The sequence below is a fragment of the Lissotriton helveticus genome, chromosome 12 (assembly GCF_964261635.1).
Source record: "Lissotriton helveticus chromosome 12, aLisHel1.1, whole genome shotgun sequence".
Taxonomy (NCBI): Eukaryota; Metazoa; Chordata; class Amphibia; order Caudata; family Salamandridae; genus Lissotriton; species Lissotriton helveticus.
Genome location: NC_136073.1, coordinates 483,595,757 through 483,667,845, shown reverse-complemented (window position 1 = coordinate 483,667,845; position 72,089 = coordinate 483,595,757).

The following is a 72,089-nucleotide window of genomic DNA, read 5'->3' as shown; positions in this document are numbered from 1 at the left end:
CTTCAGAACAATTCTGGACTAAGATGAGATTCAGCCAAGAAGAAGAGCTGGACAAGCTGTAGGAGAGGAACTGCCACTCTGTGTGTTGCTGTGTTGTGCTGACCGTCTGGTTACTGATTCTATCTTGGGCAGTGAATGGACTGGACTTTGCTTTCTTCATCTTGATTGCCAAGGTTCTCCAAGGGCTTGTGTGTGCTTGTTTCTTGTTTGAAGTATCAGAGAGAACACAGACATCTTCCACATCTTATTGCCAGCACTGGAACTCTTCCACTGTGAGTCCTGTGTTGCAAAGTGGTGCCAAAACTAGTCCTGGGTCCCTGGAACTGAGTGGTTATTGAAGAAAAGAAATCCAAAATCCATCATTGACGCCGCTGTCTGGACCAAAGCCAAGGTGACCGCTTGCGAGAAGCACAACTTATCTACTGTGACAACATTCTAGGTCTTCCCGATGCCGCACTACAGAATTGCTGGATTTGTGTTGTTTATAATGCAGTCATGGCCCCGGTTGGCACTATCGACTTCAAGGAACTGTATTACTGGGGTTATCCTTGCAAAATTCATATATTTACTTGTGTATGTTGGAATGTTTATGTTTTCCTCTTGTTTTATTCAGATAAAGATTGGTTATTTTTCTAAACTGGTGTGGTGTCCTTTTGTAGTGTTTTCACTGTGTTACTGTGTGTGTTTGTACAAATTCTTTACACATTGCCTCTGAGACAAGCCTGACTGCCTGTGCATAGCTACCAAGGGAGTGAGCAGGGGTTATATTAGCTGTGTAATTCCCTTACCCTGACTAGAATAAGGATTCCTACTTGGACAGGGTGCAAGCCTCTGCCAACTAGAGACCCCCATTTCTAACCGGTATAGTGCCAGCATCTTTGCCTTTGAAAGAAGGTGATCTGAAATAGAACTTCAGAAAGTAGTTCTTGGTTCGCTCCTCATTACAGATTTTATGCATTTCCTATAAATTGTTTTGGTATGGCATTTGACATTGGAAATGCATTTGTAGGAACATAGGATTCTGCTATCTTGATGGAGTATTTGTCTTGTTAGACCTGAAAGCCATATGGGATACTTCCCCACGTTTTTGCTTGCCTCTCCCGATTTGTCTGAAATCCTTTTTGCTGGTTTTAGGACTCTGCGCAGGTTACCACTGCTAATCAGTGCTAAGTGCATGTGTTCTCCCTTTAAACATATTAGGATTGACTTACTCCTGTTTGGTATATTTAATTTACTTGTAAGTTGTTTGTCAAGTGGTATACTATATACCCAGGGCCTGTAAATTAAATGCTACTGGTGAGCCTGCAGCACTGATTGTATCTCCCACAGTAGTAGCCTTTCAAACCTTTCTCAGGCCCTGCACCTGTGTATGCAGTTACTGCCATTTTGACTTGGCATTTAAAACCACTTGCCAAGCCTTTAATTCCCCTTTTATTACATATCAGTCATCCCTAAGGAAGGCAGGGTGCTATGTAAGTAAAAGGGAAGTATTGTACTTTTACGTTTTACATGTCCTGGTAGTGACAACATCCTATTTCGTTTTTTACTACTGTGAGGCCTACTCCTCTCAGAGGCTTGCATTGGAAATTCCTTAATACACTTTTAAGTTGTAATTTCTGATCAGAGAGGAGTAGTTTTTTCATATTTCATATGTTTCAAATAATCTTGATAAATCCTCTTTACTGGTGAAGTTGAATTTAACATGACTGTTTTAGAAATGGCACTTTTAGTAACTGGACATTTCTCTGCTCTTATCTCTTTGGTGCCTTAGAGCTTGTCTCCAATACATGTCTGGGTTGGGTGACAGCTACACTTTGTGCGTTCCCTCCAGACAGCCACAAATACAGGAAGATGAGGCGTATCTGAATGCTGAGCATTCATCTGCATTCGGATGGGTCTTCCTGGGCAGGGAGAAATTGGAGGGGCGGACACTTCCAATTCAATAGATAGTGTCCTGTCCACACACAAAGCACTGATTTACACCCCAGGGTAGGCCCGGCAGACAAGATTGGGCTGAAAGGGATTGTGTGCATTCAGAAACCAGTCTTTTATTTCACCTCCACTTCAAATGAGCTTTTGGGAATAAGTACTGAGTCCCTGACACACACAAATAAGACACTTCTGGACCTACACCTGTACCTCTGTCAGACGAACTGCTGTGCTACCCTAAGGACTCAACTGGACTGCTGATCTGGAAGGCCTGCTTTTTTGTTTGTTGCCCTGCCGCCTGCTGATCTCTGACTCCTCTGAAGGAGAGCTGAACTCAGCCTTCTTCCAACTGATCTCCAGGGGCTTGTTTGCTTGCCTCCTGTTGCTTGTGACTCAGAGATATCAAAGTCTCTTCCCCGGCTCCCGTGTCTGGCTCACTGGAAGTGGCCCAGATATTTGTAGCACAGATTTTGATGCATCTCCTGTCTGCTTGTAGCAGAACCGACTCGTCGACCCTGTTGCGGTAGTAAAATCGGCACATTGCTTCAGAACCAGCGCTTGCCTCCAGAGATTGATGCATCGGACAGTGTATCGCCACCACTGCAGCTTGGTGAGATTGACACATCCCCTCAATTGCATGGCAGAAACCAGCACATTGCATTTGACCTCTCGGCTACAGCACCTGTCTTAAGAACTGACGCATCGCTCTCACTGCGTGAAGATTGACACATTTCACTGCTTGCGACCAGGAAATGTACTTTGTTCACAGGGCCTGCCGTAGCTCCATCATAGTCGGCCCAAACCGACTTTGCCCTGGTACAGTGCCACCTAAAGTAACCTTTCCAGAGCTACTTTCTTCTAAGCGCTTTACTGCATTTATTTCTTCAAAATGTAATATCTTAAATTCTACATATTGTTTTTTTTTTTGATTTGGTCTTATTTTACTCAGATAAATAGTCTTTATTTTTCTAAACAGCTGTGGGTCTTTTAGTGGTGTTTTTACTGTGTTACTCTATGAGTTATTGCACAAATACTTTACACATTGCCTTCTAAGTCAAGCCTGCCAGTTCTGTGCCAAACTACCGGAGGGTGAGCACAGGATCATTTAGATGGTGTTGTCACTTACCCCGACTAAGTGGTCCCTATGTGGACAGGGTGCATAACTCTACCAGCTAGAGTCACAATTTTTAACATTCATGGCAGAGGTGCGATAGGACTTGTGTTTGTGCAGTGACATACAATTGCTATGTGTACACTACCCCACCTCAACTAAAGACCACTTCAAATTTTTCCTAATTTTTCCCTGCTTTGCAGTTTGATCTATCCTCTACATCATGTCCCTGGCTGGTTCTGCTAGTGGAGCTATGAAGTTTGAGCTGGCCAAGCTAGGAGAATATACAGTGGTTCAGTTGAAAGGCTTCTGCAAGGAAATTGGGCTACCTGCCCCAGGAGCCACCAGGAAGGTGGAGAGCCAGAAGGCCTGAGGTCCTGGGCAGAATCTCGACCCCAAGAAAGAAAATGATGCATTGGAGGAGCCTGAGATAGGCTCTTCTGAGATTATACCTGCAGCAGTTGAGGGGGCAACTCTGGATTTAATCCGCCTGGGAGAGCAGAAAGCAGTGTCTCCTCCCATGGCCTATCCCCCGTGTATATGAGGGAGAGGAGGGAGGAAAGATAATTCAAGCTGTAGGTGGCAAAGCTAAAGATAGAGGCTTATTCCAGTAGTGATGGTGGCAGCACAAGTCCAGTACCTGATGGAGATAGAAGGTACCATATACTCAAGGATCTGATGTGCAATTATGTGGTAGGGGATGACATTGATGAATGATTTTCTGCTTATGTGACTACACTCAAAGTACACAGGGTTCCAGAGGAACACTGCTGGGGTGGTCTGTGGAAACACATGCCTATACTGGAGAGGGACACACTTCTGACATTAGTGGTTGGGACCAAATCAAGCATACTCCCATGAGAGCTAGTTTGATTGCCAAATGTGGGCTGACTCCTGAAAAGTATCAGATGCTCCCCACACAATCCTGGGTAGATGTTATTCATTACTCCAATAAGGTAGTAAATGGCTGGGTGAGGAGCAGCAGAGTTAGTGACTGTAATGGGTCATATGATCTCATTATGAGAGATCACATGCTCAGTATCGGTTTTCAGAGTTGTGCCAGCACCTAGTTAACAGTAAGCTGATTGACCCCAGGAAGCTTTCTGAGTAGGCGAACCTCTGGGCCAGAGTGTCCAAACAGGTATCTGGGGCGACACCTACAAAAGTGGTCAGGGTTCCCAGCAAAGGAAAGAGGGGGAGAAATACATTAAAACAAAGAGTTCTCAAAAGGCCCCAACATAATTCCCAAGGGAGTAGTGCTAATTAGTCCCGGTCTGATTCTAAAAAGAAGAGTTTCTTTGACCATAAAACAAGGAGGTTTGCACAACAATGTACAGAGTGCTACAAGTATGGGCACATAAAGGGCGACTCCAAATGTCCTAAGCAGGCACAGCCCCCCACTGGTGGGCTGACAACAGGGTTAAGTAGTGTAGCACTTGGGGAAGAAATAGTCCCAGCTAGTTTTAGGGGACATACAGAGATGACACTAGTTTCCCTAGGGCATAGCGAATTGAGTGGGGGGATTCCCAGGTTCTCTGAAAGCTGATGTGAGCCCTGCCATGCCTTTAGATTGCCTGCTAGGAAACAACTTAGATCATACTGCCTGGAGGGAGGTAGAGCTCAGGTCTCACTTGGAAATGATGGGACTTGCTTTTGTGGGTCTGTGCGACCACATGAGCCATGGCTAACCTGAAAGGTACTCAAGGGAGTGTGGAGCATGGTACAACGGCCCAGACAGCTGCCAAGGAGAGGAACAATGGGCATGGGAAATTGGTCCCTGAATTTTCATCAGAGGAGGTTGACTGGGTCCCTGAGGAGGAGGCCTCAGAGCTAACCGCGGAAGACATTGCTGCCCTAGGTGAAGTACCTGAGCATGCCAGCAAGCAGGTTGAAGAGGGTGGGTCCACCAGGGAGGAGTTTTGCAAAGTGCAGAAAAGGTGTCCCACTCTTGAGGGTCTAAGGCACCCTTTGACAGGGTCGACATTGAGGTCACTGGATCTTTGGACCTCAAGACAGCCTTAGGCAACAGATTTATCCTGGTGTTGAAGGACCATGCCACCTGCTACCAAGAGGCCATCCCTGTAAGGACAGTTACTGTTCCAGTGGTGGCAAGACCTCTGATGGGAAAGACAGGGTTGCAAATAGGCTGAAGGAAGCCAAAAAAACAGGTGGAAGTCCATCCACAGAGCCAGCAACAACACCTCTGGAAGACATGGTGGAGTCCACCCTCCAGCCAGAGAGCATAAGTGGCATAGGAGAAGTGGACAGCTCAGCCACAGACAACACCTGTCAAGGTAAGATGCATGCACATTTTGTCCTGAACCCTCAACCTCCCAAATCCCTAATCCCTCATAACACATGAGCAAGTTAGATTGCCTCTCCAGTCCACATTTTGTTACCAACCAGCAATGCATTAGGGGAGATGCAGTCCCAAACATTAAATAGCAAAGCAGTGACACAGGTTAACACATCAGCAGGGAACTCACACCAGTCAATAACCAAGCTAAGCAACTTTAGTGTGAATACCAAGTCATGTACAGTTAATGAAAATAAATGGAAATAAGGACACACAGTAAATGGTCCTCTTGTATCCACATGCGAACCTGCGCCACAGGCAGAAGACAGCCAGACAGATGAGGAACCTGGACAACAACATGCAGGGGAGGAAGAGTCACACACAGGCAGAGATACAACACCTGCACCAAGACATAGCAGGTACACTGTGGAAACACTACAGAAGATGGAGGGAGGTTTGGAAGAGACACAGGAACATCCCCAGTCCATTCCCGAAGAGCTAGCACAGTCTCCAATTCAACAGTCTCCTGTGCAGCGTAGTCACACCAGTGGTCTCAGACGCAGACTAAGGCCACAACGTGTTGATGAGTAGGGGGAGGAATCAACAGTCTTTTTGGGTCTTGAGGGCCCCATGGTCAGGGTGCAGTGGCTGCAAATGAAAAGCATGAAATTAATGCAACTGCAGCTGGTGTCCTTGAATAAGAACATGAGGGACATCAAGGAGGGCATTTCTGATCTGAACTCCACAGTTGCAGAGGGTCAGAGGGCCAATACAGAGAGCATGAAGGACATGACTGAAGCTTTACAACAGCTATGCACCACCATGCAGAGGTAATATGGCTCAAGGTGCCGTGAGAAGCAACGCAGACTCAGCCGCATGGATGGGTACATGACGGTGGTCAACCGCCTCTGCAACCCTACTGCTGTCCTGAGCCGACGCACAGTTGCCATGCAGATTGAAATGGCCCACTGCACCCAGGGTGTTGTCAGGGGGTTGGTGCAGGTCACCAGTGCTCTGGAACTGCTCCAGATAGCCAACATACCTACCACAGGGGCTGGGGATGCTGGGGACAGTGAGGAGGTCACAAGCCGCAGCAGCATCACTCCACCTGTCACTGAGCCCAGACGGCGGAGTGCAAGGCAAGGGACAGCAGCACATCCCTCGTGAAGAGAGGGCAGTGTGAACACTGACCGTAGCAGTGCTGTGCGTGGGCGCAAAAAATAAGTTCATGCTGTGGCAGACATTTTCTAATGGGTGAGGTAACCCATGAATGAACAGTTAATGCTTTGTAAATGTGCATGGGGTGTCAATATGCCATGATTCTCAAGTTAAGGCTTACAGAGGGCAGGGTTGTGAGGCTGTGTGCACCGATATTGCCTGATGTCAAGGACAATAAAGCACAGTTATTCAAAAGTCATTATCAGCTTTGTCTCATTACTCACTTAGAAATAGTTGCGTGTAATCTCATTACATCTGTGTCTCCCATCTGCAGCACCTACACCACCTGCTGCTCTGTGATGTGGCTGTGGGACTTCCTCATCCTCTGAGTCTGAATCAGTGATATCCACTGGGGTTCTGTTCTTTGTGGCCAGGTTGTGTAGCATGGCACATGTTGCAATGATTTTGCAGCATATCTCGGGGCGGTACTGCCATGCACCTCCACTTTTGTGGAGGCAGTGGAACCTGCTCTTCAGCAGTCCAAATGTCTGCTCCACCACATTCTGCGTCGACTTATGGGCAGCATTGTATCTCCTCTCATTTGGGGTAGTTGGGTTGAGAAATGGGGTGAGTATGAATGAACGGACTGCAAATGCGCTGTCACCTAAATCAGAAAGGGAAATGCATTAATAACAAGCCACTTCCAATGCATCCAAGGTGTACAACAGAGTGTGTCACATGCATTTACCTAGCAGGTATCCTCCAAATTCTTCCCCAGTCAGACGTGTATAGATTCCACTATGCCTGAAGATGTAAGAGTCATATGTACTTCCTAGAAATTTGACAACGTAGTTAGTGATGATGTGTGAGACATTACAAATGACCTGGATGTTGATGGAATGATAGGATTTTCTGTTTTAATACACATACTCAGTAGATGAGGGGTGTCAGATTGCGACATATGTCCCATCAATGCAGCCAATGACATGTGGGAATTAAGTAATCGGGTAGAAATCCATTTTAGTCTTCTGCATTTCCTGTTGTTTGGTGGGGAAGCAGATGTAGGAAGGTGATGAGGAAGCGTGACAGGCAAATTTGGGAGACCCCTCCGGCTGCAGCTATCACCCCCTGGTAACTACCTGATGCAAGTAGGTGCAGTGAACACAGGACCTGCACATGTGTTGGAAATGCGTGGGTCCTGCGTGTCTCATGCTCCAGTATTGGATGCAGGTCATATATCAGGTCTAGGATGGTAGCAGAGTCAAGCCTGTAGCTATCATGTATTTCTTCTTCTGTCAGTTGGAACATTGTAATGTGTACTTTGCATATGCGTTCCTGTCGCCTCCTAGTTCTCTGAGCTGCTGCTTGTATCCGCATCCTCCTTGCTATAAAATACAGGGATGTCATTATGAAAAATAGTGATGCATTCTGGGCCTGTTTATATGCTGTGCACCTGGTTACCACCTGCTTTGAGTTGATGGTAATTTGCGAGTCGCAAATAGCGATTTAAAAAAAAAAATCTAATTGCGAACTTTTAAACATTTGTTCACGAATCCTAAATTGCGAAATCGCTAATACAGAGTCACAATTTGGGACTTGGTAAGTACATATTCGCAAAATAAGGATTTGCAGAATGGGGGGTCTCGATTTTTGCGATCCCTCAATTTGCGATTGCGTTTTTTGTTCTCTACATTGCACAATGCGATTTTGAGATCTCAAACGCAGAAATTCTGTGAATATCTGCGTTTGCGATCGCAATTTAGCTTGCGACATCTGGCCCCAAGTGCTGCACCTAAGGCCCATTCTTCTCACAGCAAGATAGAGAGGCTAGGACAGCAGAACTCACACAGATGTCAATGTTCCTGAGGAAGCTTTTCAGCAGTAAAGCAGAATCTAATGAGCTGGGATAAAAAAAATATACACAACACAAGCACGCACACACACACAGATATATAGTGCTTTACACCCAAAGCACTCTCATCTTCACATTGCCTGTCATTGAATTCTAGGAAAATGTGTAAATGAAACAACTGTACGATTAAACAACAGAAACAGGGCATAGTCCACTAGTTTACAGCAAAACTATCTATAATCGAAGTTTACCTCCGATAGTTAAGCGGTTTCAGAAATAACAGAATGAGGAAGGTAGCCTCCTGAAACCAATTAGCCAGAAGCAATGCCTCAAGGCAGACAGGCCCCTCCTCATATTCTAAATCTTAGAGTCGATAAATAAACCAAGCCCCGTCCAACTCCCATTAAGTTATCTATGTCACAAGCAAAGGATTTCTTTTCGCCCAAAAATGATATCGTCTTCATTTTTTCCTCCTGCGCTTCTCCGGTGTTTAATGGGGCGTGGGCCACAAACCATTCATAACCACAACATTCGTGTACTTCCGTCGTTGGATAGATCATCCGGAAATATCACCCCGAAGAGCCATTCGGCTGTGTGTGATGGTGCACGCCATCATCAAACACGAGACACAATTTATCAAGCCTTTCTGGTGTCACGTGTGCCAAACAAGGGACAAAAAATGGCCGAAAACGGCTTGTTCTGTCCCACATTGACTGAAATATTTCTCACGTATCAATGTTGACATGTTTTCGTTATTCTGTGAAAAACACCAAAATGCATTTTTGATATTTCTGTATGAGTGAATAGATAAAAATGCTCACATTCATTCCCAGAAGTAAAATAAGATTTGCATTTTTTTAAAATCCTTCGGTAATTTACCCCTCCATTACTTCTCATCCAGATTTGTAAAGAATAACAAATGCAATTAATTTTAGAGAATAAAATGGGAAAAATCTTTGCGGGGGGGGGGGGGGGTGCTGAGGGTTTTTACAGTGGGTCATCCGCAAAGAAGGCCTCAGTTTATATGTTTCTGCCACCTCAATCGTTATTTTTTATATTTATTTAGATGTTTTGTAAAGCATTGCGTGCCGCCTTTTCTTTACTTTTATAGTACTGTACAAAATATTGGTGCTTTGTGCATATTACAGCTTATCAAGGCAGTACTATTTTGAGGATTTGCGGGGCCCCGGCGAGACATATTTTAGTGTCCCCTTTTGAAAATACTATTGCATTTCTACATTTCAGCTAATTCAAGCCCTCGTCAATGGTGAGTTTAAGAGAGTTGCGGTAAAAATGGGGGGGGGGGGGGGGGACACAGAAATAAAGTTGCGGATTTTCTGATTTGTGAGGTAGAGAACGGCAAGCCACTAACCTGCATATGTAGAGTAAGTAGAGTTGGTGAATTAGAAATAAAGCAGCAGCGAAAGACACCAAGAGCCAATAGTAAGTTACTGGGCAGTAGTCAGAGACATAGAGAGGGGTAAAAAGAATGAGCTATGTAGAGGGAGAGAGATAACAGTGCAGTAGGTAATTGAGGTAGAGAAAAGAGGAAGGGAGTGATGAGTTGGAAGAAGAGGGAGGCTTAGAGAGAGAGATAAAGAAAAAAGAGGAGCAAAAGAGAGAAACAGAGGAAAAAAGAGAGGGAGAAGCTAGCAAGAAAAGGAGAGAAAAGAAGGGGGGAGAGAGAGGAAGAAAGTTTCCGGTGACTATCCCAATTAATATACCAGGGGACCTATTAAAGGGAGGTGCCCTGGGCAATTGCCCACTTTGCCTATGTTTTAAAACGTCCCTGTATCAGAGCCACTCTTTCATTCAAAGAATCACTTCCTTTCAGGTCTCCATCCTGGATTGACTTTGGTAGCTCCTTTTGCTATCTCTGAAAAGGAGAACATTTCTTTGGTTACTGCCCCTTTCAGCAGTAATGTTGAAATTATTGACAGCTGTATCTGGAGGAAAGTGTTTAGGGCAGGGCCGGGCTGGGAACAGAAACCGGCCCTGGCAAGCTGCTCGGGCGGCCCCCACAGAGGGAGGGGGAGTGTAGCCGAGCTGTTTGCGAGGGATGATTTCGGCCGATTTTGTTACAGGGGGACAATATTGCCGACTCCCGGTAACAAAAATGGCCGCCCAGGGGTCCAAAACCAGACCCCACCGTGGCAGCCCACTGGGGAAATGCCTGGTGCAAGCTACGGCCAGTCCGGCCCCGGTTTAGGGTACGAAACTCCGGGATATATATACAAGGAATTTTGATGCAGCGCTGCAGCAAATTTTGCATTATTTAAAAAACACAGGGATGCGAGGTATTCACAAGAATACGGAACACACTGTGTTTTCCCTAGCGCTGGTTCTAGAAATAGCTGCCTGGCGCCAACACAGACACTCTTGAACCATGGTGCAAGGGTGTCTGTGATGCAGAAAATTATTGTTTATGAGCAGGAAGGAACACCTTTCTCCACATCAACAATCTTTAAAGGTGATTTACTCTTTCTATGTGTGTTGCAGAATGCAGCACACATAGAGAGAGCAAAAACTTGCAAGTATTTCTCTTCGTTGTGCCAATCTAAAGCCTACCTTTGCATGGCACTAGTTTTTGGCACTGCCTCAGATTTACACATCCTTGTACATTTGGGGCAGCATCAACAAACAATGGGTGTTGTGGTGGAACGCCCACAGCAACACCCATTGCATGCCCTTTTCACGCAGATAGCTGCATGAAGGGGTATAATATTTACAACGCGGCGTTGAGCCATGCAAAGTGGCTTAACGCAGCTTTGCAAATATGGTGCAGGGCATTGCACCCCTTAACCGTCAAAAAAGTGACGTTCTGGTGGTGTAACCCCCTTGTAAATATGCCCCACAGTGTTTCTTCCTCCATTTCTGTCAACTGCATTCAAGATGACAAATGTGTTTTTCCCAGTGGTCAATCATGGGGAGTACTATTTATTTGGGAGTTTTTTGGGCAAGCCATAGAGAAGCTATGGCCATTCAACACATTTACCAGAGGGAACATGCTCAATGCAGTGCCATGGATCTATGCATAAGATTCTGGCACTATCCAGTGTGGAAAAAGCGCAGACGTGCCTCAAAGAGAATGGTCAAGAACTTCCAGAGATTAAAGCAAGTGAAGCTGTTCCCTCTTTGCAATAGCATCTAGAGAAGGAAAAGTTGTAAGGCGTTTTCACATCATGGCAGGGTCATTGATGACAGGGATAAGTACAACAGAGATGTAAGATTAGGCGTGTAACTTCCAGTAATGAAATGTCCAAAAATACATGAAATTACAAATGTTTGTATTAAAGACTGTCTGCTATTTTGTGTAATTTATTAGTGCAAAATGTGTCTTTGTGTGCATTTTGGAAGCGGGAAAACATTTTGCACTTAAAAAAGTGTAAAAAAAAACATGTAGTGTGAACAACAGCTGCTCAAATTTGGTTTATTTCAAATGTCCCGTGCTCCCGCAAGAGGATTTGTACCTCAACAAAACCTCAATTATATGGTGTGGCACAATGCTGCGATTTTAGAGATTTCACGTAATAATTGTAACGTGGAATGGTGGAAATTACTGAAGATTACGCAGGTACAAGCATCATTTTGCCCAGGTTTACTGAGATTGTGAAATTGAAAGGTCTTGAGGAGGAGAGCTGACTTGGGTCGAAGTAGACTAACACTAAGAGAACTCCATCATCAAAGTGGTTAACGGGACATGAGGTGCTTCAGGGTGAAGGTCATTACATGGAGATATTTGCTAAAATTAAAGGAATAGTTGGATTGTGACAGCAGAATTGAGGGAAAGGAATTATGGTATGCTATGAGAAAATCTGGGCATTCCAAGTTAATCTATTTGTAGTCCTATTTTGGGGGTTCGAAGTTATGCAATTTCAAGAAAGTCAATTCGTTCTTCTCTTCCTTCACCCCATCCACCTATGTGGACATGGAGAAGCACACTGGTTAGGAGAAAAAGATTGCATTTTGGAAAAAAATTAATGACCGCAAGAGATTTACAATAGGATACTTGTCAAACACCTGAAGTGTTCAGATCAGTTTATTAAGTGCATAGCTGTAAATGTGTCTATCGCAATATATTAATAAAAAGTCTTGAACAAGAAAGGCTGAAATGAATGTGGCAAGTTTTGGTGCTATTCTCAACCAGTTCTTCTCAGATATGGATGACATCAAATTATATTCCTTCCATAGCTACCCACATTGAGTCACAGAACCTCTGCCACCTACAAGATGTTACTGGTTTATTCTGTTCATGTTTAGTCGGATCTAGAAGGCCAAGTTAGTACTGATGTGTATAATATAAAATCAACAAATCTGAGGGTAGCATTAGGTATTGGGAGTTTTTATCAATGATGAATTAGATTTTTACTAGTGATAAAACCTAAATGTTTGTGTCAACACATTTATTGTTGAATGTTTTTTCGAGGAGTGATGCTGAATTCAAGCCAAGAGTCAGTCTTCCTCTCTGTAGTCTAACATGATTCACGAGTGATGATTGCTAAACCTTTATTTTAATTTGTATGACTTCGCCCCATGCAAACGTCTTGCATTCATTTTTCTTTCCCATCTGTTAGGTGCAAGCGTAAATACTATTCTTACTACTTTTTATTCTGTTTATGTTATCTAATACATTTTCTCTGCACCCACTCCTGCTCCTTATCTCTTGCCCAGCTTCTCTGTGCCTAAATGCATAATGTGTCAATTCCTGCATTCCTAATTATAGTGTCACTCAGACGTGACTAATTAATAAACCTATCCAACCGGAAAAAGTCTCTTTAAAGCCTGCCCTTGAAATAGCCTTAGGGATGTAGACAATTCCAGGAAAAAGTGAGAGCCTTCTGATTCAGTCATCATTCAATCTGTACTGTCAAATACTGGACACAGCGTAGCTCTCTCATGTTTTCCTTGGAATCGCTTGAAGAGAAGTAGTTAGACCTGGCGTTTTCAGCAGTTGTCCTCCAGACTTTTTGCTTCTTGCCTCCTATTTTTGACACTGTGTTCGTTGGGATTAGCACTCTGTGCCCTTTGCCACTGCTATTCAGTGCTAAGGTGCATATACTCTCCATTTAAATTGTGTTTATGGATTGGTGTTTCCATTATTGGCTTTTTGGTTTAGTACTAAGCCCCTTGTACAGTGCACTGTGTGTGCCCAGGGCCTATAAATCAAAGACTGCTAGTGGGCCTGCAGCACTGGTTGTGCCACCCACACCAGCAGACCTTCAAAGGGTTCTCGGACCCCCCACTGCAGTGCCTGTGTGCAGTTAAACACTGCCATGTCGATCTGGCAAGTGCACCCACTTGCCAGGCCCTAACCTTCCCTTTTCTCACATTTATGACACCCCTATTGTAGGCCCAAGGCACCCCTGTGGGCAGGGTGCAGAGTGGGGGAAAGGTAAGACGTGTACTGGTGTTTGGGACATGTCCTGATAGTGAATTACTGAGCATTTCATTTTTCACTATTGCAAGGCCTTCTGTCCTATGGGATAGCATGGGAGCTACTTTGTAACATCTTACAAGCATAACTTCCCATGGGGACAAGATAGTGTTGGATTTGGCCCTTTTTGCAGGGTCATCCCAGAACTTTTTGCCTTCCTCCTGTATTTCTTCGGACCTGTTATTGGTGGTTTTATGACTCTGGACACTTTTTAAAAAATATTTTATTTATTCAGGTCAGCAACATGAAAAGAGGCAGTCAATTACATTACAAAGGATTAATTTGTACATACAATTGCAAATCACAGAGGTCTTATATCCATGTCCATATTGAGGTTTACAATTTAATATTCGTACAGTGTACACCCATCTCGAGGTTCCCTCTAGTCACTTGTACATAAGTCCTACCATCTATTCCTTGCCCCAAGAACAATCCTACAGCAAGCGAAGAGTATCCATGAAATGTTGTATTACCTCAAACAGTGTCATGCATGGAACTAAGGCAATGAACTAAAGGTTCACAAAAATCCCTAGGTCTAGAGGCCTATGGTAATTCCTCTGCATAAGTGTCCAATGTCTCTTTGTAGTAGGTCATGTCTGTTGGTCTTTGTGTCGTGGTGGGCGCCTACTACCCCATCGTAGTGCAATGCGGCGTTTAGCTAATAATAATGCCACCGCCAGAGACTTTCGTCTTCTAGCCTGCTTAATCTTTTATAGGCCTAGTAAACAGACTAGCGGGGTATTAGGTATCTGCTCGGGGAGCATCACAGTAAGATTGCTGGTAACTTCCTGCCAGTATGGTTGGAGCTGGGAGCCTTCCCATGCCATGTGGAGAAAGTCCGCTTTGGGACTGCCGCATCTATGGCACCTGTCATCTGGTCTAAGTCCGTATTTATGTAGTTTTGCGGGAGCATAATATGTTTGATGTAGAAATTAAAAATGAATGATGCGCAGGTTACAGTTTGATGTCAGCAGCTGCATTTGTGTGCAACTATAATTCCAGTCTGTCTTATCTATAGAGGTGCCAACTGCCTCTTCCCATCTCTGGAGCCATCTATTCTGTGCTTGACCCTGTTCCCCCTGTGATGCATTACATAAGTGTGTTACCAGTCGTTGACATGTAGGAGCAGTTAACATTATCTGCAAAGCATTAAGCTGTGGTGGTTCATCTGGAAACGTTGAGCATAGCTCCCTGACTGCCATACGCAGCCGCAGGTATGCAAAAATCTTCAGTGGTGTCCGGTGTGCACCGAGGGAGGGGTTGTCCTGTGGAATAAAGCGGTTATGCCGAAAAATATCACTCGTAGTGCGTTGGCCCATTTCCCACAGTATATTTAGCATATTCCTCTCTTGTGCAACTGTTATTCGTGGATGGTGAGCTATAGGCAGTGCTGGGGCACAAATAGGGAGATTCTGCGTGTGTTGCGCTAATGTATAACATGCTCGTGATGTGCAAGACAGTGAGTGTATTGCATCCCTCTGGGTGTGGCCCTTCTGGTCCGATTTATAGGTGATTAATGGGGACGGCAGTGCACTCTCATGTTCCACCTCAATATGTGGTATATGTGAATGTGAATGGAGCCAGTAATGAGCATGTTGTGCCTGCTCACATTAAAAATATATTTGAAGATCCGTTGCGCCGAAGCCTCCTTGGTAATATGGCCTGGTCAACACTTCGCCTGTTTACCAGCCCTTGCTAGTCTCTGCATTGGTGATCACAATTTAGAAAAACAGCGCTTGTGAGTGCCAAATCGGGATATTCATAAATAAGTATAAATATATCGGCAAGACCGCCATCTTTTGTATTGCAATCCTATCAGCCAAGGACAAGGGCAGTTTGATCCAATGGTCAACTTGTTTGTCTAATTTTGCTACTGCTCTGCCATAGTTCTCTCGGATCACCGTTTCTGGGTCCCAGGGTATCCATACTCCGAGGTATTTTACCGGTTCAGTTCGCCAATGTAATGGGAATTCCAAGTTGGGTTGTGTGGTAGCTGATGTGAGTGGTATGACCACCGAATTGCCCGAGACGAGGGCACATTCTTCAGGAGAGTGCATGCGGAGTGCTTAATCTTCCCACTGTTGGTGTGGGCCGGCACGGTATGAACGCTGTATGCAGTCTGCCGGTGGCCGGCGGCCGTGGTTGCGGTCGCTGGAGACTTCGCTCCGGACAGAGCTCCTGGGGCTCCCGCTGAAAAAGGGCATAGATCAAAAGGCTCAACTCCACCAGGAGCTTTGCTTTTCACAGCGGCACTGCTTGTTCAGGAACAAGAGCAACCGCCCTCCATCGTAACATGTTCGGTACCCAGTGAGGTCCCCTCGCAGGATGAGTCAGTGTATGCCCCCCCTCATGTGCACATACCAGGGGACATTATTTCACTGGCATCTCGGGGTAAACCTTGACAGAGGCATCCGCTCCTCATTTGAAAGCAGGAGGTCCCAATCGGAATCAGTGATACCACATTCCCTGGTGTAGGAATGCAGGAGGCCCAGAAGCCTCCCCGGAATGGATCAGAATTACGATACTATAGATAACAGGAGCTCAGATGCCGCTTTTAGTGTTGTCTACTGTTATGCTGGTAAACCTTAAGTGTTTCTGCCTCACTCTACTTTCCACATATTTGTGCCCTGATATTAGTGTTGTCCTGCCTTATAGTAACAGGATGCTGCTTATTTTGTCAGGAAGGGGCACCTATGGTCAGTGATAGCGCTTATGCATAATGCCTTTATTCTACTTTCCACCGTGTGCACCCTATGAGCACTGCTTTTTTGCAGTACATGTGTTAGGACAATGTCCCGGTTGTTCAAGTGATATATGTGAACCTAGGTGACGTCATGACAAGTGTCTAGTGGCACAGTAATTTATGTGATTGTGGACTAATGTGTTTATGAATAACACAAAAGGATATTTTTATATAACCTTGTGTGGAGTCTCTTTTTTGTGGTGTGCCTAGTGTGTCACTGGTGTCTGTGTGTGTCGCGCAAACGCTTTACACTTTGCCTCTGGGAGAAGCCTGACTGCTCTGCCAAGCTACCAAGGGGATAAGCAGGGAGTATCCTGGCTGTGTAACTCCCATACCCTGACTAGAGTGGTGGGTTCTGCCTGGCTTAGGTGTACACCCTAGCCAACCAGAAACCTAATTTCTGCAAGATAGGAAAATGGAGTTTAGGTTCTCTGAACTCAGAATTTAATAACACATCTTTTATTAAAGATGGTTTTTCAAATTGTGAGTTTGAAAATGGCACTTTTAGAAAGTAGGCAGTTTCTTGTTTACCCTTCTATGTGCCTCTGCTGAGTTGTAGATTGATTGTCTGGTTTTGGAATGACAGGGGCTGGGGATGTGCATTCACTGCAGAAAACGACTCGGGGGGTAGAGGTGTGTCCTGCCTTTTCTGGATGACTCAGAGCTGTGTTGAATAGACCTGGGCTGCATTTAGAGTAGTGGGAGGAGATTTCCATGCATCGGAAGGGCCCCGTCTCCTGTGAACAATGCTGTCTTCACCTCCAGCCAGGAAGCTGGACCAGAGAGGACAGAACTACTTTGGACTGAGCTAAGAGACTCTCTGCCACCAGAGAACAAAGGAAAATGCAGTATGAATAATAGGGCGCAGACCCCAGAACTTTAAATCACTTCTGGTCTCAAGAGGAACCTCTGCAAAGGATAAAAGCTGGGAAAGCTGAAGGAGAAGTACTGCCCCTGTGCTGTGTGCTATGTGGGGTTGGCCTGCAGTGGCTGTTTCTGCCAAGGAGAGGGCAAAGATTGAACTGTGCTGTGTATCCTGCTTGAAGAAGATCCCCAAGGGCTTGGTGTTGAGCTTTCCTCATGTTTTGAAGTCTCAGGGACTCAAAGACTTCTCTCCCTCTGTTCTCCTTCATCTGGAACTGCTGTTTCATCTGCCACAAAGGGAAAAAGCAACCCTGATGCCGGTGAGCGATGCCGCGATCTGCAACAAAGCAGTGGGCACCGCTCCTGAAGTGCACGACTCACGGCCCCAACTTCCACTGTAGCCCTGCCAACTACAGAAGTCACACCGTATTGACTCTAACGCCATCACCGATGCCGCTGCCTGCATAGGAGTCGAGGGTACCGCTCATGATGCTCACAATGCCCCTTCCTGGCTCGCACCACAGCCCGACTGCTTCATCATCACAGAGCCGATTCCTGATGTGGAGGACCTCTGGAATCCATCAATCCTGCATCGTTGTAAGGAACTAACGCCCCGAGGCCACCGAGACGTCACCTCCCGGCAACAGTAAGGAACAAACGCCTCACCTCCCCTGAATCGCAGTAAGGAACTGACGCCTCACTTCCCTTGTGGTCGTAAGGAACCGCTGCTGCCCACCGCAAACGAAGCATCACCTCCCTGATGCTGTGCACCATACTTGTGACTCTGGGCCCGACGCCAAGCACCTCGCGGTCGGCGCCGTACTTTGGGATTTTGATCTGTCATGACATCAAAATAGCCAGAGGTGGAGCTATTTGTTGCTACAAGCATTATTTCGACGAATAACCTATTTTTGGTGATATCTTCATATATGTATGGTGGATCTTTGTCATTTTGGTCTTGTGTTTAGATACAGATTTCCTATTTTTCTAAACTGGTGTGGTGCACATTTGTGGTGTTTTCACTGTTACTGTATGTGTGCCTGAATGCTTTACACACTGCCTCTGAGATAAGTCTGCCTGATTGTTCCAAGCTAACAAGGGGGTGAGCAGGGTTTGTCTAAGGGAGTGACTACCTTACCCTGATTAGAATTAGGGGTCTCTACTTGGACATAGGAGCAAACCATTGCTAACTAGAGACCCCCATTTCGAACAAGAAAACTACTACTCCTAGTAGCCACAATATTACCCTGCACTTAACATACATGTGAAAGTTTCAAAAAGCCACAAAGGATACAAAATAGCACCTTGGCAATATGGCTAGGTCTTGATTGACTATGAAGACCTTTACAAGACAAGGTAATCGAAACAACACAATTACCCTGCGTCAAGGTAGAGAAAGTGACTAGCATAATCTTCCAGGCTGAAAAATCGAATGGGGAAAGTACCTGCAGAAAAAATTAACACCTCAGGGAGAAAACTTATCTGAAGTGGGTGAAAAGCATTCTTTCTAGATCCAAGTTCCTTTACATATGAGTATAATAGAAAATGTCTTTCAAGAAAAAGGTATGAACACCATCTTGGTGTGGGCAGGGAAGTCATGGCACACTAAACTGCAGAGACGACCACCATCTTGATTAGGACTGAATACAAAAAGTAACCACAACCCCAGTCACAGGAAAGTGACATTGTCCTGGTATGGTAGGCTCACGAAGAAAGATAGAATGCCTGTCATTATGCCATTGATCCGTCTGGCATCACTGATCCTTTGTACCACCATACTCCACACCGAAACATTCTGAATCACACACAGAGGAGCCTACAACTAGTGGTAACACTTCAAGGCTACCATGGCCACAAGCATTCTAAGACTGGCGATATAGCAGTGGTTAAAGCAAATGGGGATCCTTCCTGCATGCCAAGTGTCCTGCTTCCATGGAAACAAGGCTGATCTCCACTGAATTCTGCCTGCAGATGTAACGCTTGCTGTCAGATTGTGGCATTTTGTTGGTTCAAGTGTTGGTCTAGGATTATGTCTGTGTTTAGACATAAAGGAACTTCATTGATTTTTTCTTTTGGATGACATGGACACCCTCATGCATAACATTATCCTATACGAGCTGGCATAGTAACTGTAATTGTAAATTGTACTTATATAGTGCCTATTACCCTGATGAGGTATTGAACCACTTAGCGGCGAGTAGCACTCTACTCTAGAACCCAAGATTAGAGGTTAATAGTTAGTAGAGTAGTAATTTGTTTTCTTTGTGGATTATTTGTGTTAGGTTTGTGCTCTTCATTCATTGTGTGTTCAGGTGATTTTAGAGTAGGGATAGAATGATGGGATTTGATTTGATAGGAGAATTAGGGAACGTTTTTTCTCAGTAGGGGTTGAGTGTGCTTGTAAGTTTGGTGACATGGATTAAAAAGGAGGGGAAAGTTTTAAAAGGATGTTTGGGTGTTTATTATTCATTTACATTTTTTAAATTGTGGCCTGTCTTAATTAGTTTTACGATCTTCCCTGACACTCACCTGTGCTAGGAGGTGTGCTCCCCCTGCCCCAGTCCACCGTTTGGGTGGAGGGCAGGGCGCCATCTTGGATGAGTCCCGGATCCCGGCGGGACCGCAGGCAGCGGTCTAGCTGGGGGAGGGGCTTGGGCATAAATTGTCAGGCAGTACGGGGCGCGATGCGGTAAACGAAGGTGGTGGCAGCTCCTCGCTATCTGCTCGTGTGCTGGGGGCAGACTGCGAGTCACTCTTCTGATGTGATTACTCTTCTGCTTCCACTCCCTGCTTGCTAGCTGTTTTAAAAGCTCTTCTACATTTTACATTTTTTAAATTGTGACCTGTCTTAATTAGTTTTACGATCTTCCCTGACACTCACCTGTGCTAGGAGGTGTGCTCCCCTTGCCCCGGTCCACCGCGGCTCTTTGTGCCGTTTGTGTGGAGGGCAGGGCGCCATCTTGGGTGAGTCCCGGATCCCGGCGGGACCGTAGGCAGCGGTCTAGCTGGGGGAGGAGCTTGGGCATAAATTGCACATGTCTGTCCAGATGCGCAGGGGACGCTCGCAGCATGCGTGCTGCCGATGCACCGAAGGCGCGTCAAAGGCAAGCCCGTCTGCGCCCCGGACGTGACCAGCGCCAGCCACTCTGGTCGGGCAGTGCCTGATGTTGCCTATAGGATGAATGTTTACACCCGTGATGAACTGCTAACGCTAAATGGCAGTAGCTGTGGCGGTGGTATACAGTGGGATGTCTGCCACAGTCCCTTTAGAACCTGCCCGTTCTGTAAATTCTGCTTTCACACCAATCTGACCTACCCCTCTATCTCGGACTCTGGTGAACCTAGGATTTTGGCAGCGCTCATTAATGTGCGCTCGATGGTTAATCATGCTTCGGACATCTATGAGCTATTGTCTAACACCAAACTGGACGTTCTCTTCATCACGGAGACTTGGTTCAATGAGTCTTGTGCTCCGGTAGTGGAGTTTGCAATCCCGAAGGGTTATAAAATTGTCTGAGGTGATCGCAGTACTGGGAGAGGAGGGGGGACCGCAGTGGTGTTTAGGGACACATGGTCTTTTACCAGTGCAGCCATAGGTGACTGGGCGGAGGGGGAAGCCTTGGACTTCGCCTTCACCCTTTCCCCTCACTTCACATTGGGCGGTACTCTGGTTTATCGTCCACCGGGTCCTCCCGGAGCGTTCCTTAAGGCTTTTGACGATATCATTATACCACGCGCCCTCCGCTACCCTGAGTTTCTCCTTCTGGGGGACTTTAATATTCATTTGGATACCCCGGCCGCTCGGGATGCGGGGTCTCTTTTGGACTCTTTGGGCCAAGCGCAGCTGTCACAATATGTGAAATCGCCTTCCCACTCAGGCGGCCACCTCATTGAGTTGGTCTGTACTAATTTTCCCATTAAGGTAGAGGAGCCCGAGCCTGTGACATGGTCTGACCACCACCTGATCTGGTTCTCTTGGTCCTCAGACAGGCCTGCTAAAAGCCCGGTCCTGCCGCCCGACCTACACCCTGGGAAGATTAATCTTCCTGCTCTCTCGATGGCCCTACTTCAGTCCCGTCCGACCCCCGCCTCTGATTTGAAAGGGGTGGTGGATAGCTTTGAGCGCTGGATTAGTCAGGGGGTCAGCGCCAGCTCTAAAGCTACTCAAGGTCGCAACCGGCGCTCTCTCCCCTCGCAGCCCTGGTTCTCTAATCAGCTCAGGGATCTGAAACTGGGGTGCAAAAAGCTGGAGCATAGTTGGCGTCAGAAGTATTGCCTGTTGGCCAAGAGGACCCTGCGCTTGGCACAGAGGGAGTACTATATGGCCATTAAGAAAGCTAAAAGCGACTATTTTGCCGGGAGGATTGCGTTGGCTTAGAACAATTGTAAGGAGATCTTTGCTATCGTCAAGAGCTTTTTATCTCCCTGCGCAAAACAAAGGGTGCTTCCTGTCTCTCAACAATGGTGTGAGGAGCTGTCCACCTTCGTTGTGGACAAGATATTAAGGATTCAGGACAGTGTTGGCTCGCATTTTAGAATTGTGGAGTCCTCTTCCCCAGGTTCCCCCTCCATTTCGTGTGCGGTCACCCATCAGCTCACCTCATCTGCGCCTGCGGTCGAGTCAGACATTCTGGCCATTCTTAGCTCCCTTAAGTCTGGCTCACCCTCCAATCTGTGCCCGGTGCGGGTATTAGCTGGGGTAGCCAAGTAGGTTTGCACAGCAGTAGTAGACATTGTGAATCTCTCCCTTCGGACCTCCTTGGCTCCAGCTCAATGGAAACAGGCTAAATTGCTACCCCTTCTTAAGAAACCCTCTCTGGACCCTTCGGTCCCCGCCAATTACCGGCCTATTTGCTACTACCAGCCTTGGCCAAGGTTTGTGAAAAAGTGGCTTTTCGGCAGCTCGAGACTTTTGTGGAATCTTCAGGTGCTTTGCATCCAGCACAGTCGGGGTTTAGATCTGCCTATAGACTGCCCTGGTGGAGATCTCAGAGGCGATTAGGAAGTGTCTTGACTGGGGCGGCAGGGCAGCCCTGATTTTACTTGACCTCTCTGCCCCCTTCGATACGGTGGCCCACCAGCTGCTTCTGGCCCTGCTATCTGCCATTGGTATTTCGGGCCTGGTCTGGGAGTGGGTCAAATCTTTCTTGGATTCCCGCTCGCAGCAGGTCTGTATGGCTCCCTGCTCTTCCTCTGTTAGGAACCTTGGTATGGGGTCCCTCAGGGCTCTACTTTCAGCCCCTTGCTATTATATATATTCTTAACCCCTCTGGTTTATCTAGCAGAGGAGCTTGGTGCAAAAGTGGTAGCGTATGCTGACGATACTCAGCTGCTATTTTCCTGGAGGGGCTCGGATCTGGACACTAACATCGCCCAGTTGTGCCTAGCATCCGTATTCTGCTGGTTGGCAAAGTCCTTCCTGAAGTGCAATGAGGACAAATCTGAGGTTCTCTTGTACGGTCAGTTTCCCTTGGATTTCAGACAATCTTTATGGCCGCTAAAATTACCCTGCCCTCGTTCTGAGGATGGACCTGTAAAAAATTTGGGGGTGTAGTTTAGTAAGGACCTTCGGTTTATCGGCCACGTTAAAAAACTGACTGGGGTCTGCTTTGACACCCTCAAAGCACTCAGAATGATCTTCCCCCTGCTCCCGAGAGTGGCCAAAGAGTCAGTTGCTCGTGCTCTGATCCTCTCGCGGCTAGACTATGCCAATGCTCTGTTCATAGGCATGCCTGACTACCTGCTGCAAAAACTACAAACTATACAGAATGCCGCAGCTAGAATGTGAGAAGTTGGCCTGATATATGATGTTTCCAATTCTGGAACCACCTTGTATCAGTCCAAACAATCCCTTATGGTGTCTGGTTGTAAGTCAACCTTGTAGACAAGCTATCTTAATGGTAGCATAGACTAAGCAGCCTTAAAGGCTTAACTCAAGAGGTCGTGTTAAGCGAGCTGTTTTACCAATCACAGTCCTGTAATATCAAATGAAAGGACACCACACAAGTATAAAAAAATATATGTATTTATTCTTAAAATAATCCCCAGTACTCTTTATGAACAAAGGGGCACTAGCGTTAAATCAAAAGCACAGTATAACATACAAAGTTGCACAATTATGGATGAGGGCGAGGGGCCACTCAGACCATATACTAAGAAAGTGGTATAAGAGATACCAATCGAACAGTGGTTAGGCCTAGGGCCTAGGGAATCGCTGGGAGCAGTCGGGACAAGCAATGCTGAAGTCGGGAAAAGCCCGCGGGATTCGGGTGCAGTGCTTAAAGCACACGCATGCACAAATGCAAGTCAATGGTGCGTAAAAGTTAAACAAACAGAGTTTTAGGATACTTCCGATGAACCTAGAAGGACAAAACTTTAGTCACAGACCCTAGAGGTGTGTACCAGTGTGGGAACACCGGCGTTGCAATGTTACCTCACCCACAGGAAGCGGGTGCATAGGGTCGAAGTGGCGTGGGGTTTCATCACGCAGGTTCTGGGTGCTTGAAGCTGAAGATGCTGCAGGCGATGTGAAGGAGAAGTGTCCGGTGGGATCCAAGGGAGGATCCGGATAGAAAAGTACCTGAAAGCAGAGGGGACAGAGTCTGGGTCACTCAGCAGTGACCAGGGTGGAAACAGGACAGAACCAGGCAATGTCGGGCGCAATCAGGTGGTTGTTGAGGAGCTTCTCTCCGCTGCCACGTGGGCTCTGGGGCATCTGCGACGTCCAGGAGCGGGTCACAAGCTGTCCCACCTAGGCTCTCACTGTCGGCGCTGTCGGCTTCAAGATTGGAGCAAACAACACTTGGCAAAAGCTATCCACGTGGAACTGAAAGATTGCTTCTCACTCGGACCAGGAGGGTCAGAGAGGGGGCTCCTTTTCAGGGGAGCTGGTGTAAATCTGGAGCAACCAGAATCACAAGTCGTATTTTGGTTTTTGCCGGCACAGGGGCCACAATCCAGCTGGCAAGTGACTGGGCCAACACGTTGAGCCAAAAGAAGCAGAAGGGCCCCACGCAGCACTCGTCGTGTGTGGAGGGCTGAACTTTGGTGCAAGAGTGGCTCAGGATTGGGGCTTCTCAAACCCCGGTGTACAGCTTCGAGGGTCACTCGTGGGCTGCACGGTCAGCGTCTCGTGGTCTTTTCAAGATGGCGTGCCCCACGCTTCCGGTCGCCTCCACGGGTCTCAGCTCTGCAGGGACTGTGGATCGGGCTGTAAGAAGGCAGGCAAGCTTAATCTTGTTGATCTCTGTTGCTCGAGTTCCGGCGGGGACTGCAACAAAGCAGATGCCGAGGTGCTGGATGGTGCCTGTTTGCACAGGGTGGTCCCTCCTTGACCACAAGGGAGATTCTTCAGTCTTCTACGTTGAGTAGGATGTCGAAGGTTCCAGAGTTTCGTTTCTTATGTTTCATCAGGATAATCTGAAGTGCATTGGCACTGCTCCCATTCTTATACCAATCTAGGGGGCTGGATTACCTGCTAGGTCCCCTCCTATGGGTGGGACCCAGGAAGGGGGTGGGTACACCCCTTTCCTTTGATCCAGGCCGTGCTGGGACGGGGGCTGGTGTGCCCCAGAACCGGTTTGGCCGGATTATGCAAGGGGCAGCCTTGTGCTACCCATGCAGTGTCTGGTTTCTTTCAAGCCTCCCTGCTACAATCCACTATCTCCTGTCTGGGGAGGTGGGACACCTCCCTGCGACAGGAAACCCTTTGTCCAGGCCCCCTTGGCTGAGTTTCGGTCAGCTGCAGGGGGTCAGACTCGTGTCTGTGGCAGAAGCATCCATTTTGTGGATCTGAGGCTCTTTTAAAAATCAACCGCATTTCAGTAAAGTAACATGTCTTCTCCCTCTAGAGGGGTGGAATGATATCCCCGTCGCCAGAACTGGCGAGGGGATAGTATTCCAAATCGTATGACACCTTACACGACATGTTTTGATAAAGCCAAACCAAAGTTGCTATATAACCGCGAGGATTATAATGCACTTAATAGTATATGGTATGGCATTATCCTGGAACAGCTTAGGGAGTTGTTCCCGACAGCTGCAGACAGACTCAGCTCATGCTAGAGCTCCATCTCACATTAAACCACGCACTCTGCCTCCAGAATTGATAAGGCCTTCCATAGGAGTGGCTCACAGGTTTATATGTGTCCAGATATAGGTTTAGATATAGGTATACTATATCTAAGCAAGAGGTGATTACACCATCTTGCCCCAGCTGAGTGATTAGTCAGTTGTGTCAATTTAAGAACCAGCCAGGGGTGTCAAAAGATATGCTGCAGCCCCTGGTAGGCCTTGGTGGCACCTATGCCCTGAGCACCTATAGTGCATGGTACAGGGGCTAACAAGGAGTCCATTTCCAATTGTGGTATGTACCTAGGGTACATGGAATCCATTGTACAGAGAGAGCAGATAGCCTGGGGCCCTGATTAGCAGGGAACCAGGCCAACTAAGTCGAAAACCAGCTAAACACAAGGCAAAAAATGTGGGGTAACCATAGTCAGGTAGCCACCTTCCTACAGTTGGCAAAGTCCTTCCTGAAGTGCAACGAGGACAAATCTGAGGTTGTCTTGTACGGTCAGTTTCCCTTGGATTTCAGACAATCTTTATGGCCGCTAAAATTACCCTGCCCTCGTTCTGAGGATGGACCTGTAAAAAATTTGGGGGTGTAGTTTAGTAAGGACCTTCGGTTTATCGGCCACGTTAAAAAACTGACTGGGGTCTGCTTTGACACCCTCAAAGCACTCAGAATGATCTTCCCCCTGCTCCGGAGAGTGGCCAAAGAGTCAGTTGCTCGTGCTCTGATCCTCTCGCGGCTAGACTATGCCAATGCTCTGTTCATAGGCATGCCTGACTACCTGCTGCAAAAACTACAAACTATACAGAATGCCGCAGCTAGACTCTTGTTTAATGCCGCAAGTAGATCCAGTGCTCTGCAATATTTACAGGATCTGCACTGGCTGCCGGTGGCGCAGCGAGTACAGTTTAACGCCATTACCCTGGCTCACCGGGCCCTACATGGACACGGTCCCATCTATCTTAGGAAGCGTTTTGCCTTCTATGTGCCGAATCAACCTCTGCGGTCTGCTTCCTTCCACCGGATGATTATCCCGTGCTTCCGCAGAGTTCGGATGGGAGGCCAGTCGCTTTCTGTCAAAGCTGCAGCAGCCTGGAATTCGCTCCCTGCGGACTTTCAGCTTATCCAAGAGTTTAAACTTTTTAAAAAACACCTGAAAACACATCTGTTTAGTCTGACCATCTAACTGACTCACACTTCTTCCCCAGCCCACTTCCGCGGCAGGACACTCTTGAGTATTAGTGCGCAGTACAAATTCTCTATAACATAACATAACATTATAGTAAAAAAGATTTGGGATGAGTCAGAGAGAGGGATGAGACAAAGGATGAAATTAGGATTTTTTTTAATAACAAACAAACTGAAATGAATTGATACATATATGTACATGACACTTCATACGTTTTCAGTGACTGGAGAAAACCCCACTATATAATGACCCATATGTGCATAAAAGCAGCAATATTCACATGGTCTGATGTGCTAAACTGCATGGAGCCACACCCCATACGAATAAGAAAATGCAGTTAAGTTAGGGCTAGTTTTAGCAGTATTACAAAGGGGTTCACAAAAGTATCTGCAGTCACATCTGTCATACCAGAGAGCCTTAGGGATGCACGCAACCATTGTGCGCCAGGTCACTGTACATAATAAGATCCCTGCTCTGCAGCTTGGAAGGCATACAAGACCAGCCATACAGATATGATACACCCAGTCAATTTCTATTACAAGAAAGTTAATATAGGCATATGCACGGAGTGTAATTTGCTTGTTATTACCAATGCTGAACAGGATTATCTCAAATCCAGCATCCTGAAACATTCCTCCTTGACTACTCTTCCTACTGGATCTAGTAATTTGATTAATTTGGCAAGTACACCAGTAGCTCTCCATGTTTAATCATCACAGATGTGAACAATTAACTTATCTCAACACTTATCTGTAATCTGTATCTGCCTGGTTCCAATCAATAACTTCAGAAACTAGCTGGTCCCATGCATTACCAAGCAAGACAGGGACACATGCAGCCTGCTGTTCCTCCAGAGTATATGAGCATCTGGCATAGCTTAGACCACCGGTCTCCAACCTCAGGGTAATATGAGATACTTCAGTTCAAAGGAAATCACCCCGAGCTACTAATATTATTAGCGTTGACTACATTAGACAAGAATAAATTAGTGGGCAACATATACGAGATTATCAGGGATGACCACCTCAGTGCAGGGTTGCCAGCAGTGATATAAAAAGGGCTTTGTAAATGTGAAATTCTTCTACATGGGTAATACATAGCGAAAGCTCCAATGCCACTGGCACCGAGGCAATATTCACAATTAGTCTCCAATGTTGTATATTCATCAGTCAAATATCAGATATAAATATATTTTGGAAAATGGGAGTTCTTAAAATACACACATTTTAGCCTAAAATGCACTTTTCTATTTTGATATAGATACATATTAATTCAACTAAACAGAAGCTGCTAATTCAGTAGGCTGGGCTGCATACAGGTGAGCTACTCACAGGTAGCTGGAAAGTTACCAGTAGCTCACGAGCTACTGGCTGGAGAAGCTTGGCTCAGACCTTACCATTCACTTTCAAAAATAAACCTTATGCCAATCTTATTCCTCTGGGAACCAATTTTCTAGTTGGTCCCAGAGTCACCCAGAATCAATGTTCACCTGCACCATTGCATCCTCGGTCTAATGATACTTGTCAGAACCTTGAATTTAACTTATAGTAACACTTTGTCGACTAGCCATTAATATTTTCCTATATGCTGCTGATAGACTAGAGGTAGGTGAAAGCTAAACTACACAAAGTGAACCAGACACTTTGAGCTATTTTTATGACCCGGTGTGTGTGGCTCTTTCACCATGCAACATGGTGCAAGAGTGATGCAAACCTTAAGTCATATTTTTGAAGCCACACATAGCCACTTTGAGTGGCTCCAGAAATATCGAGTAACGCAACGCAAATCGCTGTGTTGCACTACTCTTCACTGGGTAGGTCTCCATGGGCATTGCATGTGTGTTCCCATGCGACTCCCATAGATTTTGATGCTTTCCAGATTTACAAGACCTTATTGTAAACCTGGAACAGCATCAAAAAGATACGTCTTAATGCATAACAAGCAGAAATTTCTTTATTTCTCCTTGTTTTTTCCGCTTTCTATGTGTGCTGCATTCTGCAGCCCTAATAGAATGAGGAAATAGCCTCTCAGGGTTGTTTTAATGCAGGAAGGGGTGCCTTTCTGCACAGTAACAATCCTGCCTAACCCACAGGCACCCTTGCACCATGCCTTCATTTGTACTAGGCTACCAAAATGGTTCCAGTGCATGGGAAATTGACAAGAACGTGCCGTATTGGACAAATATGGCTCAATCCTGCCCTTTTCCTGTGGCGCAGGGCAGCATAGCCAGGTGACTTTCTGCACTGCCCTGCGCCATCAACCTCATAAATATTGCCCTTAGAATCCTGTTTATGTTATGTCTGCTGATATTATTGTGACTCCTGGGGCTAGAGGTGGCAAGAGTAATACAATGGGTACCAAAGTGCAGCTTCAACCATGACTACCTGTTATTGATCTCCACAGTCTTTTCGTCACGGAATTCTTGCATACACGAACCTAAGATTATGTTAATAAAAGGCAAATCTCAGTATACTTTAACCTTGTTGAGTGTTATTACTTCTGCTTCCTGCAGCCAATCACTGAAACAATAGTTTTATTTTAGTTCATGCAATAACAGGCATACCTGATCTTCTACTAAATACAGCTTTGTTACCTTACAATGTACCTGTCAGACTTCTTAGACGAATTAACTACAATATGTAGTACCAGTTTAGCAGAAGTGAAATGGTTATATTTATGTGATAAGAAAGTACACCCGATTGTGTATGTACCACAAACAATTTGCTGACTATTTATGAGTATTGGCCTTTTGTTCCTGTCCAGCGATGCCTCATATCTCACCACAGCACATGATATTCAGCAAGGCGTGGATTTATTCACACATGCCCCTAAATTGTATTTGGACACCGAATAATTGGACCAGTGGACAGAATAACAAATGTTGTGGTCAAGTTTGCTTCAGGGGGTTATCTTCTTGTATTAACATGATAGAAATATGAATACTTAAATCTTATCTCAGATTTGGTTTATAACCACATTCATCATTTCACTCTGTAATATATTTTTCATGTCAGCAAGATTGTGAAGAAAAGATTATATTTTCACAGCACGGTCGGGGAGTGTGTTTTACATTAGTTGCAGGAAACGTATTAAACATTTTAAAGTGTCTTTCCACTTGCCAACCATAGTAGCGGTGCACAGGACCAAATATTTAATACCAACGAGCAGATGGGTCTATTTCCTAAAAATACTTCATGGGCACCTTTCATGCGACCACAGTGTCTGCGTCAGTGACATAACTGTACTGTAAAGGAAAATCACACAGAGAAGTCGAAACACCGACAAAAATGAGTAATTGTTGATGCATATGGTTCCAGATTAAATATTCTAATAGGAGGAATGAATAGTGTTCGTTTAAACACAGCATAGCAAGAAACGTAACTTGTTAATATTGTGTTGCAGTTATTTCACTATTTGTAGGCCTCGGGGAAATTTTTATGACTTGACCTTAATTTTGTGTAATTTCCAATAATTGTAATTGGTGTATTTTAAATAATGTTTGTATTTCGTACATTTGCACATTACGGCCCGTATTGCAAGTTGCACAGTAGTAGCAGGGTGAAAACTTCACACACATACCACGTGGTAACAACTCGTCAGTGACATGCAATAATGAGTTAATTGCCTTTGAATGGGGAATAACTGTGCTATTCCAGTTTACTAGCAAAAAACACAGTTGATGGACAGAATGTAGAACAATGTCATACATTCACCCCAGTACAAGGATCTGGGCCTAAATCCATCGTTTTTTTGCACTCCACACCACCCTGGGTTAGACACTGGCTATATGCAAATCAGCTCTGACCCTGTGCCTCATGGGAACAGTCCAGTCCGAACTACAAAGCCATGCCTTTCCCAGACCGGAATCAAGCATCCAAGGAACGGTTTCTGGCTATCAGCCTTCATCAGCCTGGATAGCTTGACTCTATTGGTGTGGAGAGCCTGGGACTCACGTCTGAGCATACCCAGCCCACTCGGGGTGAAAATTGCAAAAAACACAGTTGATGGACAGAATGTAGAACAATGTCATACATTCACCCCAGTACAAGGATCTGGGCCTAAATCCATCGTTTTTTTGCACTCCACACCACCCTGGGTTAGACACTGGCTATATGCAAATCAGCTCTGACCCTGTGCCTCATGGGAACAGTCCAGTCCGAACTACCAAGCCATGCCTTTCCCAGACCGGAATCAAGCATCCAAGGACCGGTTTCTGGCTATCAGCCTTCATCAGCCTGGATAGCTTGACTCCAGTGGTGTGGAGAGCCTGGGACTCACGTCTGAGCATACCAAGCCCACTCGGGGTGAAAATTGCAAAAAACACAGGGGTATATTATCAACAACTAGCGATAATTTTTGTCTCTAACTTGTTTAGAGACAAAAATTATCGCCGCACATCGGCGATTTTTATCGCAGATAAACCTTGCTATTAGCAAGGTTTATCGCAAATGCGATAAAAAACGCCCGCAATGCATGAATATCGCTGAAAAGTCAGCGATATTCATGCATTATCGAGCAAATGCTCTTAGCCATGTTATCCACCTCCCATTGGATAACATGGCTAAGAACTGCTCAGGGCAGGTGTTAGCTTTTGGAGATATTCGCCCTTAGCGCAAATATCTCCAAAAGTTGGTAATAGGAGATAGCGATGTTAGCGACTGTTTCCAGTCGCTAACATCTTGGCACGCCCACTTTGCATATCATTAGTGATAAATATCACTGACATGCAAAGTGGGGCCCAAGATGGTCGCTATCTCCTATTAGCTGTCGCTAACTGGTGTTAGCGACAGCTTGGTAATAGGGAGAAAATTTTATCTCCGCTTTCTTGGCTTTTAAAGCCAAAAAAGCGGAGATTAAACCCCTTGATAATATACCCCACAGTTTTTTGCAATTCCAGTTTACTAGGCAGAATTCCACATGCATTTCTTATTCTGGGGGCATTAATGCTCACATTTACCAACTGTTCTGAGCTGGTGGCAAATGTGAGCTGTGTGACAGATGTTGGGTGGGAATGGAAGGAAGCAGGTTGGGAAGGTAGGGAAGGGGGAAACGGGTAGCCTGGTAGCGGGGACCATAACATGTCCCCCCATTGCCAAAAAAATGCTCTGTCACGGACGGAGACAAAAGCCTGGTTGCTCTTGTATTTTTTTTCTGCTCAGGATTTCGAGCTGGTTAAATCTGGTCTAGTGTTCCCACACCCGAGAAAAGGGGGTACCGGAGCAGTGAGCTAGTCATAATAAGGGGGGGGGGCAGTAACGCACCCCTGGATATCCTGTGACTGATCTGTAATGATGACTGTATGGGCCATGTGAGCAATACTTATCTTGTGACCTTATATAAACTGCTTGGGAAATATATTGAATAGGATTCTTATGTGATTCCTGAGCATGGATTAATACAGAGCGCACAATTTTCACTCGGTCACCACATAACCATAACTTTTCTGATACATTAATTATTAAGGAAATTGCACATATTCATGTCGGAAAAAACTGGGCAATAGTCCACCACTGTATTTACATAATTGCAAAGGCAAACCCAGCAAAAAAAGGACAAACATTTTTATGGCGTTGCATTTTAATATCTTCACTGTTCTACTAACTTCAGGTAGTTTCTGGTTAAACTATAGCAGCAATTAAATAAAAGTCATGGGCCGATTAACAGGGCTTTTTGCATATATAGTTATGTCTTACCCCTGTCTTCAATGTGAGTTGCACTTGATTATTCAGGGCTAACTCACAAAGCATTTCCTGTGAGTGGTTTCAAAATCAGGCATTTCTTACTCCAGGAAATAATGCGTAAGCAAGACAATTGATGAGCAAGTTACATTTTAACAAGAAGTAAGACACATCTATTAATAGAAAATGCTTATTGAATCAAGCCTGGATATTCTGGTTCAACTCACACTTTAGTATAGATTAAGAGACACTTACTTGAAAAAAAAGCTTTGTGATACCGGCTCCAGCGTTTATTTGGATTTATGTAACTTGGAAGAATTTTTCACGAGAATCACTTTACATAATAATTAGACCTTGGGCTTAATAATGCTTATTTTGCATGTACGTTTACAGATGTCCAATATAAAGAGCTGGGGTGGGGTAGTCACACAGATCCTCAATACAGTGGTTGCTTGATGGTGCAAGTAAATTCGGAAAAGAAGGGTTCTGCTTGAAGTGCACTGAGGACTCTGTTTCAAAACAAACCATACTAAGGGTTTAAAGGATTGACTCTGAGCTGTAATTGAGCAGAGGGTGGCCTACACTTGTAAAGTGGTCCTTTCCCTTTCCAATGGTACCTCTTCACACTGGATTACTGCTTGGGAATCACCACAGGAGAGGGATCCCCAAGCAAGGTCCCACCCACTGGGCACCAGGGATGGGCGGAGTGGCACCTTAGGCACCTGCCACCATATTTGGATTGATCAATCTTTCCGCTCCCCGGGAGGGGGGGTGGATGAGGGCCAGATCTGCCCCCGGGGGGGACAGAAAGCCAGCCAGACACCAGGCAAAGGATTAATTTGTTTAAATATAGGGGTGCGAGCTGCCCACTATAGGCATGGCCATGCCCCATCCCCATTTAAAGAAGGCATCAGTCTTTCTCCCCCCCGGGGGTTAGAGGGGAGAATCACTGAGGTCAATGGGAGTTCTCTCACAAGTACTCCCATTGACCTTGGTTTGATCTGTTCCTGTCATGGGCACTAGGTCCAGCCGCACAGGTGGCAAACATTTTTATTGACACGTGTGGGGTTACAGTGGGTGGTAGGAGTTTTGTGGATTCCTGCAGATTCCAGAAGTGTCCATAAAAAAATGTAAGGAAAATTAGTGATTTCAGGCAAAGTTTGAGGTTTGCAGAGGACTGTGGGTAAGAAAAATTCATGGGATCCATGTAAGTGACACCATCTTGGTTGTCTGTTTTTCAAAAATGTGGTTTGCAGGTTTGTGTAGATGTCACTTCTGCACGGCTCCAAATACACAAGCTAACCCTATTGCTTATCTATAAATGTTGCATTTTAGGGCCTTTTGTGTCATGGTCTCTAGGCCTACCCACACAAGTGGGGTACCATTCTGATTGGGGGACATGTAGGAAGTCAGTGTGATAGGACATGTGTGGCTCCCCACGGATTCCAGAACTTTCTGTCACATAAATGTGAGAAAAATGTGTGTTTTATTACCAAAGTTTAATGTTTGCAAAGGCTTCTGGGTAAAATTACCTAGTGAGAGCCATGCAAGTCATGCACCCCTGGACTTCCCTACTTTTTTCAGTTTTAAAAATGTGCAGGTTTGCTAGGTTTCCCTAGATGTGGCTAAGATAGGGCCCAAAATCCACAGCTACCTACTTTCCGAAAAAAGGGTCCATTTTGAGTGGAAAAATGTGATGGGTCCATGTTGCGTTTTGGGCAGTTTCCAGTCATTGGCCCTAGGCCTACACACACAACCGAGGTACCATTTGTATCAGTAGACTTAGGGGAATTATTGGCTGAAGGAAGTTTGTGGTTCCAACCAGATTCCAGAACTTTTACTTCACAGAAATGAGAGAAAAATATATTTTTTGTCAAAGTCTGAGGTGTGCAAGAGATTCTGGGTAAAACGAACTAAGTGACAGCCACGCAGGTTACCCCACTTTGGATTCTTTCAGGTGTCTAGTTTACAGTAATGTGCAGAGTTTGCTAGATTTTTCTAGGTACCCCCACTGCCACCCACTTTACAAAAAAGGGTAAGTTTTGAGTGGAAAAATGTGTTGTAATCCATTTTGCGTTTTGGGCCATTTTCTGTACTGCCACTATGCTTATCCACACAAGTGATATACCATTTTTATCCGGATACTTAGCGGAAGGCTGAGTGGAAGGAAGTTTGTGGCTCCCCACATATTCCAGAACGTTCCATCACAGAAATATGAGGAAAATGTGTGTTCTTTAGTCAAAGTTTGAATTAGCAATGGATTCTGGGTTAAAAACCAAGTGAGAACAATGCAAGTCACCCCACCTTAAATTCCTCTAAGTGTCTAGTTTTTAAAAATGTGCAAGTTTGCTAGGTTTCTTAGGCGACGGCTGAGCTAGGCCCCAAAATCCACATCTACCCACAGTGGAAAAATGTGATGTGGCCATGTTGTGTTTTGGCTTGTTTACTGTCTCAGGCACTAGGTCTACCCACACAAGTGAGCTACCATTTTCATTGGAAGACATGTGGAAGTGCAAAATAGTAGAAAATGTGTTATTACCAATTCATTTGTGCATTCCAAATGTAAACCAGTGGGAAAGAAAAAATACCTTTTGAAAATTACCCACAAATATTGTGCTAGAATGGGTACTCACATATTTAGAGATGTACAAATAACCACTGCTTCTAAACGTCATATCTTGAGTTCATTTCAGAAATAAATAGGTTTCCTTGATACTCATTTTCCATTCTACAGATTTCACCATATGAATTGGTCTATGCTAGGTACACAATGAAAACACATTGTATTTTGCAGCTCGCTCTGGGTACCTTGAATTCTTAGAGAACCTACAAATCCAATACAACTCCACAACCAGAAGGGTCTACCGATCACAATGGTATATTGCTTTTGTATATCGGCCATCGCGACAAAAAGTTACAGATGAAAACGTTGTGACAAGGGGCCATTTTTTCCTACTAATTTTCAATATCTCTTTATTACAACAGATAACTTCTTTGAAAACACCTTGAGGGATCTATACATATGTCGACTTATTGAATTTGGAGTTTTGTCTACTTTTTAGAAAGCTATAGCTTTCCTGGATCACCCACAGGTTTCACACTGGTTACCACCACAAACTGGAAGTAGGCTGACAGCACAAAAAATAAGAAAAATGGGCTACCTCTTTAAAAATATATATACATATATGCTAAAAGATTAAAGGGTTTGTGAAAGAATTCCCAAGGACCCAGAGGAGCCCCTTCTTACCTACTCATCCTTCATCATCTACCTCAGCACCGTCCTGTCACTCCAGACGGACATGTGAGAAGAAAAAATAGAGACTGAAAACTTAACATTAAAGATGGACAATCCTTATCCTCTGCAGGCGAGAGGAGTAGTTAACAAGTCAGGGAACCAATCCTGAGGTGCCCGAGGAGGAGAAAAGGAGCCCACTAATCACAGAGAGGAGGAACTGGAAGTCCAGGATTGCCAGAGCAGCGCGGTGAACCCGGAAGACGCGGAGAGCGAGGAACCCGTATTTGAGTGACAGAGAAGCCTGAAGAGCAACATACACGGCTAATGAAGGACAGAGGACACCGAACCCGAAGAGACTCCAGAGGAGTGGAATGAGCAGTGTTGGACCCCTACGGAGGTCGCACACAAGCCAGCACAACTCAGGAGACTTGCAGCAGATGTGATGAGTGGGCCAGGGAAAAGTTAGAAGGGGACCAGTCGGGCTGATAATGGGGAAAGCTGGGAGGTCGAGGAGAGAGCTCATATCCTACTCTTTGCTTTCTTTTTTCCATTTGTTTTAGCGCAGAGATGCCTAATCTTGAAACCTTGGAATGTATTAGGCTGAGTTACTTTCCGGTCTAAATGGTGGTTAGTTTTTTTTCTTTACTACCAGTACCTCGGGAAAAAAAGACATACCTGAATGTAAGGGCAGTGTCAATAATCGTTTTTTCCCCACTACGGCTAATTTGAGGGACCTGCAGACTGTATATAAAAGCTCCGCTTATTCCACCTATCACAATATTTTTCGATTCTCGAGGGAGTCGAGTCCCAGGATAAAATAGGGAACAAATAGACTGGAAATTTCCATGGAATGCTCTTTTTTTCTCTTCCTCTTACCTCTCCCTTATGTTAGTTATACTCACTAAACTACAAACAATCAGAGCCCCTTGGTTGTTGTGAAGGTGCCTATCCTTACGAAGACTGAAGTACTTACCACCACCCTTTTTTCTTGTTATGAGCCTCCAGGTGACACCCTCCTGGGCAGAGCAAATGACCAAGAAGAAAGAGAAGGAAAAAAGTGAAGGAAATTATTATCCATGAGATTGGAAGTCAAAAAAGCACCAGTGTTGTCCGTTTTAAGCAATCCTATAAATAAAATACGCCATCATTAAGAAACACATTCAGTCTCCTTGCTTCTCTTTATGCCTATCCCTCCCACAGGGCTTATTGACAAGCCCCTTACGCTACCGGTACTCCACTTTTTCCCATATTAAAAGTGACACACCATCGGTGCAAGGGGCATGTAAATAAGTCCCAACGTTTTTTAATTCAGCTCTGCATGTTCCTGAAAGCTGGAAAGATGGTGAGTTTAGCACAGCAAAATGTTCATCTAAGTAATTTTCAGGAGAAAAGCAGACGCCTTTATCTGAAGCACTTTTGTCCTATTTTTCATCCGAAAACTCAAAATTCTGCTAGATTTAACCTATTTTCTCGGTCTCCTCTGTAGGGAGCCACCCGGCCTCTAACACACAATGTATCAACAACTACATGCATCCCCACACCCTCGGGCGGGCTCGCCTCGAGGTATAAAATAAACAAGCGGAAGACCGCTCGGGGTCTTTCCGGCATACCTGACCAGAGTGTGTCCGTGTGTCTTTGTGCCAGCGCTGCTGCTAGTGACCACGTGCGAGGCCCTGACCTCGCCCCTGTTACATTGGCGACGAGGCCCGTACCGTTCTCGCGTGTGCCCTGCCACCTGCTGTGGACATCAGCCATCATCCGCCGGCACCGCTCCAAGCGTGCCGCCCGCTCCGCCCAGACTCGGTCGCGGAGCCCACCCGCTGGGGCCGCTCGTCTGTTCCTGGCCTGCCTCCTGTGTTCCCCAGCCTGCGTGTTGGCTCGAGGCCCGCCCACACGCCTCCTCTACGGGAGCGTGTTCAGCCGGCGGGGCTCACCTCACGCAAAGATCGGGTGAGTGCTCCCGCTGTGGCCCCACCCGCGCGGCGTGCCTGCGGCCTAGTCGAGGCCCCCCCGCGCTGCGCACGCCCTGGGCCTGCCTCTCAGCTCCCGGCCTCAGGCGCGTGGCCCTAGCGCGACGCATCGTGCGCTGCCCCGGTGGGGGAGGGGTGAAGAGGAGCGACGGTGCACATCGGCTCCGAGCCTATCGTGGCCCTCCAGCCTGCCCCGCTCGGCGTCAGTCGTGGTTCCACATCTCTCTCTCTGCCTGACTGCTCCGCTGCCAGTGTCGCCGCGCTGTGGCCTTCCCCGGAGTCACAGTCCAGAAAGCATCAAGCAATGGACAATCCAAGAACCATTAAGGCTCAGTCACGGTCCAGACAAGGCAACAAACATTGGCTAACCCAAGTGACCTCTTTCTTCTACCGTACTGCCTTGCACATGAACCCTGTTTGACCCCTGCATATCCGCACCCGGCCACCAGTGGGGCACACCACCCAACATCCCTGTCTCTGGAGGAGGAGTAACACGTGCACACAACCGAATAAATGTCGGACCCTGCGCCAGGAGGCGCGGCGGCGGCAGCGTCCGCCACAGGCCCAGCTCCACCAGGTCCCGCTGGCCAGCCCCAGAACCGCGCCACCGGCCCACAGCTGCTTAGCCATGCCCACACAGGGGTTGCCCCACTCCCCCCTTTCAGCGAGTCGGCTGACCCGGCAACCGCGGCACCGCGGTGGAAAGCGTGGCTGGGCCGTCTAAACCTGTACTTTAAAGGTACCCGTGAGACAGACGGCACGGTCAAGAGGTCTCTCCTGATCCTCTATGGGGGCCCTGAAATATATGACCTCTTTGAGACCCTCCCGGAAACAGGAGGCGAAGACAACTATGGCGCGGCGGTCGACGCACTCAACGCTCACTTTGACCCCCAGCTGAACAATGACTACGAGAAATTTAAGTTCAAGTGAGCTTGGCAAACGGAAGCTGAATCCGTAGACATGTATTATGCCAGACTACGCCGGTTAGCCAGTAGCTGCCCATTCGCTAACCCAAGGGAAGAAATAAGGGACCAAATCATCGTGGGGTGCCGGTCAAAGTTGCTCAGAAAACTCATCCTCAGACAGCCCAGGATTACCCTGGACGAAATACTCGTCCTCGCTCGTTCCCATGAACTGTCGGATTCAAGGGCCGATGAGATGGAAATGGCACTACGCTCACCCATGGCCCCGCCGGCCACTCCCAAGATGACGCCAATCAAAGAAGAAAGGGTGGACACGTTGCAGAGAAGACCGCAAGGCAATCGCCCGCGCCAGTGGCAACCCCGAGACTCCCAGTGCGCATACTGCGGTGGAGACCATCCGATGACAGCGACGTGTAGCGCAAAAGGAAAGACGTGCTCAAAGTGTGGCAGACTGAACCACTTTGCAGCAGTATGCCAAGGAGGGAGATACAGACCAAATGCCCCCAGGTCGCGGGGAAGATATGGACCCAGGTCATTACCACAAAGAGTGAGGCAGCTATCGCTGGAGCCGGAACATCCGCTACCCGACAGTCAAGCTCAAGAAAGAAGGCCGCGCTATGAAGACGACGATGATGACGAAGTATACGTAATATCATACGTCAGCCGAATTTCCACGAAGAGGAGACCACCACCCATGTGCATGGTCTCGGTTGAAGGCACAGAAATGAGAGCGCTCATTGACACTGGGGCGTCGGTGAATGTGATGGACTCCGAACAATATGAACAAATGTCAACCAGGCCCACGCTTGCTCCCTCGAGCGCGCGCATCTAAACCTACGGTGGCACTGACCCACTGCCTCTGCGAGGGGTCATTAGCACCACTATCGTCAATGGCGAATATTCGACAGAAGCCCGGTTCCATATCACCGAGGGGGAGAAGGGCACACTCCTCAGCTGCCACACGGCCGAGGACCTGGGACTCGTATTCTTCGCAAACCAAGTCCACCAATCGCACGCAGACAGCATGTTACAAGAATTTCCAGCACTGTTCAGTGGCCTAGGGAAGCTCAAAGGAAAGAAGGTTCGACTACACATTGATACCTCTGTGCGCCCTGTCGCCCTAAGACACCGGAGGGTACCCTTTAATCTCCGACCACAAGTAGAGGCTGAGCTCAAAAGACTTGAAGATCTAGGTGTCATTGAGAAGGTGTCCGGACAAACTCCTTGGGTGTCCCCACTGGTCGTAGCGCCCAAACCCAAGCAGCCTGGTGCCATCAGGCTGTGCGTCGACATGAGGCTCCCCAATGCCGCGGTGAAGAGAGAGCGCCATATCACCCCGACGATGGATGACATCGTCGCCGACCTGAAAGGAGCAAAGTGGTTCTCCAAGCTGGATCTCAACGCAGGGTACCACCTGCTGGAGCTTGAACCCGAAAGTCGATTTATAACAACTTTTTCGACCCACGTCGGACTCCGACGATACAAGAGGCTGAGCTTCGGCGTGTCATCTGCCGCCGAAGTGTTCCAGAACGCGATAAGAGAGGTCCTATCGGGGTTGAACGGGGTAATCGACCTGAGTGATGACATCCTCATATACTCCAACACGCTGGAGGAGCATCACGCTGCAGAGACTGGAGGAGCATGGACTGACCCTACATAGAGCGAAGTGCTCTTTCTATCAAGAAGCTGTCGACTTCTTCGACTACACATTCACGCGAGAAGGTCTAAAAGTAGACCCAAAGAAGGCAGAGGCAATCCGGACCGCGAGCACTCCACGAAATCCATATGAAGTGCGGAGTTTCCTCGGAATGGCCACATACTGCGGCCGGTTCATTGCCAATTTAGAGGCCCTGGCAGAACCATTGAGAGCGCTCACGCGTCACGATCAGGAGTGGGAATGGACATGCTCAGCGAATCAAGCATTCCAAGACATCAAAGCGAGCCTCCTAGACAAGGCGGTAATGGCATACTTTCAACCACGCCGGAAGACAGAACTAATCGTGAACGCAAGCCCGGTGGGCCTGGGAGCTGTGTTACTACAAGAATACGGCTGAGACGAATGAAAACCCGTTGCCTATGCAAGCAAAGCCCTCACCGACACGGAGACTCGATATGCCCAGATCGAGCGAGAAGCCCTGGCCATAAAGTGGGCATGCCAGCACTTTCATTTATACCTTTGTGGACAGGAGTTCACCATCGTGACCGACCACAAACCACTACTGCCACTTTTCACCGGCTCATCCAGGCTAGCACCCCCGCGGATCGAGCGGTGGGCCGTCCAACTGCAGGGCTACAACTTCAACTTGGTGTTCCGGCCGGGGGCACACAACCCGGCAGACTATCTGTCTCGACACCCAGATGTGACGAGGAAGGCGCTCCCGCTCGCGGATGGGCAAGGAGCAGAGGAATTTGTTCCCAAGGTATCTCTAGCAGCATGCCCGGACACGCTGACTATGCAGGAGATAGGAGAGGCCACCGCCTCTGATGAGACGCTGACTCGAGTCAAAAGAGCCCTCGAAGACAATAGCTGGACTCGATTCCTCAACGGGGTCCAAGGCTTGAGACCGGAGGTGAGCCACGCCCGACAACAGATATGGCAGATCCGCAATGAGTTAAGCGTGGGAGATGAAGGGGTCGTGCTTCGAGGACACCTCATTGTTGTACCCGAGAGTCTCCAACGACACATGCTAACTATTGCACATGTGGGCCACCAAGGGATGGCCAAGACGAAGGCCAGGCTAAGAAATAAAGTATGGTTCCCCGCCATGGACAGCATGGTAGATGAGATGGTACGCTCTTGTCACGCTTGCACCATAACAGGACTAGAACCGGCACCAGCCCTGATCATCACGGAAGAAGCACCTCGAACCCCGTGGACCCACCTGAGCGTCGACTTCGGGAGCTTCCCGGATGGCAGACACACGCTGGTGGTGATTGACTCCTTCTCAAAATTCCCTGTGGTAGAAGTCATCCCGTCAATAGCATTCCCCCAAGTCAGGAAAGCACTGGATCACATCTTCGCCACGATGGGGCTCCCTGAAGAAATAAAGTCTGACAATGGGCCACCATTTCAAGGAAGAGACTTTCAGGCGTATTTAGACAACCTCCGGATACGGCACAGGAAAATAACACCGTTATGGCCCCAGGCTAACGGGGAAGTAGAACGACTAATGCGGACCCTTAACAGAGCCCTACACATCGCGGTCGACGGTGGGAATGACCCGGAGGCTGCCCTGGACCAATTTCTAAGTGCGTACCGACAGACCCCACACAGCACCACAAAATGTGCCCCAGCACATGCCCTGTTCAAAAAGGCACCGCGAGGCAATATACCGACGGCACCCAACTGGACACCGGAGATAAGACACAGCGAAGAAATCCAGTCGCGAAGGCTCTTAACCAACCAGAAGGCGAGCGCTGCTCGGCACGCAAAACAACCTGGAATACGAGAAGGAGATGCCGTGGTAGTCTTAGACCGACATCCGGGGTGGAAATTCCGGACTCCTTTCGAACCAGAGAGGTTGTCAGTTGAAAAGGTTCAGGGAACCATGGTGACAGCGCGCTGAGGCCGTCCGACAGTCACCCGCAACATATCCTGCTTCAAAAGAGTAGAAGGGCCGGCAGGCGTTCCAGCTAACACCGCAGAAGCATTGGGTGCCGAGCCAGACAGCCAAGATGGAGACAGACCATGGGCCGAAGCCCCCGCCCCGAGACCGAACCAGGAAGGGCCAGACGAAGGGGTTGGCCAACCGGACACATCTCCAGGTACTCTGTCAGGCCCCTTGTCTCCAGTGCGGAGCGACGAGGCGATCCCGGCTGGGGTCGCCGACTCCCCCGCATGCAGAAGCCGCCGATATCATCTGAGGCCCAATCCAGGTCCAAGCCAGAGACTAAGGGATTTTGCATGGACCTCACCGTAGTGGAAGGGCATCCACAAACGAACTGAATTGAAGGAGGGATGTAGAGAGCCACCCGGCCTCTTACACACAATGTATCAACAACTACATGCATCCCCACACCCTCGGGGCGGGCTCGCCTCGAGGTATAAAATAAACAAGCGGAAGACCGCTCGGGGTCTTTCCGGCATACCTGACCAGAGTGTGTCCGTGTGTCTTTGTGCCAGCGCTGCTGCTCGTGACCACGTGCAAGGCCCTGACCTCGCCACTGTAACATCCTCGAGAGAAATCCTCAAACCCTGAGTAGCGTTGGAATCTGAAGGATGTTGGAAAAAAGGATGCCTGCCCTTAAAAAATTAAACAAAAAAGTTTAATTTTCTTTTTTTTTTTTAAATGCTTGGAATACAGGCTGCATTTGAAATAAAGAAAACTGCTTTATTTAAGAGCAGTCCCAGACATGGTGGTCTGCTGGACCCAGCAGGCCACCATCCCTGGGAGGGCTGGCATTCCCAAAGGGCTCGCAAATTGCGAGAGGCTCATTAATATTAATCAGCCACGCAATATGCAATCCCATTGGGAATCCCAAACAGTGTTAAACACACTGTTGTACATTTCATATGAGCCTCCAGGTGACACCCTGTTAGGCAGAGCAAATGACCAAGAAGAAAGAGAAGGAAAAAAGTGAAGGAAATTATTATCCATGAGATTGGAAGTCAAAAAAGCACCAGTGTTGTCCGTTTTAAGCAATCCTATAAATAAAATACGCCATCATTAAGAAACACATTCAGTCTCCTTGCTTCTCTTTATGCCTATCCCTCCCACAGGGCTTATTGACAAGCCCCTTACGCTACCGGTACTCCACTTTTTCCCATATTAAAAGTGACACACCATCGGTGCAAGGGGCATGTAAATAAGTCCGAAAAGTTTTTTAATTCAGCTGTGCATGTGCCTGAAAGCAGGAAAAATGGTGAGTTTAGCACAGCAAAATGTTCATCTAAGTAATTTTCAGGAGAAAAACAGACGCCTTTATCTGAAGCACTTTTGTCCTATTTTTCATCCGAAAACTCAAAATTCTGCTAGATTTTACCTATTTTCTCAGTCTCCTCTGTAGAGAGCCACCCGGCCTCTAACACACAATGTATCAACAACTACATGCATCCCCACACCCTCGGGCGGGCTCGCCTCGAGGTATAAAATAAACAAGCGGAAGACCGCTCGGGGTCTTTCCGGCATACCTGACCAGAGTGTGTCCGTGTGTCTTTGTGCCAGCGCTGCTGCTCGTGACCACGTGCAAGGCCCTGACCTCGCCCCTGTAACATCCTCGAGAGAAATCCTCAAACCCTGAGTAGCGTTGGAATCTGAAGGATGTTGGAAAAAAGGATGCAAATTTGGTGTAGATTCCTTATGTGGAAAAAATGTTATGGAACCATAAGCCCAACTACTCCAAATAGCCATAAAAGGGACCAGCACTGGGGGAAAAAGCCCCAGCAGTTAAGGGGTTAAGGAATTAAATGATCGTCTATTGTTGTGTAGGTGTGACTAGGGGTGTGCAAAATACACATAATACGCTTTTGCACAATTACATTGAATTCCGCAAAAATTACATGAAATAAAAACGCGAATTTAATATATTGCAGAATGAAATATACTCTCATGTCCATTTTGGATGCAATGAAAATTTTGCCTGGTCCTAGGTGTGACACGTTTTTTATATTGTAGATTGCATGTGAGAAGTAAAGGATGAGAAGGAGAAGAATATTTGTGTGCATCTGCAAAAAACGTAAAATTGTATCTGAGGGTAGAAATTATGTCAACAAGAGATGGTTTAAAGAGTGAGTATCCGAGGGCCTGGTACTAGACTTTTGATGATGCCCACTGGTAAGGGTGTGTTTCGAGGGTTTAAGGATCACCAGTGCATCCACAATGAGCCAACTGAGAAATCAAGGGAGAGACGGTAGAGCACTGTGCCACTGAAGTAAACAGAAGCAATTCTGTTTTGCATGGTGGGATTGTGGACCATCTCAAATGCAGGTATGCAGGTTGGAGGCATGGGCGTAACACAGGCCCACGCAGCCCCCGAGGTGTGCGGGGGGCCTCTAGCTCCAAGGGCCCCCCTCGGCACTGCACTATGGCTGGAGGCTGGAAAGCTCCTGATTGAGCCCGGAGGGGGCCCCTCTAAGTACCGTGCAGGGAGGCCCCCTCACTTTTCGTTATGCCAGTGGTTGGAGGGGAGGAGTGTAGGACATAGAATAAGAGTTGTTATGTTTGGTAGTGAGAAATGTAGCCACTTGTGAAAAAGTTGCCTCAGTAAAGAGTCAGACTTGTTTTTAGAAGGCTATATAGAATAGTGAAAATACGGTAATGGGACAGAGAGTTGCACAGCAATACAATGGAAGTGGTGAAATTAGATGGTACTTGAGCAGTTGGATTACCTTGGCAGTTGTGGGTAGGTGTTTAATGGCAAACAATTGGAATGTTATTTCCGACCTGGCAGTACAAGACTCTCAAGATCAGGCCAAAGCCTTTAATTCATTAATACAAAGAATACCCAGAATTTTCTTACTTTCCTCCCTGGTGATCTTTATTTAAAAAAGGATTTCAAAAAAGCCCCTTTATTCCAACCTATAGAAATTTCTTTTCCTGACTGATTGGAGATCTCTGTGCGTTGAAAGTTGCCACCTCCATGGAGGTTCGTCTGAAGGCACCAAAAGGTTGCTGATCAGCCACCATTTGTCATGCAGCCACTCAGCCAACATTTTTGTTTTACAAAAAGAAACTTAAAGTGGGAGTTTGTTTTTTTATTAAAAAAACATGAATGAACCTGACAGCCTAGGAGTTTGTCATGGGGGCATTTTTTCTTGTTTGTGTTTGAGACCACCAGTCTTTCTCTGGTGATGCGGCACAGAAAATAGCACACATCAAACTGTCTGCTTTAAATAGAACAACTGATGTACAGTGAGAGCCCAGGCATTGGGAACATGGTGGTCTGTTTGACTCTCAATAGAGCGGACATACCACCCGCTTAGCAGACAGCGTCCCTTACCATGTTTGTAGCAGAGTTCACTGTCCACTAAACTCTAACTGTGTCCATGAATGTTTTGGCAGATAATTTATAAACACCCAGTTTGTAGACAACTGAAAATGGATTTATTTCACTGTGCTCACATATCACTGAGTTCATTTTCATTTGAATATAGACAGCCAGTAACAATAATAGTATTTTGTTCACAAATGCCTTCCAAATTATCATTGGACCCGCTTTCTTTTGACACTATGAGTATGAACTAATTATGCAGCATGTATTACCTCATAAAAAAGTATTTAGTGTTCCTTGACCGAAGGCTGTATTAATGCCAGCAGATTGTGGGTTGGGGGAGTAAAACAGGCATATAGGGAGCGAACCATGTACATGGTGTGGACCGTGAGTCATGGTGTGATTGTGAGTTTTTCTCTCCATACTGTCTTCTAAACGTAGCCCCAAGTCCTTAAGAAATAGATTTGGCAATACTGTGTTATGATGTGTCTGAGTTGATATAACTCTACTGCACCATGGGGTATACATTCTCTGCTTGCTATTGCTCCTTTTGGTGAGTCAAGTAACTTGGTTATCGAAGTGGAATGAAACTGAATCTTAGGCCTCACAATCTCCTAATGCCTTTAGTCTCTTATCTTTGAGCATTAGGAGTGCTTAGAAACAGGCTCAATCAAGGTAGGGAGTGCTATAAAAGATCCTTGAAAAAGACCGTCAAGGAGAAGTGCAATTCACTGAGGTCGCCACACAAAAACACTCGACCTCCATCACTAAACAAGGTACAGTGGGAAAGGTTTAGCCATGGCACTAGGGGACTTGAAATTTAATTGCAGACATATGATGGTAATTAACTTTATTTAAAATCTAGGCAGGCTACACAACACAGTGCCTTTTTTGTGAGAATAGCCCCTGAGTCTAACCATCAGAACCAGTAGCATCCAAGTTGTTGTGTAATGCGCAAGATAGGAAACCATGGAGCCAGAAGGCATGGTTTGTATTAATCTGGCCTCCCCTTGTGAAAGAATTGTGTGCTTTTTGGCAATTCGATTTTGAGGAACATGTGTCTCTACTCCTTATCTTTATTAGATAGGAAGAAGTTAAATCAAACTAAACACTTGATAGTAAATATGTGATAAGAAAACAGGAAAGTAGCTCAATAAAGATATCATTTTGCCCATGGGAAGAGAACACCCAGTCTCATAGAACATTCTCTAAAATGTAGTGTAATGTGAAAGTGAAACAAAGAGTCCTGCACTGTGGTGTTGGTGCCCCTGCTTCATCAGATTGGTTGATGATAGTCAAATCATGTTGCTCCAATGTCTTTGTCCTGTTAATTGCAATTAAGTGATAGAGGAGGATGAGCCACTGAAGGCTTGAGCCAAATGCCTGGCTCAGCTTGAGGTTCTCTTGGAACCTCAAATTACCACAAGCCAAACCTTCATTTGGCTTCTGTTCTCCACCCACGCTTTAACCTTATGCATGAAGAAATCAATTGAAATCATTAACTTTTGTTGTAAAATGAGAGAGTGAAAGAGATACCCATCTAGTGGTTGAATTGCACAAAGTGAAACCAAGATACCTGGGATCAACCCTAGCTTCCCTGTTTGCCCACATTCTGTGAACCTAAGCAGTTATTTCACATTGCTTACTTTTCTTCATTGTCACATATGAAAGCACCTTGAAGTACAAGAGTTCAGGATCTGTGCTGTACAAAACTCTCTTAAGTTTGATTTAATTTGTTCTAACGTTGTTCCATGTATAGAAAGCTAGGCCACTCAGAGTGTGCATATGACAAATGACTGGTCTCTTGGTTCATAAACGGAATTGTCGTCAGGGTTGGTGGAGGCTTGAAAGTTTCAAAATGTATGTTTAAAAACTGGCACTTCAAAAGAAATACCTTTCAATGCCCTCATATAAGTTGATGTGATTAGGTACAAAACATCCGCCTGCTAATGAAATACATTTCTTTTACTTTGCTTCAGACACTGTGTAAATAAATGCGTATCCATCTGTTTAACAACTTTCTGAATGTTAATAGAGTGTTAAGCAAACAGCATCTCAGTGCTGCTTTGTATCAGGAACAATTTTCTCGCTAATTATTTTTCTCTGTGTGAGGAAACTGGTACTTTATGTGCATACTTTTCTCAGTCCCAATTTTGCCCAGCTTAGTCATGGAGTTAGGTATTATGTAAATCATGACGAATTACAGCCTTCTAGAAAAGATTTGGGATTGTCCTCAATTTTTCATAATAAATAGTGCAGAATAGATCGGTTTTAAAGTTTAGTAAAGAAGTTTCCTTAGTTCCATTAATTTTTTTATGGCTGGAATTTCCTTTTCAATAGTCTGTATAAATGACTGATATCCCCAGTGTTTTAAGTGGGGTGATAAAAAGGAGTGATTTGGATGAGGTGTGGCTTCTGTCTCTAAGTGTGTTAGACCTGGCATCTTTGGAATGTTTTTCCCCTGTCTTTTTTTGCCTCTGACCTCCTGTTTTTATCTGTGTGATGCATTTTGTTTTTGCTTGTTTTAGAATTCTGGACACTTTACCATTGCTGATCAGTGCTAAAAAACTCCCTGTGTAAATGGTATTGGTGATTGGTTTATCCATGATTGGAATATTTGATTTCCTGGCAAGACCTGAGTAAAGTGCACTGTGTATGCCCAGGGCCTGTAACTCGAATGCTACTAGTGGTGGGCCTATAGCACTTTTAGAAAGTGGGTATTTTCTTGCTTTACCATTTTGTGCCTCTGTCTGCCTGTTGAATCCATGTCTGGTTTAGACTGACAGTTGGGCTGTTTGTGAATTCACTCTAGACAGTCACACAAAAGAAGCTGAGGTGTGCTCTGCATATCCTGATGGCCCATCACCAGGCTGATGGGTCTTCCTGAGCTAGAGTGGTGGGAGGAGTTATCACTGACACCTGAATAGGGCTGTGCCTTTCCTCACACAAAGCCGTCTCCGTCCCCCTGTAGTGTGTCTGAAGCCAGGTCAAGGAAAAGTAGGGTCTTTTGCACTACAAAGCCTTTCCTTTGAAATTTACCTACTATAAAGGCGTAAAGGGGTATAAGTATTGGACCTTTGATACCCCAAAATCAGAACAATTCTGGATTAAGAGAAGATTCCGCCAAGAAGATGATCTGGTGAAGCTGTCAGGAGGGACTACCATTTTGCTGTGTGCTTCTGTTTTGGGCAGTGAAAGGACTGGACATTGCTTTCTGTATCCTGCTTGCCAATGTTCTCCAAGGGTGTGTTTGTGTTTGCCTCCTGTTAAGAAGTCTCTGGGCCATCAAAGACTTCATCTGCAGCCCCTGAAACCCTCTACTGGGGGTTCTGACCAGCCAAGAGGTGCCAATTTCAGTTCTGGGACCTCCGAGGTGGTTTTTCTGCAAAGAACTGTAGAAAATCCATGCATCGATCTTCCGGGCCTTTTTTTCCGGCCGCAGCAATGCCATGTGGTGGAAAAACCAATGCACCGCCACCTAGCAGCGGAAGAATCGACACAGCGTCTGCCGTGAAGCTAATAGATTGCTGCAACCCGAGTCCTGAGCACTGTGTCTCCGACGTCTGAAGCACCCTGACCTTGACGCAGGCCCTACTGTGCGGCTGAAGAAATTGACGCATCACCAGCTTTACGGCTGGAAAATGAATGCGGCGCCTGTATCCCCGCATCGCACCTGTGTGTCAAGTACTTTATCAACATAGCCTGGCAGTAAGGAACTGAGGCCACGTGTCGATGCATCACCTCCCCTCGCAGTAAGGAATCAACCCACCGTTTTGATTTTCTGAAGTCTCATCTCCCCTGTGCCTGTTTTTGTTTTTGATTTTGATGCTTCCCAGGTACTTTGGGACGCATCCTAGTTTACTATAGACTGAATTATTTTGAACCTTTTAAAATTGATATCTTTCCTTGTGTAAGTTGGAGTTTTTTCATTTTGGTCTTGTTTTATTCAGAGAGATATTGGGTATTTTTCTAAACTGTTGTGGTGTCGTTTTGTAGTACTTTCGCTGTGTTACTGTGTGTGTTTGTACAAACACTTTACATGTTGCCTCTGGAATAAGCCTGACTGTTCGTGCCAAATTGCCAAGGGGGTGAGCAGGGGTTATCTTATCTTTGTGACTCACTTCCCCTAACTAGAATAAGGGTCCCTACTTGGACAAGGTGCAAACCACTGCCAACAAGAGATGCCCATTTCTAACATAGGTGGTCAGCGTTGAGGTTTGGGTTTGTACTTGACATACAGAGATTGGTGTACACTACTCCCAGTGTGCAGACCATTACGCAACCACATACTGTTTTTCTTTTTACCTTCTTGAGTTTGGATACTTTTTGAGCTTTCTACTACAAGCATATCTCAGTCTAAAGAATTATCGGTTGCCCCGCAGAATTAATTTTTGAGGAGGATAAGTTGGAGTCCTACAATGTGCAGCAAATTAAGCAAATCTGCAGGGGCCTCATGTACCAAAGGCCTAACCAGAAAGGAAGAGTTACAAAAAGGCGCTGAAGGCCAGAGGAGCTGCTAGGTATGCCAGTGGGCACTCTAAGGATCATGTTGAGGAGATTGAGGAGCAAACCTTGCATGAGCATGTCCTTATGGTTCTTGATCTGCCTTGGGGGAAGGTGCCTTCCATGGCAGGTAGTAGTGTCTCATCTAAAGATCTGTTCACAGAGGAGGCATGAGATGGAGCTAGGAAGACTCAAAATGGAAGAGGAAAAGATGGTCTTGGATCGGGATGTCAATTCAAAGGAGCTGGATTTGAAGTCCAAATCCAGCACGAATGTTGGCAGTGTTTCTTCAGTGCACTCAGAGGGAATGGTACATATACCCAAGGATGTAGTAAAGGATTATGTTGTGGGGAATGACATTGACCAGTGGTTTGGGGGCTATGATGTAGCTTGAAAGGCACACAGGGTCCCTGAGAGAGATTGGGGAGCAGGTCCGTGGAATCGCTACACTGTTGAGAGGAGGGACACCTTGTTGGCCTAAGTGATAAAGGATCAGATGAAGTACCCTGAAATAAAGGAAGCCCTGGTAAGAAGGTATGCTCTCACCCCAGAGAGTTACAGGGTAAAGTTTAGGGAGAGTAATAAACTTGGTTCACAAACCTGGGTTGAGTATGTTGATTTCTACTGCAGAGCACTGGATGGTTTGGTAAAGGACAGTGAGGTAACAGATTATATGGGGCTCTACAATTTGATTGCATGGGAGCACTTGTCTAATCGTCATTTTCCAGAGCTGTGCCAGCACTTGATTGACAGCAAGCTTACTAGTCCCAGGCAGCATGATAGGAAGGCGGACCATAGGCTCAGCACCAGGGTTCAAAAGAAGTTGTAAATGAGAGACTTCACGAAGGATAAGCAGGGCCCCCATCAGGACAGTGGGGGGGTCAAGGGTAAACAGCAGGAGTTCTCTAAAGGGCCCCATTCTAGTTTCCAGGGTAAGGATTCCCATCCCGCTGGAGATAAGAAACCAAGGCTCCCTTCAAGTAAGCCTAGAGAGAGGGGTCCTATGAAATGTTATGCTTGTGATCAGGAGGGTAATATGAGAGAGGACCCCAAGTGTCCAAAGCGGGCACAGCCACCCTACTGGTGGGGAGAGTCATGGGTGATGGGTAGTGTAGTGCTTGGGGAGGAGTTGGCCCCAGGAGGGTGTGGGAACCTAGCTGAGATGACCCTTGTCTCTCTAGGGGGCAGTGAGATGGTCCAGTGAAACCTAATACCTAATAACACTAAGAAGTACACGCAGTGGGTGACCATCAATGGACAGATGGTAGAAGTTCTGAGACACACAGGAGCCAGTCGGAGTAAGTGGTCCCTAATGTAATTCACCAAGCAGTTGCCATGGACAACAGTGAGTGCTTCTGTAAAGTGGCTCAGGTTCCCTCTGAATGGGGTTGGGGTCTCAGGTACTTTCAAGTAGCTGTGAGCCCATCCATACCTGTGGATTGTCTGCTGGGGAATACCCTGGAGTACACCGCCTGGAGGGATGTGGAATGCAGGTCTCACTTGGAGATGCTGGGATTGCCAGAGTGGGCGTGCCTGACCACACGGTCCAAGGCAGCTCAGGGTAATCAGAAGGACCTGGAGCCTAAAACAATGGCCCAGGTGCCTGCCAAGAAAAGGAAAGGTAGGGAGCAAGGGAAACCCGCTCCTGAAATGTTCGCAGTCTAGGTGGAGGCTTGACCTGAGAGGGATGCCCCAGAACCTACAGGGAAAGAGGTGGCTGAACTGGGAGACTTGCCTGAGCTGGCCCATTAGCAGCACAAAAGGGATCCCTCCGGGGAAGAAAGAGTTCTGCGTGGAGGAAACCATATGCCCGACTCTCATGGGTCTTAGGCTGCAGGCTGAGGATCAGGCAGCTGCCAAAGATTCCAAACCACATTAGATTTACTGGGAGAATTGACTTCTTTATAGCAAGCCTAAGGTTGCTGAAGCTTGGGCAGCCCGTGTGCTAGTGGTATCCCTGCGCTACAGAACATTCCTACTGGGGATGACTAATGATGTCCCTTTGGCAGGACATTTGGAGCATCGCAAGACTTTGACAGGCTTGTCACCCACTTTTACTGGCCCTAAATGCGAGGACAGTCAGATGCATTCTGCAGGTCTTGTCAAAAATGCCAGGCTAGTGGCAAGAGTGGGGAAAAATGTAAGGCTCCCCTCCAAGCATTTCCTTTCGTGAGCACCCCTTTCAAGCGGGTGACATCAACATTGTGAGGCCTCTGGATCCCAAGACTGCCATGTGCAACAGGTTCATCTTGGCGTTGGTGGACCATGCCACCCAGCACCCGAGGGCTATCCCTCTAAGGACAGTGTCTACCCCCGTCGTGGCCCGGGCGCTGATGGGGATCTTTACATGTGTGGGTTTCCCCAAGGAGGTAGTACCTGACTGGGGTACTAGATTCATGTCGCTGTACATGAAGGCCATATGGAGGGAGTGTGGGGTAAACTACAGATTCACCACTCCTCCTTACCATCTATAAAGTAATGGGTTATTGAGAGATTCAACCATACCCTGAAAGGCATGATTGGTCTGTCAGAACCCCTGAGGCATAAGTGGGAGGTTCTCTTGCCATGCCTTCTCATTTCTTAGAGTAAGGTACCACAGAAAGGGATTGAGTTTAGCCATTTGAGCTGCTGTATGGGCACCCTGTTAGAAAACCTTTACGTTTGGTCAAGGAGGGCAGGGAGGAAGCTCCATTGAAGCCACCCCAGATGTATTTAGCTACATGTTGGCCTTCCCAGATCAGACAGCCTGCTTCAGGAAACTCGCTCAGGCAAATCTAGAAGCAAGGCAGGAGGACATGAAAGGTTAGTACAACCAGAATACCACTCTGGTTGAGTTTCAGCCTAGACAGAAGGTATGGGTAATGGAGGCAGTAGAGCCCCATGCTCTACAAGACAATTGATCTAGCCCATAAGAGGTGAAGAACCACAAGAGTGATGTCACTTTCAGGTGGACTTGCAGACCCCTAGGAAGCCCTTTAGGGTCCTGCAAGTGAACCGCCTCAAATCCCACTTTGAGAGTGAGTTAACTATGCTCTTGGCTACTGATGATGGGGTGGAAGAGGAGTGTGAACCCCTGCCCGACCTATAGTCTGCCAAGGAGAAGGATGGATCAGTGGAAGGCATGGTCCTCTCCACTACACTGACGTTGGAGCGGCAGGGGGACTGTCGCCAGTTGCTGAGGTAGTTTGTGTTGGACCCGGGGTCCCCGGTCCACCTAGGGTAGCTTGGCACAAGGGGTAAAGGCTTCACTCCAAGGCTATTGTGTTGTGCTTGCGTCACATTCAATACAGTAGCACAACGTACTTCCACTCAAAAATGACACCACACCTTCTTTAGAAATGTAACAAATCTTTATCTTCCTGTTTCCCTTAAATTTGACGTTATCAACACATTTCATCAACCAAGTTTCTTGGCAAGACAATTTTTCCAGCATAAATCTTAAATGAGAATAAGACAAATTTGTTTCACTTGGTTCCAATCATTATCAAGCAGTATTCATTAGTCAGATTAACATGTGGTATGTGGAACACTATAACCAAGCGAGAGATTAATAATATGGGTTAAACATTAGGCAATTGGTTGCACCTTCCGTTACATAAATAAATAAACCCATAAATAGTCTCAAGGACGTAAATTACATTTGTTCACCAACAAGTCTTTTTGGCCAACTAATCACTTAGCATCTGTGCAGGTTCCAGGAATTGGCACAACTTTTCACCCTCTTACTTAACATAATAACGTACAGTATCAGAGGTTAGAATTACTTCGGTAAGACATTTCCTTGTACCATTCGGGGAAGTTGGTTCAGTCAAGCCCACTCCGGGGGAGAACCAGCAGAATTTGCAGTTCCTAATGAAGGCTGGAGAGCGCAGACTAAATGGCCAATGTTAGCACTACAATCAGGCAGGAAAAAAAGTGGTTAACAGTGAACGTTATCCAGATACCTGAAGTAATAGAGCAAGTTTAATCACAGGTTCAAGCCCTTGCAGCGTCACCACTGGAATGGCAAGATCGTATTCAGTAATATCCACTGGCTGGCTCTCCCATTCAATTCCCTCCCAGAGTTATTGGCAGTTTCCTAAGCTTCTGATCGACAAGTCTAGCGGGGCTCTCCAGCCGTGTGGGGAAAAACACTCTCTTGTTAGCCCGCTAACTGAGGTCACTTCCTATCTCTCCTCACCTCGGTCCCAGCGGTTGTGTTTCCCTTCACCTCTCCCCGGAGGCTCGTTGCCGATGACAGAAGGCCGAAGTCCGCCCAAGGGGAGCAGGGGGGCCCACCGCCACAACCTCGCCTCCCTTGGAATCCCCACAGACTCTCAAAGCCGGGGACAGACTATCGGCGTTGCTCAGTGGAAGCCGGAGGTGGGGCACAGACGCGGGAGAGTGATGCGCTGGGCTTAGGCCTCGGTCGCTAGGCGAACCCGCCCAGCGTCTCTGCCGATTCCCAGTCAGTTTCCTCACAGCGCGACTACGTTTCCCCTCCCAGCCCGATCCGCAGCGCTGACCAGATTACATTACCAGCACTCGCTTCAGGCCAGGGGGGGGGGGTGCTGGCACCCAACTCCTACGGCCTTGCACACAAGAGGAGTCCCCGTACCACAACAATGATTTAACTTGTGTCTGTCATCACCGAAGAGGGAACCACGGCTTACAGCGATCTCCGTCAATGCGCCCCATCGATTAGGAGGGCCCTGGCTCACGGAGATGATGTGGGAGCAGATCTGACAGGCTAGTTCTCCAGACTGCAGCAGCGGGGCTCTCAGAGAGGGGGAGTTATCTCACTCGGGCTTTACCACCAGCTGTCGGTCATATCACTCACCACCTTTCAGGGATTTCCTGTCTTCCTTGGTATGTGACCTGGTGGAATCCCCGGGGTCAATTTGGCATCTCCACTCCTGTGGCGTAGCGGAGGAACAGCAGGTCCCGGAGCTCGTTACTAGCAGGGTCAGATCAGCAGGTTGTGGCAACGTCAACTGTAAAGGGCAGCAACCCCAAGAGGCAGTCAAATCTTGCAGTGCGCTAGCCTACACACTCAGCAGCCTGTACTCCAGCCAGCTCCTAGATGACCACTCACTTCTTCTTATTCTAAAATGGCCGCCCTGAACTCCCTTATATATATATAGCCCGAGCCCAAGGGACCAGAGTGGACCAGAAGGTTCCAGAACCTCTCATGTCACTTTTTGGCCCAAGGCTCTGAGGTAATTTCTGACAGGCCACCATTTTAGGACAGAGCACCAGTCCTCCATTTTAGAGAAGCACCTGCGCCTCACCATTAATTGGTAATGATGGTGCGCTCAGAGTTTTAAAGCCAACACCCTAATAAAAATTGTAGTGGACAAAACAGTTGAGAAGGCAAAAAGAAAAGAAAAATACACACATTAGGAGGGACCACCCAAAGGGCTGACAGGTCTAACATGCGTCCCCCCAGCTGAAAGTGGGGAGAGCTACCCACCCCCTTGGGAGTTCTCGTCACTAAGGCGGAAATCCCTTGAGAGACCGTCTGCATTGGCGTGGACCACTCCAGGCCGATGTTCCACCCTGAAGTCCATTCCCTTTAGGGAGATGGACCACCTTAGCAACTTGAGGTTCTCAACTTTCATTTGCATCAAACAGCGAAGAGGCCGGTGGTCAGTCTGAACGAGGAAGTGCGAGCCAAACAGGTATGGCCGCAACTTCTTCAGGGCCCATACCACCGCAAAAGCTTACCGCTCAATCGCACTCCACCTCTGTTCCCGGGGATCAGTCTCCTTGATAGAAAAACCACAGGTTGGTCCAGACCCTCCTCATTGAGTTGCGATAACACCGCCCCAATGCCATGCTCCGATGCATCCGTTTGGACAATAAACTCCTTGGAAAAGTCAGGGGCCCTTAGTACAGGAGCCCTACACATTGCTTGCTTTAAGGTGTCAAAAGCTCGTTAACACTCCTCCGTCCAGACTACCCGTCGGGGTTGTTTCTTGCATGTAAGCTCAGTCAAGGGAGCCACAATTGTGCCATATCCCTTGACAAAGTAACGGTAGTATCCTGTGAGGCCCAGAAAAGCTCGGACCTCAGTTTGGGTCTTGGGGGTTCCCAGGCCATGATAGTCTCAATCTTAGCCTGGAGAGGCTGCACCTTACCCCGGCCCACCAAGTGGCCTAGGTACACTACTGACTCCTGCCCAATCTGGCATTTGCTGGCCTTGATTGTCAATCCAGCCTGCTTCAAGGCTTGAAGGACAGCCTGAAGGTCACACAAATGGTCCTCCCAACTGCTGCTAAAGACAGCGATGTCATCAAGATAGGCAGCAGAGAAGGCCTCCATACCGGAGAGGACCTGGTTCACCAGCCGCTGGAAAGTGGCAGGGGCGTTCTTCAGCCCAAAGGGCATCACACAGAACTGGTAGTGGCCCTCAGGAGTGGAGAAGGCTGACCTTTCCTTTGCTCCATCTGTAAGGGAGATCTGCCAGTACCCTGATGTGAGGTCAAAGGTACTTAGGTATTGGGCGGCTCCCAACCGGTCAATGAGCTCATCCGCCCTTGGGATCGGGTGAGCATCAGTCTTTGTCACAGAATTCAGTCCCCTGTAATCCACGCAGAACCTGAGTTCTGGGGTGGTGCCCGGCGGGGAAGCTTTTGGTACCAGAACCACCGGACTGGACCAGGGGCTGCTTGAAGGTTCAATCACTCCCAGCTCCAGCATCTTAGTGACTTCTCTGTGGATGCTGGCCTTCACCTTATCTGATAGCTGGTAGGACTTGGACTTCACAGGTGGGCTGTCTCCTGTGTCCACGTCATGGGTACACAGGTGGGTCCTTCCCGGGGTAAGGGAGAACAGTGAGGAGTACTGCTCCAGGACTTGACTGCAGTCCCTCCGCTGTTCGGGAGTTAGGGATGGTGAGAGGATCACCCTTTCCACCGACCCATCCTTCTCTTGGGACGTGAATAGATCAGGGAGAGGCTCACTTTCCTCTTCCTCTGCTCCATCAGTCACCATCATCAAGATGACCTCGGGCCTCTCAAGGTGAGGTTTGAGGCGGTTGACATGGTGCACCCATTGGGGCTGCCTGGGGGTCTTAAGATCCACTAAGTAAGTGACCTTGCCCTTCTTCTCAACCACTTCAAAGGGGCCTGTCCAGCGATCCTGGAGGGCACTAAGCTCTCCAGGCTCCATGACCCACACCTTCTGGCCAAGCTCCAACTCCACAGGGTGAGCATTGTGGTCATACCACTCTTTCATGACTGCCTGGCTGGCTTCAAGGTTGTCGGAAGCCTGCTTCCACTACTTAGCCATTTGGCTACGGAAAGCCAGCATGTAACTCACCACATCCTGGGGAAGCTTCCTGGGAGTCTGTTCCCATCCATCTTTCACCAGGCTGAGAGGTCCTCTAACAGGGTGCCCATACAGAAGCTCAAAGGGGCTGAAGCCCACTCCTTTCTGTGGCACTTCCCTGTATGAGAACAACAAACATGGCAGGAGGACGTCCCATTTCCTCCGCAGGCTCTCTGGCAGACTTCTGATCATGCCCTTCAAGGTTTTATTAAACCTTTCCACCAGTGTATTGGTATGGGGGTGGTAAGGGGTGGAGAACCTGTAGGTAACTCCACATTCCTTCCACATGGCCCGCATGTATGCTGACATGAAGTTGGCCCCCCTGTCAGACACAACTTCCTTGGGGAAACCCACTCGGGTAAAAATCCCCATCAGGGCCCGAGCCACCGCAGGTGCAGTAACGGTCCTCAAAGGAATAGCCTCTGGGTATCGGGTGGCATGATCCACCAGAACCAGGATAAACCTGTGACCGGCTGAAGTAGGTGGATCCAATGGCCCAACAATGTCGATGCCCACCCTTTCAAAGGGGGTGCTAACAACAGGTAGTGGTTCCAGGGGAGCCTTCAGCTTTACCCCGGTTTTCCCACTGGCTTGACAAGACACACATGTCCTACAAAAAGTGTCGGACGCAACCCTCATCTGAGGCCAATAAAAATGGGGGACAAGCCGGGCAAAGTTCTTGTCCTGACCCAGGTGTCCTGTCAAGGGAATCTCGTGAGCCAATTCCAAGAGAAAGGCTCGGTAACGTTGGGGAACTACCAAGGCCCGTGATGAACCGTGCACCGGAGCCTTGGGCTCGCTGTAGAGAAATACATCCTCCCAGTAGATATGAAAGTTCCCTGTAATGTTACCTGCTGCCTGGGCTTCGGCCTGTCGCCTCAGACCCTCAAGGGTAGGGCACTCCTTCTGCCCCCGACAAAACTCTTCCCGGGTAGGTCCTCCCTCCACATGCCATTCGGCAGGGATAGGTAAGTCCTCCAGGGAGACAACATCCCCCTCCGTGGACTCTGGGACCACCACCTCAGGTGCCCCATCCATCTCACGGGGTGTGGACGCCGAGGCAGGTTTTTCCTGTCCCCGGATCTTCCCCTTTTTGGCAGCTGGCTGTGCCTTTGTTCCAGGCTCCAGCCCTTGCGAACTTCCCCTCCGGGCAGTTGCGGACCGTGTGCTTGCACAGGTCCAATCAGGTGAACCCAGCATCTCTGTATGTGTCCGGAATTCCACCTCTTTCCAAGCATTGTGTTCCAGGTCATTCCCCAACAGACAATCGACTGGCCCGGCAGGGCTCACCGCAACTCGAAGGAGACCTGCGACCCCTCCCCGCTCAAAGGGAACTTCAGCCACAGGATAGTGACCTATTCTGCCGTCAGCCATCACTGCGGGATGGAGTATGTTTGAAATCACCTGCTCTGGGGACACCAGCTGACTCCTTACCATGGTCATACTGGCACCTGTGTCCCCCAGAGCCTCCCCTCTCTGGCCATTAATGGTGACCCACTGCCCATACTTGGTGGTATTTGGGCGCACCTGGATCTTAGGAACCATCTCACTGTCTCCCAGGGACACTAAGGTTATCCCTGCCCATTCACCTCCCTTATCTAGGGGCAATTCCTCCCCGAGCACTACACTAGCCACTCCCGGGGTTTTTCCTCCAGTGGGAGGGGGTGGTCTCTTTGGGCACTTGGCATCTCCCTTATAGTGCCCAATCCCACCACACTCATAACAGCGGACAACTCTAGGCTGCTGACTATGGTCAGGATAGGGGGATTTTTGTTGATTAACCTTCGGAGGGAAACCTGATCTCTTCCCCTGTGAGCTATTTTGGGGGCCCTGCGAGAACTCCCTCTTTTTGTCTCCCCCCTCTTTCTTCTGGGGAGCGCCCTGTCCAGTCCTTTGGGAATCCCCTCCAGTCCCTTTTGAGGACACCCGGGTACTAGCCCAGATGTCCGCCTCCTCTGCAAGCTTCCTAGGGTTAGTCAGCTTGCTGTCCACCAGGTGTTGACGCAGCTCTGGAAAACATTTCTAGAGGAGGTGCTCCCTTAAGAACAGATTATACAACCCCTCGTAATTAGTCACTTCACTGCCTTGTACCCAACCCTCCAATGCCTTTTTAGCGTAGTCCAGAAAGTCTACCCAATTTGTGTAGCTAATTTGTGGCTGTTCCGAAATTTCTGCCTGTATTTTTCAGGGGTCAGCCCAAACTTCCTGATCAAGGTAACCTTCATGGTGGGGTAATGGGTCTGTTCCTCCGGCTCCAGAGCTAAAAGAGCATCCCTCCCCACTGGAGGCATATACTTGTACAGGCCACCCCACAAGGACTTTCCGAAATCCCATTGGCTCTTAGCGAGACCTTATAGGCAGCCAACCATTTGGCAATGTGATCCCCTACACTAAAACTGGCGACTACATCTTTGGGCAAGTAGGGTCTGGGCTCCCTGGTATTCTCCTTAGGTACGCTGCCACCAATAGGATTGCTGGGGGTCCCTATCTGTAGGGCTTTGAGGTCTAACTCCCTTAAGCTAAGCTCATGGAGAAACCTCCTTTCCTCCTGCTCCTTCTCCAATCGGGCTAATTCTAGTTTTAGTTGTCTCTATTCCCTCCTGTCCGCTAATTCTGCTGAGGACAGGCTCCTTCTAGACACACTACTGCCCGCCCTCGAAGGTGTCCCAGGACCTGTTAACAGATTCCCCCCTTCGGTTTGGTACAGCATGTCTACTTCAATGATGGTGTAACGATTCCCCTCTTCCTCCTCCTGTTTCCCATCTGGGTGAGATGCCACCCATGCTCTCAAGCTGGTTTGGAGTTCCACTTTCTTCGCACCACGCTTGAAGAACACCCCCTTCTCCTGGCAAAATTCTCTCATTTGGGCCGCTGTGTAAGTTTTTAACTCAGCCAACTCAAACTCCATTTTACCAGGCGGGACCTCAGACATTTATTTGGAGTACTCAAGAAAGAGGCTTCAATTGAGGGCTACTTCAACCCACCACCAGAAAGGAATTTGGAAAAAATAAAAACGTCCAATTAGGGAGACCACTAGGAGAAAACTCCAGGTGTAGGGTATGTGGTGCACACTGGGCCACTGTCAAGTGAACGCAAGCACAAGCCCTAATCCCACCACTGAACACCAATATGTTGTACCCGGGGTCCCCGGTCCACCTAGGGTAGCTTGGCACAAGGGGTACAGGCTTCACTCCAAGGCTATTGTGTTGTGCTTGCGTCACATTCAATACAGTAGCACAGCGTACTTCCACTCAAAAATGACACCACACCTTCTTTAGAAAAGTAACAAATCTTTATCTTCCTGTTTCCCTTAAATTTGACGTTATCAACACATTTCATCAACCAAGTTTCTTGGCAAGGCAATTTTTCCAGCATAAATTTTAAATGAGAATAAGACAAATTTGTTTCACTTGGTTCCGATCATTATCAAGCAGTATTCATTAGTCAGATTAACATGTTGTATGTGGAACACTATAACCAAGCGAGAGATTAATAATATGGGTTAAACATTAGGCAATTGGTTGCACCTTCCGTTACATAAATAAATAAACCCATAAATAGTCTCAAGGACGTAAATTACATTTGTTCACCAGCAAGTCTTTTTGGCCAACTAATCACTTAGCATCTGTGCAGGTTCCAGGAATTGGCACAACTTTTCACCCTCTTACTTAACATAATAACGTACAGTATCAGAGGTTAGAATTACTTCGGTAAGACATTTCCTTGTACCATTTGGGGAAGTTGGTTCAGTCAAGCCCACTCCGGGGGAAAACCAGCAGAATTTGCAGTTCCTAATTAAGGCTGGAAAGCGCAGACTAAATAGCCAATGTTAGCACTACAATCAGGCAGGAAAATGAGTGGTTAACAGTGAACATTATCCAGATACCTGATGTAATAGAGCAAGTTTAATCACAGGTTCAAGCCCTTGCAGCGTCACCACTGGAATGGCAAGATCGTATTCAGTAATATCCACTGGCTGGCTCTCCCATTCAATTCCCTCCCAGAGTGATTGGCAGTTTCCTAAGCTTCTGATCGACAAGTCTAGCGGGGCCCTCCAGCCGTGTGGGGAAAAACACTCTCTCGTTAGCCCGCTAACTGAGGTCACTTGCTATCTCTCCTCACCTCGGTCCCAGCGCTTGTGTTTCCCTTCACCTCTCCCCGGAGGCTCATTGCCGATGACAGAAGGCCGTAGTCCGCCCAAGGGGAGCAGGGGGGCCCACCGCCACAACCTTGCCTCCCTTGGAATCCCCACAGACTCTCAAAGCCGGGGACGGACTATTGGCGTTGCTCAGTGGAAGCCGGAGGTGGGGCACAGACGCGGCAGAGTGACGCGCTGGGCTGAGGCCTCGATCGCTAGGCGACCCCGCCCAGCGTCTCTTCCGATTCCCAGTCAGTTTCCTCACAGCGCGACTACGCTTCCCCTCCCAGCCCGAGCCGCCGCGCTGACCAGATTACATTACCAGCACTCGCTTCAGGCCGGGGGGGGGGCTGGCACCCAACTCCTACGGCCTTGCACACAAGAGGAGTCCCGTACCACAACAATGATTTAACTTGTGTCTGTCATCACCGAAGGGGGAACCACGGCTGACAGCGATCCCCGTCAATGCGCCCCATCGATTAGGAGGGCCCTGGCTCACGGAGATGATGTGGGAGCAGATCTGACAGGCTAGCACTCCAGGCTGCAGCAGCGGGGTTCTCAGAGAGGGGGAGTTATCTCACTCGGGCTTCACCACCAGCTGACGGTGATATCACTCACCACCTTTCAGGGATTTCCTGTCTTCCTTGGTATCTGACCTGGTGGAATCCCCGGGGTCAATTTGGCATCTCCACTCCTATGGCGTCGCGGAGGAACAGCAGGTCCCGGAGCTGGTTACTAGCAGGGTCAGATCAGCAGGTTGTAGCAACGTCAACTGTAAAGGGCAGCAACCCCAAGAGGCAGTCAAACCTTGCAGTGCGCTAGCCTACACACTCAGTAGCCTGTACTCCAGCCAGCTCCTAGATGACCACTCACTTCTTCTTATTCTAAAATGGCAGCCCTGAACTCCCTTATATATATAGCCTGGGCCGAAGGGACCAGAGTGGACCAGAAGGTTCCAGAACCTCTCATGTCATGTTATGGCCCAAGGCTCTGAGGTAATTTCTGACAGGCCACCATTTTAGGACAGAGCACTAATCCTCCATTTTAGAGAAGCACCTGCGCCTCACCATTAATTGGTAATGATGGTGCGCTCAGAGTTTTAAAGCCAACACCCTAATAAAAAATGTAGTGGACAAAACAGATGAGAAGGCAAAAAGAAAAAAAAAACATTAGGAGGGACCACCCAAAGGGCTGACAGGTCTAACAGTTTGACACTCTGTTCTCACGCACCTGAGGGTCACCCATTGGTGCACTCATGATATTGATACTGGGGACAGTCCACGTCTGAAGCATAAGATTTACAGGTTGACAGACAGAGTCAAGGCTAGCATCAACGTTAGCTCAAGGGGTGATTGAGCCCTCCAGCAGTCCTTGGTCCGGCCAGTGATCTTGGTTCCCAAAGGTGCTGCACCCAGTACCACCCCAGAACTGCGGTTCTGTGTGGACTACGGTGGGTTCAATGCTGTCACTAAGATTGATGCACACTCCATGCCCGTGCTGATAAGCTCATCGATTGACTGGGAGCTGCCAATTCCATCAGTACATTTGATCTAATGTCTGGGTGATGGCAGATTGCCTTGAATGAGGGGACACAGAAGAGGTCAGCTCACACCACCTTTCAGAGGTTGGTCAACCAGGTCCCGGATGGGCTGGAGCAGGGGTAAGCACTTTCTTAGGTCTCACTGGGTACTACTGCAGATTTGTCAAGGGGTATGGCACCATTGTTGCCGCTTGACTGAGATGACTTCAAGGAAGCAGCCACATCAGGTGATCTGGACTGAGGCATGCCAGACCACTTTTGATACCCTGAAGGAGGCCATGTGCATAGCGCCCGTGCTCAAGGCTCCTGACTTCTCCAAGGAGCTTGTGGTGCAGACTGATGCCTCAGAGCATAGTGTGGGAGCTGTGCTTTCGCAGCTAAATGAAGAGTGCCTAGAACAATCCGCAATTTTCATTAGTAGGAAGCTACTTCCCCGGGAACAGAGGTGGAGTGCAATTGAAAGGGACGTTTTTATTGTGGTCTTGGCACTGAAGAAGCTAAGCCCCTACTTGTTTGGGGTTCACTTCCAGGTTCAGACCGACCACAGGGCCCTCAGATGATTAATGCAGATGAGCGGTGAGAACCACAACCGTTGAGGTGGTCCATCTCCCTACAGGGAAAGGACTTTATGGTAGAACACCTACATGCCACAGAACACTCCAGTGCCGATGGTCTGTCCAGGTTCTTTCGCCTTAGGGAAGAGAACTCCGATGAGGTTGGATAGTTCTCCCCACTTTCATCTGGGGGAGGGGGAACGTGTTAGACCTGGCATCTTTGGTGTGTTTTTCCCCTGTCCTTTTTGCTCTGACCTCCTGTTTTTGACTGAGTGCTGCATTTCGTTTTTGCTGGTTTCAGAATGCTGGATACTTTACCACTGCTGTTTAGTGCTAAAGTACAAGTGCTCCCTGTGTAAATGGTATTGATGATTGGTTTATCCATGATTGGCCTATTTGATTTACTGGTAAGACCATAGTAAAGTGCACTGTGTGTGTCCATAGTCTCGCTCCTTGTTGTCCTTGTCCTCTGGGTCCTGGACCATCTGTTGGTCATGTTGTTTGAGTTCTTTCTCCTTCTGATCATCCTCTTTCTGGTCCTTATCTTGGTCCTCCTGGCCCGAGCAATACTGATTTGGTTTCTGGTTTTTCCCAGTGGTCAGGTCTCTTTCCTTTCTGTTCTACTTATAATTTAGAGGTCAATTACTGTCTCGTTTCATGAGTGAAACCTTCTGTCAGTCCAGGCTTCTTATCCGGCAGAATTGTGCATGCTGGAATTGTTGAGCACATGCTTGTGATTATAAAAGCATTGTTCAATGCCAAAAAGCAAAACTACAAAGCACAGAATACGAAATGCTATTCCATAAAAATCTTAGGGTGGCTGATGGTGTCACATGTGTCATGGGTAGGTACACCTGGCAGCGAAACCTTTTGAAAGAATAATGCTGAAATTGCAGCCCAAAGTATTCCCTCTACAATGCAGTAAATGTATCCCAAACATGACAAAGTGGTAATGATATTTCCCAGCTCTCTCATTTCTAAGTTCCAAGTGTGAATAACTCATCCAGTCATGGTTTTTGTGGTCCTTGTAGTTTAATGTATCGCATTGGAATATCAGGAATGCAAGTCCTGAATGAGAGCACTGTATGCTTTTGCAGGAAAGAAAAATTAACACTACTGAAAGGTATCATCAAAACACCATTGCTCTTCAAAACAGTATATCACACAAGCTTTCTAAAAGAAAGTTATGTGCTTACTTGGAAGCAACCCTTAAATTAACATTTTTCATGGTTGCTGTTTTACAAGCATCCACAAACTTGAATTAATACCACCGAGCAGCATGTTCCTTTTTGGTATACAGCAGTATACAAAAAATAAGTATAGAATTCCCAAATATTGTGGCCTTAGGCAAGCCAAACAGATTTTTGAAGGGACTTTGTTGAAGGATGAAATCTGCAATAGGCATATTGATAGCTGGCACATCTGTGGAAAAGGTTTAGAGATGTTTGACACAGCTGTAAGCCTGGTGGGGCTGAGCGAGTTTCTTCATGGAAGCTGATGTCACTTGTGAAGGAAACAAGGATTGCGGAGGGTCCACAATGCATCTTTCATATCAGGATACAAGAAGAAGCCACACCCGTTAGTAAGATAATAATAACAGACTGTGCTGTACAGAGACATGTAAAAATTTGAAACCCATAGAGATAGTGTTTGAACCCAGAAATATATCTCCGCAGAATGATCTAAGCAGATTCATTACCTTAGAATCACTACTCAGCCACTTCGATGACACTTCTCTTAAATCGGACATCAGCAGAAACTAGAAGACTAAATAGTGCTGAAAGTCAATCAATCAATCAGAAATTTGTAAAGCACGCTACTCACCATGGAGGGTCTCAAGATGCTGGGGAGGGGGGTTAGCAGATCCGTTCAGTCGAAGAGCTAGGTCTTGAGTAACCCCGGGTGTAGCGGGGCTATGCGGAGGTCCACAGAGTTATGACAAACTCCGTGGAACTCCACTCCGCTTCACCACCCACCTCCACCCCCCTATTAACCATTAATTCTACATTAATTCAAAGTAAACTAAAAACCACTTACCTGCACTGCAGCTTCCCCGGTCTACCTCCTCCTCTTCCTCGCTGTCTGGGTAATCCTTGAGAAAACTGCACGTGTGCATGCGCATTTCTTGCGAGAAATTGAATAGCCTTCTTGGGGGCCATGTGTAATTTACGAGGTGCATTGATGTCATGACATGGAGAGGAGGCAGTGAAAGCGCCTCGGGCAGAATTAATTAGTTGGGATGATAACGACACTACAATTCATGCGCCACAAATAGGCAGTGCGCTGGATTGAGGAGACCCGTGATGGTGGTGTTACATCGTGTTGTGGGGGTAAATTTGATGACTATGAGAGCAATATTTAACAGTGTGGCAGGTGTTAAACCTGGTGAATTACGTGAAACCCCATGGGCTTTGAAATGGCAGTATATGTGTGTATCCCGTTTACAGGTTGAAGGAGTGCAATAGGGATTACCAGACGTGAATGCGCACACGTCGTTTATACTGGTGGCTGCACGTATGCCAGAGAGTGTCAACCACCAGGTAAAACCTTATGTCCAATGAGCAATTACAATGCAACTGAACTTTTGTTCCTGGGGCAATTATTAATCAGTGTCCCTCTGTGTATGTCTTTATGTGTTGTGTCTGTGTTCTACAGGTTTTTACTGCTGTGAAGTCACAGTAGGGTGTGGACTGACCCCTAGCCCTGAAGAAGTTGCCGACAAAGAATGATAGGCTTCATATATGTTAAAACGAAGCTCAACAGTAGCTTCTGGTTTTTAATGTGAACAGACACCCAGCAGCGAATAACGTTGATCATAGTGCTAGTGGTGCCTAGTTCATTTTTAGTGGGTTAGAACAGTGGATCTTGGTGTTCTAGCCTAGGGGTCGGGTTGTAGTAGGTTTTTGTAGCCAGTTTCACCATTAATTTTCACACACTACTTACACGTTTATTTATCTTTTGTTGGGAAGGCGCTGATGATGATAAGTGGAACACACTGATGAGTACTTGTCAGTAGTTTCCTTGCACACACTTTTTTCAAGTAACACTCTTTAAGTTGGGAGGGTGTTTTGAATTTGTGGAGACACAGACACAGCCACGATTTTAGAAAGAAGCTAGGAACACCCTGTTAGTACTGAAAAAGTTGAAGTTGACGAGCCTGGAATAAGGCAATTAAATAACAATGCAAAGTCTTACTAGCCAGTAGTTTCACGGAGAGAGCAGGATTATTTCAAAACCAGACAGTCTACTGGGCTAGAGGAACAACGAGAATGTACTGATGCAAGGGGCTACATTTATGCATCAAATTAGAAGTGCACTTAGGTCTTTTACAATATGGCGATGCACAGACACAACAGCACAGCAGGCATTTCACACTCTCCGCTAAGTCCAGACAGCATTTCTTGAGTTTGTTAGGTGGTATGAGTGCGTGGCTCAATAGTCCCTGTGCGCGGCAGAACAGAGCCAACAGCATTCATGCTCTTGTGCCCACTTTTCAGGAAACATAGATCAGGGGCTGCCCATGAAGGTCAGGAAGGCTTCAAATGGTCCCGGCCATACAATAAGTATCCCTGCACTAAGGGGAACACAAAATTCAGTTTCTAAATTTTAAGGGACATTGAACTTTTTCTGTAGCCCAGATGTATCCAGAAATTCACAACTACAAATTAATAGCTTCAATTGCATTTTGTGGCATTGTTAGAGATGCACCAATATAGTTTTTAGCTATTCACGAGCACAGAGTGTGCCAGGTACCTGCATAATTTCTTGAAAACAAAATAAAATCTTAAAATAGGTTTAGAGCCCACATTGGTACCATTGGTTGGTGCTGCCGTCACTCTTGTTTCCTTGCTTCATATCGATCAGAGCCTCTTCCTCGCTATCCTCCTTGGGCTTCCCAGTGTGTCCCTGCCAAGGAGCATTCGCCAAGCACAGCCTCCTGCCTGCTGCCACTGTCTTTCCTTAGGCTGCAGGATCCTGCATGTACTCTTGTTTTCCTTTTGCACTTACAGAGTGCATGTTTTTGCATTCCCTCTCCCTCACACCCTGGCCTGCTCCCGCTGTCTGGTCTGTTTCACCAACTGCCCTCCTCACACTATCTGTTCTGTTTAAACCCGCCTGCTGTCTGTTCTAACAACCACACACCTTCCTCCCCTGTCCTCCTCCAAGTCTGTTGCTTATAATACTCCTGCTCTCCATTCTTTTTTACTCATCCTTCACCAACTCTTCGTTCTTTTGAAACCCACCCCCACCCTACTCCAATTGGCTGTTCATTTTAAACCCCTCCTCTTGCTGTCCATTCTTTGTTCCCCACACTTATTCATCATGTTTCTATCCCCCACCCCCTGTGCTGTTTTAAGACATACTGCACAGCAGCACGGGTGATTGTGCAACATGGCTTCAAGGGAAAAAAAGCACTATGACGCTGTCAACACTGGCCACGTCATAGCTCCTTTTTTATAAAAAATGTTATCCACTGTGCAACATGTAAAGTAAAACATTGGCAAAGCCATTAGATCTTGAATAGGCAAACCCTATTCGCTTTGCCAATATTTTTTCATGTTGACTATTTCATGTATTAATGTTTCCTTTGTAGTGTGCAAAAAAGCTGTTGTATCAGTGTAGATTGTTTTATCAATAATTTTACATCTGCACCCAGTTCTCCCTAATATTAGGAATACACCACGTATCAATGGGAATGACACAGAATACATTTGACATTTTGAGGGGGATTTGTGAAATTATAAATGTCACTCCCCAAAATGTTTCTGAGGAGGCAATGTAAGCCAGGAAGAGTGGCATTAAGTTTAGCTAGATGTTGCTTCTACCCAGACCTCCTCCCACCCTTGTTAGCCTTTCACCTTTTGGCTGTAAAGTAACCCTGTTAAGCAAGGCTCCTTGTTCTGTTTCCCTTGTTGTTTGTGAAAATAGAAGAAGGGCAGTCAGTACACGAATAGACAAGGATCAATGCAATAGTTGTCCTTTTATTTTCGTGGCTTGGTGTAGAAATAGAAGTAACTGCTGTTTCCAGCTGCTCAGTAAATCAAAGCAGCTGCAGTTCAGGTCTGTGCATGAGGCTGCAAAGAATCCCGAGACCCTAAAATAAGTGGTGGTGGTGCCAACCGTCAGCCACTGGCACAAATTAAGCCCTGTATAACTCTTCTCTTCCTGTTGTCATGTACAAGATTGCTGTTTCGTGTGCGACATCCAATACTTGCAGACAGTTCTCTACATACCCACAAACAAAGCACTGCTAGGAATAATGTCCTTCAATAAACAAATATCACTAAAATGTTTTCTTTTTAGTTACCTAGGTTGAAGAAGGATTCACTTTACACAGTAATTTCACAGTAGCTATCTCTCTTACAGTTATCTTCCGGAGACTGAATACCAAAGCTCATGCTTTAGCTTCTCTTTCATAGATATTATTCGGATGGAGCAATGATCATAAAAGCCACTCAGGCCATTTAGCATTTCTCCTTGCTATCTCCCAGTAAGGACTTATCATTAACTCATTCTATGCCTATGTACTTAAAAATACCCTCCGCACCCATCAACCCATTCTCCAGCTTCCCCTACCATTGAACTCATCCTTATGTCCCTCATCTTACAACTCTCCTCTCTTAGTAATGATATCTCACTCCTTTCGAAAACTATCTCCTCACACACTGACACCCTCCTCAGGATACCCACATACTCTCACCATAACCCTATCACCTACAAAATCACTCCTCCTTCTAACAACCACACAACTGACACATTACCCAAACAACCCTCACAAATCGCGACCCCATATAACACCAACATGTCCAATCAACCACAACATGGGACTCAACCAACACCCTCTGAAGCTAACAGTTCCTCTAACCTAACTATCTCTCCATCTCTATCCTCCAAAACCAACAACTCCTCGAACCTAACTATCTCTCCACATCCACCGTCATCCAATTTACGCTCTAGTCATAAATCTTCCATCCCAGTTCTCTTAGGAACTAGAAGACTCCCCCTTCCGCCCTCCTCACCTAGACCACCCCAACATCTTAGATCTATCCCCCCTTGCCCCCTCCCAATCACCCGATCCCACTCCCCTATGTTGCACGTTGACCAACTGCCGATCCGCCTCCTGCCCCACGCATCTGTCTACTATTCCAGTTCTTTTAGGAACAAGCAAACTCTCCCTATCTCCTTCCTCCCCCAGACCACCCCAACTACTCATACCTATCCCTACTTGTCCCCCCTCCCTTCCACCAGTCCCCACCCCCCTCTGCTGCATGTTGATTAACTGCAGATCTGCCTCCTGTCACGCCACTGAAATCGCTGAAACCATTCTTAGTGAAAACATTGACATTGCTTTCCTAACTGAAACATGGCTCACCTCCCACTCCACTCCCATCCTCGAATTGCTTATCCCCCCTGGTTATTCTATCATTAGAAAAGACAGAATCAGCCAAACAGGCGGTGGTCTCGCCATAGTTTTTAAAGCTGAACTTAACATCTCACTAGTCAATCTACAAGACCCTTCATCCTTTGAATACCTTTGCGCCGATCTCATCATATCGGACTCCCCCACTACCCAGTTACACGCTATCTACCACCCCCCTGGAAACAACATCCCCTTTACGGAAGAGTTGACTAATATTATCATACAATCGTCACTCTCACATTCTAGAAATCTCTTCCTCGGCGATTACAACATCCATTGGAACAACAATGTTGATCCCTCTGTCATCCTACTTAACGATACCATGGACATCACCAATATGTCCCAACTCTGCCATACTCCCACACATAACAAAGGTGCCACCCTTGATGCTATTATAACGAACAAAGATCTAGCCTCCCTCTCTAATATTCTTCCTGTAGATTGGTCTGACCACTACCTTATCCTTTTCACCATGACTAAATCCATTACTCCCCCCACCCTCACCAGCACACTATCCAAGAAATCCACCCACAACCTTCACCTTATTCCTCCGGGCGAATTGGAAACCGCTATTAAAGCTCACTTAGCTCTCCCCCCTCTCTCTGACAGCACCAATGACCTTACCAACCATTATAACAATTCTATTCTTGAAACCCTCGACCAAATTGCCCCAATCAAACTCAAACTACAAAAAAAGACGGTCCCTTAGACATTCTGAACGGATCTGGAGAACTCATCCAAGCATAGACAATCTGGCTATCCTTAGAACCGCTAGATCCCAGTACAAAAAACACATTTTTAACGAAAAAGCCTCCTTCCTACGTTCTCAACTAGATCAGGCCAGAAACCGCCCTCGAGAACTTTTTAAAATTGTAAAAAAACAAACCTCCACTGGCCCTCCTAAAATATTAGCCTCCATTGACAAATGCAAAGAAATTGCCAGCTTCTTTACGAACAAAATCAACATGATCGAACTTTCGTTCTCTTCCCTCCCACCCTCACCCCAACCTTCCACCATCCTACACATCCTCCCCAACACTCAAAACTCTCCTTCGACCACCTTTTCTGCACCGCTTGATACCTCCGTTCCCCTCCCTGCTCTACTCCAACAGGATACCCTTCCTAAAACAAACCCCACTCCTAAAAACAATGCCTCCTGGAGCGATTTCAGTTCAGTAACAGAAGCTATGATCACTAACATCATTGTCAAACTAAAACCTTCTGCCCACTCCAAAGATCCTCTCCACCCCCCTCTGGTTCAAGAACTCAAATCCATCATTGCCCCCATATGGACCAACATTATCAACTCCTCTCTTTCCCCTGGATGTGTCCCTGCCTCCCTTCAACTTGGTCGAATCCCGCCTATTCTCAAAAACACCGCAGCCGACCCCAATGATCCTAACAACCTTTGTCCTATCTCTAATCTACCATTCCTATCCAAAGCCCTTGAAAAATGTGTCCTATTACAACTTGAGAAACATATTGTCTCCTTCAACCTCCTTGATGTCTTCCAGTCTGGCTTTAGAAAGGGATGCAGCACAGAAACTGCTATGCTTAATATCATTGATGACATTCATCATCCCTTGACAAAGGAGAATCCTCAGTACTAATCCTTCTCGACCTCTCAGCTGCATTTGATACCGTCCACCACCCCACCCTTCTCAGCACGCTCAAAGATCGATTCGGTTTGGAAGGCACCGTTTACAAATGGTTCTCCTCATTCCTACAAAACAGATCTCAACAAATCAAGCTTAGCTATTTCCTCTCTGAACCTCAACCTGTCTCACTCGGCGTCCCTCAAGGATCCATCCTCTCCCCTACCCTATTCAATCTGTTCATGGAACCACTCACCCTCATCCTCAAACATTCTAATATCAATTACCACCTCTATGCTGACGACACCCAATTATACTACAAAATCAAATCTCACAAAGACATCCTTCACCTCAATGAGACCCTGAAAAAAATTCAAACCCGGTTCCATCTGAATCATCTCAAACTGAACCCCAAAAAACCAGAAATCATAATTTTCTCCCCCAAAAATAATTGTCTTCCGATTCAACTTTGGTTAAATGACATCAAAGCTCTAAACTGCCCTCTCTCCACCTCTAATTCTGTCAAATCCCTGAGCATCAGTATGGACCAGAATCTTAATCTCATCCCTCACATTAAAAATGCATCCAAACGCGCTCTTTTCACCCTTCTCCACCTCAAGAAACTTAAACCTTTTATTCCT